This window comes from Callithrix jacchus, chromosome 16, assembly GCF_049354715.1.
Source record: "Callithrix jacchus isolate 240 chromosome 16, calJac240_pri, whole genome shotgun sequence".
Lineage (NCBI taxonomy): Eukaryota > Metazoa > Chordata > Mammalia > Primates > Cebidae > Callithrix > Callithrix jacchus.
The window spans coordinates 12,681,569-12,753,657 of NC_133517.1; the positions used below are offsets into that span (position 1 = coordinate 12,681,569).

General features: G+C 39.6%; 1 protein-coding gene and 1 pseudogene across 1 annotated transcript; both read right to left on the minus strand.

Moving 5' to 3' along the window:
* Positions 1-23,846: 23,846 nt before the first annotated feature.
* On the minus strand, positions 23,847-56,568 carry LOC100393595 (short-chain dehydrogenase/reductase family 16C member 6). Its single transcript, XM_035276824.3, has 7 exons — positions 56,452-56,568; positions 53,887-54,216; positions 42,098-42,229; positions 34,603-34,702; positions 34,047-34,191; positions 26,908-27,033; positions 23,847-25,405 (listed from the first exon to the last, which is right to left on the minus strand). Exons 1-7 carry the CDS (start codon positions 56,512-56,514, stop codon positions 25,279-25,281), a joined length of 1,023 nt encoding a protein of 340 aa, XP_035132715.2. The 5' UTR covers positions 56,515-56,568; the 3' UTR covers positions 23,847-25,278.
* A 7,790-nt stretch (positions 56,569-64,358) lies between these two features.
* LOC118148749 (5S ribosomal RNA) lies at positions 64,359-64,487 on the minus strand (annotated as a pseudogene).
* Between the last annotated feature and the right edge of the window lie 7,602 nt (positions 64,488-72,089).

Here is a 72,089-nt window from a genome sequence, read left to right on the forward strand (position 1 = left end):
GCACCCAGATACATAAGGCAAGTTCTTAATGACTTACAAAGAGACTTAGACTCCCAAACAATAATACTGGGGGACTTTAACACTCCACTGTCAATATTAGACAGATCAAACAGACAGAAAATCAACAAGGATATCCAGGGCTTGAACTCAGACATGGAGCAAGCAAACCTGATAGACATTTACAGAACTCTCCACCCCAAATCCACAGAATACACATTCTTCTCAGCACCACATCACACCTACTCTAAAATTGACCACATAATTGGAAGTAAAGCACTGCTCAACAAATGCAAAACAACTGAAATCATAACAAACAGCTTCTGAGTCCATAGTGCAATCAAGTTAGAACTCAGAATACAGAAACCAATCCAGAACCGCACAGCTTCATGGAAACTGAACAACTGGCTCTTGAATGTTGACTGGTAAACAATGAAATGAAGACAGAAATAAAGAAGTTCTTCAAAACCAATGAGAACGAAGACAAAAGATGCCAGAATCTCTGGGACACATTTAAAGCAGTCTCTAGAGGAAAGTATATAGCAATAAATGCCCATATGAGGAGAATGGAGAGATCCAAAATTGACACCCTATCATCAAAATTGAAAGAGCTAGTGGAGCAAGAACAAAAAAGCTCAAAACCGAGCAGAAGACAAGAAATAACTAAGATCAGAGCTGAACTGAAGGAGATTGAGACATGAAAAACCCTTCAAAAAATCAATAAATCCAAGACCTGGTTTTTTGAAAAGATCAACAAAATAGACAGACCACTAGCCAGATTGATTAAAAAGAAAAGAGAGAACAACCAAATAGATGCAATAAAAAATGATAAAGGGGAAATCAACACAGATTCCACAGAAATTCAAAGCAACATCTGAGAATATTACAAACAACTCTATGCACATAAACTAGTAAACCTGAAAGAAATGGACAAATTCCTGGACTCCAGTGTCCTCCCAAGCCTAAACCAGGAGGAAGCTGAAACTATTAATAGAGCAATAACAAGGTCAGAAGTCGAGGCAGCAATTAAGACCCTACCACTCAAAAAAAGCCCAGGTCCAGACGGATTCACAGCCGAATTTTACCAGACACACAAATAGAAGCTGGTACCATTCCTTCTAAAACTATTTCAAACAATCCAAAAAGAGGAAAGCCTTCCCAAATCATTTTACGAGACCAACATCATTCTGATACCAGAACCCGGCAGAGACCCAACAAGAAAAGAAAACTTCAGGCCAATATCCATGATGAACACACATGCAAAAATCTTCAATAAAATATTGGCAAGCCGATTGCAACAGCAAATCAAAAAACTTATTCATAGTGATCAAGTAGAATTCATCCCGGGGATGCAAGGCTGGTTCAACATACGCAAGTCTATCAACATAATTCACCACATAAACAGAACCAAGGACAAAAACCACATGATTATCTCAATTGACGCAGAGAAGGCATTTGACAAAATTCAACAGCCCTTTATGCTAAAATCCCTCAATAAACTCGGTATCAATGGAACGTATCTCAAAGTAATAAAAGCTATTTATGACAAACCAACAGCCAATATCATACTTAATGGGCAAAAAGTGGAAGCATTCCCTTTGAAATCTGGCACTAGACAAGGATGCCCTCTCTCACCACTCCTATTCAATATAGTACTGGAAGTTCTAGCCACAGCAATCAGGCAAGAAAAAGAAATAAAGGATATTCAAATAGGAAAGGAGGAAGCCAAATTGTCTCTATTTGCAGACCACATGATAGTATACCTAGAAGACCCCATCGCCTCAGCCCAAAAACTCCTGAAACTGATAAGCAACTTCAGCAAAGTCTCAGGATACAAAATCAATGTGCAAAAATCACAAGCATTCGTCTACACCAATAACAGACTTAAAAAAAGCCGAATCAAGAATGAACTGCCATTCACAATTGCTACAAAAAGAATAAAATACCTTGAAATACAACTCACAAGGAATGTAAAGGACCTCTTCAAGGAGAACTACAAACCACTGCTCAACGAAATCAGAGAGGACACAAACAGATGGAGAAACATTCCATGTTCATGGTTAGGAAGAATTAATATCGTGAACATGGCTATACTGCCCAAAGTAATTTACAGAATCAACGCTATCCCCATCAAGCTACCATCGACTTTCTTCACAGAACTGGAAAAAACCACCATGAACTTCATATGGAACCAAAAGAGAGCCCGCATAGCCAAGTCAATTCTAAGCAAAAAGAACACAGCGGGGGGCATCACACTACCGGATTTCAAACTATACTACAAGGCTACAGTAATCAAAACAGCATGATACTGGTACCAAAACAGAGATATAGACCAATGGAACAAAACAGAGGCACCGGAGGCAACACAACATATCTACAACTATACAATCTTTGATAAACCTGACAAAAACAAGCAATGGGGAAAGGATTCCCTGTTTAACAAATGGTGTTGGGAAAACTGGCTAGCCATGTGCAGAAAGCAGAAACTGGACCCCTTCCTGACACCTTACACTAAAATTAACTCCAGATGGATTAAAGACTTAAACATAAGACTTGGCACGATAAAAACCCTAGAAGGAAATCTAGGCAAAACTATCCAGGACATAGGAGTAGGCAAGGACTTCATGACGAAAACACCAAAAGCATTGGCAACAAAAGCCAAAATAGACAAATGGGACCTAATGAAACTCCACAGCTTCTGCACGGCAAAAGAAACAGTCACTAGAGTGGATCGGCAACCAACAGAATGGGAAAAAATTTTTGCAGTTTACCCATCTGACAAAGGGCTGATATCCAGAATTTACAAAGAACTCAAACGGATTTACAGGATAAAAACAAACAAGCCCATTCAAAAGTGGGCAAAGGATATGAACAGACACTTTACAAAAGAAGACATATATGAGGCCAACAATCATATGAAAAAATGCTCATCGTCACTGGTCATCAGAGAGATGCAAATCAAAACCACATTGAGATACCATCTCACGCCAGTTAGAATGGCGATCATTAAAAAATCTGGAGACAACAGATGCTGGAGAGGATGTGGAGAAAAAGGAACACTTTTACACTGTTGGTGGGAGTGTAAATTAGTTCAACCATTGTGGAAGACAGTGTGGTGATTCCTCAAGGCCTTAGAAATAGAAATTCCATTTGACCCAGCAATCCCATTACTGGGTATATATCCAAAAGACTATAAATCGTTCTACTATAAGGACACATGTACACGAATGTTCATTGCAGCACTGTTTACAATAGCAAAGACCTGGAGTCAACCCAAATGCCCATTGATAATAGACTGGATTGGAAAAATGTGGCACATATACACCATGGAATATTATGCAGCAATCAGAAATGATGAGTTTGTGTCGTTTGTAGGGACATGGATGAATCTGGAGAACATCATCCTCAGCAAACTGACACAAGAACAGAAAATGAAACACCGCATATTCTCACTCATAGGCGGGTGATGAAAAATGAGAACACATGGACACAGAAAGGGGAGTACTAAACACTGGGGTCTATTGGGGGAAAAGGGGAGGGCCAGTGGGAGGGGACGGTGGGGAGGGATAGCCTGGGGAGAAATGCCAAATGTGGGTGAAGGGGAGAAGGAAAGCAAAGCACACTGCCATGTGTGTACCTACGCAGCTGTCTTGCATGCTCTGCTCATGTACCCCAAAACCTATAATCCAATAAAAAAATTAAAAAAAAAAAAAGCAAGTAGTTTAACAGTTGCTCTTCAAAGAGTTCACTTTGTGACAAACAAGGTGTTCTTCTCCAAGTACTTCCTTGTACTGTCTGTCTTGAAGTCTTATTTTCTTGTTCTTTGTCTAAAGTAATGTTGCCCATCAATCTATCAGCCCCTCTGCCCTGCTGTGCCCAGGCATGCCTGCCAAATAATCACCCCCTCCCTGCTGTAACAGCACCCATTTCCTGCTGACAACAGCTTTCCCCACTGAAACTGTTCTTCCCTCTTCTCTTCAAATTAGCTAATTGTGTTTAGCTTAGATGGTGCAGTCTGACCCCAACCAATAGGGAAACAACACAGCAGCTAAAACCAACTGTGTTAGGGATGAAAAACCCTTGCTTTCCTTTGTGCATGGTTCTCTTTCCATTGCTCCATCTGCAAGATTCACCCTTCTATTGAAGTAAATTTGCCTTGCTGAGAAAATTTATGTTTGAGTGCTGTTTCTTTTGCAGCATTGAAAATTTGTATCTAACAGTGACAAATGTTTCTTTCAATTATATTGATTGAAAATGAAATTACTAAAGATATAGATTTTGATAATCTAAGAAATGAATTTGCAAAAAAGTGTGTGAGAAAAATTTTATGACTAATCAAGTTATCACATTGGTAAATTTTTCATTATATTATATATAATTATAAAAGCAAAAATTTTTTTGGTAATATGTAAGTTTCTGTTGATACCCATGTATGAGAATTATCACTAGTATTTGTAATATAATATTTTTAAAGGAAAATATTTTTTTGAATTGAGTGCTTCACATTTTAATTTTGCAATGGCCCTGCTCTTCCTGTTCCAGCTTTGCACAGCTGTTTTCTCAACTCTTAGATCCTTTGTCACTGGATGCCTTGAAGCTGACTGTGACCAGAGGCACCCCACTGCACAGAAACCCATCTCCTGCTTCTGACCCTGGGGTGCTTGCTAGAGCCATTTTTTTTTTTCATTTTGGGAAGAATTTGTGTATAGTCCATGATTTACTGTCTTCATCATTTTCTTTGCTTTGCCTCCAGTATTTTTTTTTTTTGCCTCCATGTGATCCAAGCATTAATGGGCTAAATCTGCTTTCATCCTGGCTGCATGTGAAGGCCATACCTTGCACTTTATATTAATAGCCTCACCCAAAACGGATTTATCTCCACAGGGAGATAAATAAACAGAGAAATTTTGTGAATAGATGAGAAAAATCATTCATATCCCATAACACACAGCAGAAACACAATGAAATCCCCATGTTAGGGTTTGTACTTCCCCTGAAAGTTTATCTTTTCTCTAGCTAGTGTATCACAATATTTTACATCCACACAGTCTCTCAAGAACCCTTCTAATGTCATAAAAAATTTATATTTATCCTGAAGGTTGCACACTTGAGTAAATCAAAGGGCAAAAGCAAATCAAAGATTGCCTTCTGTTCTCATTCCTGTTTCTTGCATCAGAGAGAGCTTATTCCCTCTTCTGAGAAGTTTCTCAAATTTCTCTAGAAAAAGAACGTTTTACTCTAGGTACAATCTTGTAAGAAAATATATTCATCATTTCCTATTATTTTCTGCACTTTTTATTGTTTTTTTCCCCCCCAAAGTTTGCAAAGTTACCTTCAGACTCTTTTATTTTTCTTTTCACCTACTCAGTTTTATTTGTGAGTCAAAAGCACATTTAATAATTTCACAGGTGTTTATGCTTTGCACTTAGTTTCTCAATAAAGATTTATTGAAAGAACAAGCTTTAAATGATTCTATTATTGTCAGAGAATTTTAGGTCTGGAAGAAATTCAGGTAATTTAATCATTAACCTTAGATTTTCAGAAATGGAAAACTCCATTAATACTCAAAACAGTCATTTTTGTTTTGGGCAGCTGTTATTATTAGAAAGTTATTTATTATGTTAAGCCAAAATCTGACCTCTTTCCAGCATTAAAGAAAAGGCTTATTTTTAAAAATAAACTCAGGCAAAAGAAAGTGCTCTCATTTTTCAAAGCCCTTGGGAAATTGTAGGGGTCTCTTTCTGAGTCATTGCAAATTTCTCTTTTATTGGTTAAAAAAATTTTTAAGCATTTGATTTTCAAATAGCTAATTCATTATTAAAAACTATTTTCACATATTTTAATGCTTAAAAATTTTGACTATTTTCTATTGTACTGGTTTGGGAAGACTTTTTTATGGTGAGACTATCTGCAAATTATAATATTCTTCTAATGCAAAGTGAATCTTTACTTCCCTAAACTGATGTGCCATGAAGAGTTTTAAGTACAGATTGCTAGTAAGGTGGGGTCTACAAGTGAAAAATGTAACCACATGATGTTTGAGAACTGGGTTAAAGGGAATAATTGAAATGAGCAAATTTTAGACCCACTCAATTCAATGTTGCTTTGTAAGATTTCATGACTGTATATTAAGATTTAGAAAAAAGTTACATGCAAAGCTACTATAATTTTAACATTTCAAAGATATCTAAACAGGAAGAAAAATACAAAACCCATTAGAGATACTTTTTAGGTTTAACTCAATCTTCAGACTCAGAAGACAAGCATGTGCAGGAGTCCAGTGAGAGGATGGGAGAAGGATCTGCAGGTGCCAGTGGGCAGTGGCAGGCATTTCTCCCATCTGCTGGGGGTAGAACTTGCAGCAGTCCATGTAGCTCTTTTTTTTTTATCATAAATAACGTTGCTCAAAAACATATTTGACATTTGATGCATACAGGGTTACCAGGAAGTAACAGAAGTAGAAAGTTAGCCTAAGAGAAAATTGTTATGTAGAAAGAAAAAAGATTTCAAAGTCTTTATCCATAATATGTAACTATAAATGAAAGGTAACAGGGAGTAGATTGTGCAATTTCTAAGTAATACAAACCTAATGGGTGAAAAATCTGAGTTTCAATAATACTAACCAGGGAATAGACAAGACCAAATCCCAAATGTACTTGTATGGCTAGTAGCTATCAGAAAGAGTTTATACCTTATTTGATGACTGTTTTATTCACCCCATGTATTTCTAGTGCCACAGGTAATAGGTAGTCAGTAAATATTTGAGGCCAGTCAGTAATAGAAACCAAAAGCAAGTAAGAGTTACAGCATGTAAAAGAGACTTCAAGAAAAAACCAACAACACAAAAACAGACAAATGAAAAAACATATGAAAAGACAAAGAAAGTCATTATATAATGATAAGGGATTAATAAAGTAAGAGGATATAACAATTGTAAATATTTATGCATCCAACACTGGAGCACTCAGATAGAGAAAGCAAATATTGTTAGAGATAAAGAGAGAGATAGACCCCAATATGATAATAGTTGGGGAGGTTAACATTGTACTCTCAGCATTAGACAGGTTATCTAAATAGAATTCAAGAAAGACACATTTGAGTTAAACTGTAGTCTAGACCAAATGGCACTAAGAGACATTTACAGAATTTTGCATCTAGCAGCTACAGAATACACAATCTTCTCATCAGCATATGGAGCATTCTTCAGAATAGACCATATGTTAGGCCACAAAACAAGTTTTAACAGATTTTATTTTTTTCTTCAACTTTTATTTTCAAGGGGTACTGTGTGAACACATTTAAAAAAATCAAAATAATAGAGTAAGATTACAAATCAGTACCAAGAGGAACTTTGAAAACTGCACAAATACACAAAAATTAAAAAATATGCTTCTGAATAAACAATGGGTCAATCAACAAATTCAGAAGTCAAGCGTGTGCCAAGATGGCAGAATCGGAACAGCTCTGGAATGCAGTTCCCAGAGAGAGAGTCACAGAAGCTGAGTGATCTCTGCATTTCCAAATGAAGTACCAGGTTCATTTCAATGGGTCTTTTTGGACAGCAGGTATAAACCAAAGAGGACAAACTGAGGCAGGGCAGGGTGCTGCCCCACCAAGGAAGTGCAACTGACTGGGGGGTTGGAGGCTCTCCCACCCTGGGATTCCAGTTCAGATACTGCTCTTCCCCTAAGCCCTCTGCAACCCACAGAAAAAGAAATCTTCACCGGGCTGAAAAACACACATGAGTTACCTGAACAGAGCTGAAAAGCAACTCCAGCTGGTGCTGGGGGTTGTCGGCAAAGATCTAGGTGAAAATATTGGTTAATGCAGAGAAAGCCTGCAGGACACAGCTACCCACCCCCCAAAAAGAAAGGGGTACTGAAAGCAGGGAATCAGGCAATACAGCTAGGCAGGTCCCTCCCCAACAAAGCTTAGCAAACTGAAGCCCCCTCACCTGAGAGTTTCCCAGCCAGCACATCAGTTTGAGCTCAACCCAGATCAATTGAGCTTGGTGGGGAGAAGGGTAGCTGCCATTGCAGAGGCAGGTCTAATCTTCCTGTGTAAATAAAAGATGTAGAAAATACATGCAGCAGCACTACTGAATCTGTGGCAGTCCAGCAGTGCCTCTGGAGGCAGGCAAAGGAAAGGCTACCTCCTCAAGTAGCTCCCTGAGATCAAAGCTAGATAAATCCATAAAGATGGGAAGAAACCAGTCCAAAAAGGATGAAACAGTCAAAGACCAGAATGCCTCTTCTCCACCAAGGGATCACAACTTCTCACTAGCAAGGGAACAAAACAGGATGGAGAATGAGTTTGATGAATTGACAGAAGTAGGCTTCAGAAGGTGGGTAATAACAAACATCTTTGAGTTAAAGAAACATGTTTTAACCCAAGCAAGGAAACTAAAAACCTTGAAAAAGAATTAGATAAAATGCTAACTAGAATAACCAGCTTAGAGAAGAACATAAATGACTTGATGGAGCTGAAAAACACAGCATGAGAATGTCACAAAGCATACACAAGTTTCAATAGCTGAATTGATCAAGTAGAAGAAAAGATATCAGAGATTGAATATCAACTAAACTAAATAAAATGAGAAGGCAAGAAAAGAGAAAAAAGAGTGAAAATAAATGAACAAAGCCTCCAAAAAATATGGGACTATGTGAAAAAACCTAATCTATGCTTGATCAGTGTACCTGAAGGTGAAAGGGAGAATGAATCCAAGCTGGAAAACACTCTTCAGGATATTATCCAGGAAAACATCCCCAACCTAGCAAGGCAGGCCAACATTCAAATACAGAAATACAGAGAACACCACAAAGATACTCCTCAAGAAGAACAACCCCAAGGCACATAATCATCAGATTCACCAGGGTTGAAATGAAGAAAAAATGCTAAGGGCAGCCAGAGAGAAAGGTAGAAAGGTCAGGTCACACACAAAGGGAAGCCCATCAGACCCCCATGGATCTCTTAGCAGAAATCCTACAAGTCAGAAGAGAGTGGGGGCCAATATTTAACATCCTTAAAGAAAAGAACTTTCAACCCAGAATTTTATGTCCAGCCAAACTAAGCTTCATAAGTGCAGGAGAAATGAGATCCTTAATGGACAAATGCTGAGAGATTTCACCACCACCAGACTGCCTTACAAGAGCTCCTGAAGGAAGCACTAAACAAGGAAAGGAACAACCAGTACCAGCCACTGCAAAAATGAACTAAATGGTAAAAACCAATGACACAATAAAAAAATAGTGTCAACTAACAGGTAAAACCACCAACCAGTAACAAAATGGCAGGATCAAATTCACACATAACAATATTAACCTGAAATGTAAATGGCCTAAATGCCCCAATTAAAAAACACAGACTAGTAAACTGTATAAAAAGTCAAGACTCATTGGTGTGCTGTATTCAGGAGACCCATCTCATGTTCAAAGACACACATAGACTCAAAATAAAGGAATGGAAGAAGATTTACCAAGCAAATGGAGAGTAAAAAAAAAAAAAAAACCAGGGGTTGCAATCCTAGTCTCTCATAAAATGGACTTTAAACCAATAAAGATCAAAGAGACAAAGAAGGACATTACATAATGGTAAAAGGATCAATGCAACAAGAAGAGCTACCTACCCTAAATATATATGCACCCAATAGAGGAGCACCCAGATACATAAAGCATGTACTTAATGACTTACAAAGAGACTTAGACTCCCATACAATAATAGTGGGAGACCTTAACACTCCACTGTCAATATTAGACAGATCAAGGAGGCAGAAAATCAACAAGGATATCTAGGACTTGAACACAGATCTGAACTAAGCAGAGCTAATACACATCTACAGAACTCTCCACCCCAAATCCACAGAATGTACATTCTTCTTGGCACCACATCACACTTACTGTAATATCAACTGCATATTTGGAAGTAAATCACTCCTCAGCAAATGCAAAAGAATGGAAATGTAACAAACAGTCTCTCAGACCACAGTGCAATCAAATTAGAACTCAGGTTTAAGAAACTAACTCAAAATAGCGCAACTTCATGGAGACTGAACAACTGGCTCCTGAATGTTGACTGGATAAACAATGAAATGACGGCAGAAATAAAGATGTTCTTTGAAACCAATGAGAACAAAAACACAATGTACCAGAATCTCTGGGACACATTTAAAGCAGTGTCTAGAGAGAAATTTGTAGCAATAAATGCCCACATGAGAAATGAGAAAAGATCTAAAATTGATACCTTATTATCAAAATTGAAAGAGCTCGAGGAGCAAGATCAAAAGAAAACTCAAAAGTTAGCAGAAGACATGAAATAACTAAGATCAGAGCAAAACTGAAGGAGATAGAGACACAAAAAAGCCCTTCAAGAAATAAACAAATCCAGGAGCTGTTTTTTTTTTTTTGAAAAGATCAACAAAATAGACAGACTGCTAGCCACACTAATAAAAAAGAGAGAAGAATCAAATAGATGCAATAAAAATGATAAAGGCATTATCACCACTGATTCCACAGAAATACAAACTACCATCAGAGATTACTACAAACACTCTTGCACATAAACCAGTAAATCTGGAAGAAATGGATACATTCCTGGACACTTGCACCCTCTCAAGACTAAACCAGGAAGCAATTGAAACCCTTAATAGGCCAATAACAAAGGCTGAAGTTGAGGCAGCAATTAATAGCATGCCAACCAAAAAAAGTCCAGGTCCAGATGGGTTCACAGCCAAATTCTACCAGACATACAAAGAAGAGCTGGTACCATTCCTTCTGAAACTATTCCAAGCAATACAAAACGAAGGAATCCTCCCTAACTCATTTTACGAGACCAACATCATCCTGATACCAAAACCCAGCAGAGACTCAATTAAAAAAGAAAACTTCAGGTCCCCATCCATGATGAACATTGATGCAAAAATCTTCAATAAAATACTGGCAAACCAATTGCAACAGCACACTGAAAAGCTTATCCACCATGATTGAGTAGGCCTCATCCTGAGAATGCAATGTTGGTTCAAAATACAAATGTCTATAAACATAATCCATCACATAAACAGAACCAAAGACAAAAACCACATGAATATCTCAATAGATGCAGAGACGCCCTTTAACAAAATTCAATAGCTCTTTATGCTAAAAACTCTCAATAAACTAGGTATCAATGGAACAGATCACAAAATAATAAACGGTATTTATGACAAACCCACAGCCAACATCATACTGAATGAGCAAAAACTGGAAGCACTCCCTTTGAAATCTGGCACTAGATAGGAATGCCCTCTCTCTCCACTCCTATTCAATATAGTATTGGAAGTTCTAATCAGAGAAACCAGTCAAGAAAAAGAAATAAAGGATATTCAATTAGGAAATGAGGAAGTCAAATTGTCTATATTTTCAGATTACATGATTGTATATTTAAAAAACCCATTATCTCAGCCTAAACTCTCCTGAAACTGATATGCAACTTCAGCAAAGTCTCAGGATACAAAATCAACGTGCAAAAATCACAAGCATTCCTATACACCAATAACAGTCTTAAAGAGAGCCAAATCAAGAACGAACTGTCATTCACAATTGCTACAAAGAGAATAAAATACCTAGGAATACAACTAACAAAGGATGTAAAGGATCTCTTCAAGGAGAACTACAAGCCACTGCTCAACGAAATAAGAGAGGACACAAACAGATGGAGAAACATTCCATGCTCATTGATAGGAAGAATCAATATCATGAAAATGGCCATACTGACCAAAGTAATTTACAGATTCAATGCTATCCCCATCAAGCTACCAATGACCTTCTTCACAGAACTGGAAAAAATGACTTTAAACTTCATATGGAACAACAACAACAAAAGCCTGCATCACCAAGACAATGTTAAACAAAAAGAACAAAGCTGATGGTGTCATGCAGCCAGACTTCAAGCTATACTACAAGGCAACATTAATCATGAATGAACCTGGAAACCATCATTCTCAGCAAAATGACACAAGAACAGAAAATCAAACACCACATGTTCTCACTCTTAGGTGGATGTTGAACAGGAGAACACATGGACACAGGGAGGGGAACATCACACACTGGGATTTGTTGGGGGGGAACTAGGGGAGGGACAGTGGGGGGTGGAGAGTTGGGGAGGGATAACATGGGGAGAAATGCCAGATATAGGTGATGGGGAGGAAGGCAGCAAACCACATTGCCATGTATGTACCTATGCAACAATCTTGCATGTTCCTCACATGTACCCTAAAACCTAAAACACAATAAAATATATATAAAGAAAGAAAAAATGCTCAACATGATTAATCATCAGAGAAATGCAAATTATAACCACAATAAGATACTATCTTACACGAGTTAGAATGGCTATCCTTAAAAAGTAAAAAAAAAAACAAACCCAAGACATTGCTGAGGATGTGGAGAAAAGGAAACACACACTGTTGCTGGGAAAGTAAATGTGTACAATGTTTGTCAAAAATAATATAGGGATTTCTCATAGAACTGAGAAATAAAACTACCATTTGATCCATCAATCTCATTACAGGGCAAGTATCCAAAGGAAAGAAATCACTATACCAAAAGATGTCTATGTTTTCCACAGCACTATTTACAATAGCAAAGATATAAAATCAACCTAAGTATCCATCAATAAAGGACTGTTTATATATACATAAACATGGAATATACTATACTACTATATATAGAATACTACTGCTATAAAGAAAATATACATGTAACATTTTATATTATTCATAAAATATATAAATATTATATATACCTTTCCATATACTTATATATATAATGACATATAGATCTATAGATATAGGTATATAGATATGTATAGCAATGAATCAGACACTGGTTCTGGTGTCAAGGTAATGCTGCCTTATAGAATGAATCAGAAAGAATTTCCTTCCCTTCACTTTTCTGGAATAGTTTGAGAATTGGCATTAGTCGTTTATAAGTTTGATATCATTCAGCCTTAAAATCATAAGGTCTTGAGCTTTTCTTTCTTAGGAGAAATGTTATTACTGATTTGTTATCATTACTCATTATTGGTCTCCAAGTTTTCTATTTCTTTTTGGTTGACTCTTGTTAGATTATGTACATAAAGGAATTTATCCCTTTCTTCTAAATTTTTCAATTTGTTATCATATACTTGTTAACAATATTCTCTTATGATCCTTTGTGTATCTGTGGTATCAGTTGCATGCCTCCTTTTTTACTTCTGATTTTATTTATTTGTGCCTTTCTTTATTTTTGCTTAGTCAGCCTTGCTATTAGATTATTAATGGCTTGTTAATTTTATTTTTTCAAAAAACCAGTTTTGTTTTGCTGATTTCTTTTATTGTCTTTTTGGTCTCTATATATTCTGGTCTTTCTTGTTTGTTTCCTCTTACTAATTCAGAGTTTGGTTTATTTTCTCTTTTCTAGTTCCTTGAGGTGACTTAATTGGGTCATTTAAAATTTTTCCACCTTATTTATCTGGGCATTTAGTGGTATAAATCAACCTCTTAGTATTTCCAATACTGTGCTGAATAAGAGTGGTAAAGTGGGCACTCTTGTCTTGTTCCAATTCTTAGAGGGAATGCTTTCAAATTTTCCCTGTTAAGTATGATGTTGGCTATGGGTTTGGCATAGATGACTTTTATTATTTTAAGGTATGTTCCTTCTATGCCTAGTTTGTTGAGGATCATCAGCTCTTGTTGCATTGATCCTTTTACCATTATGTAATGTCCTTCTTTGTCTGTTTTGATTTTTGTTGGTTTAACGTTTATTTTATCAGAGAGTAGGATTGCACCTCCTGCTTTTTTTTTTGCTCTCCATTTGCTTGGTAAATCTTCCTCCATCCCTTTATTTTGATCCTATGTGTATCTTTGCATGTGAGGTGGGTTTCCTGGATACAGCACACTGATGGGTTTGGCTTTTTATCCAATTTGCCAGTCTGTATCTTTTGATTGGGGTATTTAGCCCATTTACATTTAGGGTTAATATTGTTATGTGTGAATTTGATCTTGCCATTTTGATGCTAGCTGGTTGTTTTACCCATTAGTTGATGCACTTTCTTCATTGTGTCAATGCTCTTTACCATTTGGTACATTTTTGGAGTGGCTGGTTCTGGTTGTTCTTTTCTGTGTTTAGTGCTTCTTTCAGGAGCTCTTGAAAAGCAGGCCTGGTGGTGATGAAATCTCTGAGTAATTGCTTGTTCGTAAAGGATTTTATTTTTCCTTCACTTCTGAAGCTCAGTTTGGCTGGATATGAAATTCTGGATTGAAAGTTCTTTTCTTTAAGAATGTTGAGGGGGAGGACTCAAGATGGCGCTGTGAGAACAACCCAGGATTGGAGCTCTCGTTGAATCCGCAAAGAGGTGAGTCCGAGCTGCATTTCCAGACTGATCTTTGTTGCCCACAGAACGGGGAAACTCCCAAGTATAAAAAAGGCATGGGACGCCAGGCAGTAAGTCTGCCTGGCGAAGCTGGCAGCCGGGGCGTGGCGGCGGCCGGCTCTACCGAGCAATCCCCACAGGGCGCGCTTGTCCGGGTGCCCTGTTGAACCGGCAACCTGAGACTTGAGAGGGCTGGACTTGAGACTGAATGAGACTTGGACAGTAGGCCAGCCCAGGGGATTGCAGGGACAGAGCATTCGGGATACCCAGTGGGACGAACAAAACCATGATTTCAAACTATCCCGAGCAGATGGTCCGAGACACTCTGTGGGGGAGGGGCGTCAACCACTACCGAGGCAACCTGCCCCAACTGAGATACACGCCCACTGCTGATGCAGCCAGCCATTGCTGAGGCAACCCGTCCCTACTGAGATACATGCCCACTGTGGACACAGCCTGCCGTTGCCGAGGCAACACACTACAATGAAGAGACTCCACTGCAGGGCATGGCGGAGACCACAGCAGAGCCTGCAGGAACAGGGCGAATCACTCAACAGCAGGGCGGAGACTTGGCAGGCAAACAGTGGCTAGTCTGCCTCCTAGCTGGGCAGGACACCTCAAAGGACATCGAAAAATAAAGCCCGAACCCCCCAACACAGAGCATTTGAGAAAAAAAGGGGTTTTTTAATGAGCTCTGTTGCAGCAGAATCAAACATAGCAGCCTAACAGCCCTGAATGAATAACAGAGCTCACAGCTCAGAAATTGAGCTCCTAAAAAGAACAGACTGTCTCCTCAAGCAGCTCCCTGACCCCTCTATATCCAAAAGACTGACATTTTGCAGGCATCGTCCTGGCACAAAGATAGCAGAAAAAGAAATGGGTAGCATCCCTTGCTGCGCCACAGCTGCTAGAGGTGCACCCCAGACAAGCAGGGCCTGGAGTGGACCTCAGCAGTCGTACAGCGAAGGGGCTAGGCTGGTAGAAGGAAAACCAAGTAACAGAAATACTTCATCATCAACAATCTGGGTGTCCACTCAGAAACCCAATTGAAAAGTCAGCAACTACACAGACGACAAGTGAATAAACCCACAAAGATGGGAAGAAACCAGCGAAAAAAGGAGGAAAACACCCGAAACCAGAACACCTCGCCTCCTAGAAAGGACCAAAACTCCTCACCAGCAAGGGAACAAAGCTGGACGGAGAATGACTGTGACGAAATGATGGAATTAGACTTCAGAAGGTGGATAATGAGAAGCTTTTGTGAGCTAAAAGAACATGTATTAAATCAATGCAAAGAAACTTAGGAACTTAAAAAAAGATATGAGGAAATGATAACAAGAATGGATAACTTAGAGAGGAATATGAATGAATTAAAGGAGCTAAAAACACAATACGAGAACTTCGCGAAGCATGCACAAGTTTCAATAGCCGAATCGACCAAGCAGAAGAAAGAATATCTGAAGTCGAAGACCAACTCAACGAAATAAAACGAGAAACCAAGATTAGAGAAAAAAGCGCAAAAAGGAATGAACAAAGTCTCCAAGAAATGTGGAACTATGTGAAAAGACCTAACCTACGTTTGATAGGTGTACCAGAAGGGGACGAAGAGAATGAATCCAAGCCGGAAAACACTCTTTAGGACATCATCCAGGAAAATTTCCCCCACCTAGCAAGACAGCCCAACACTCAAATGCAGGAAATACAGAGAACACCACAAAGATATTCCGCAAGAAGAGCAACCCCAAGGCACATAATTGTCAGATTCAACAAGGTTGAAATAAAGGAGAAAATACTAAGGGCAGCCAGAGAGAAAGGTCGGGTCACCCACAAAGGAAAGCCCATCAGACTCACAGCAGATCTCTCGGCAGAAACACTACAAGCCAGAAGAGAATGGAGGCCAATATTCAACATTCTTAAAGAAAAGAACTTTCAACCCAGAATTTCATATCCAGCCAAAATGAGCTTCAGAAGTGAAGGAAAAATAAAATCCTTTACGAACAAGCAAGTACTCAAAGATTTTGTCACCACCAGGCCTGCTTTACAAGAGCTCCTAAAAGAGGCACTACACATAGAAAGGATCAACCAGTACCAGCCATTCCAAAATAACACTGAATGCTAAAGAGCATCAACATAATGAAAAATCTACAACAACTAACAGGCAAAACAGCCACTTAGCATCAAAATGGCAGTATCAAATTCACACATAACAATACTAACCCTAAATGTAAATGGACTAAATGCACCAATCAAAAGACACAGACTGGCAAATTGGATAAAAAGCCAAAACCCATCAGTGTGCTGTATCCAGGAAACCCATCTCACATGCAAGGATACACAAAGGCTCAAAATAAAGGGATGGAGGAAGATTTACCAAGCAAATGGAGAGCAAAAAAAAAAAAAGCAGGAGTTGCAATTCTCATCTCTGATAAAATAGACTTGAAAGCAACAAAGATCAAAAGAGACAAAAAAGGCCATTACATAATGGTAAAAGGATGAATACAACAAGAAGAGATAACGATCCTAAACATATATGGACCCAATGCAGGAGCACCCAGATACATAAGGCAAGTTCTTAAGGACTTACAAAGAGACTTAGACTCCCACACAATAATAGTGGGAACTTTAACACTCCACTGTCAATATTAGACAGATCAACCAGACAGAAAATCAACAAGGATATCCAGGGCTTGAACTCAGACCTGGAGCAAGCAAACCTGATAGACATTTACAGAACTCTCCACCGCAAATCCACAGAATATACATTCTTCTCAGCACCACATCACACCTACTCTAAAATTGACCACATAATTGGAAGTAAAGCACTGCTCAACAAATGCAAAACAACTGAAATCATAACAAACAGCCTCTCAGACCATAGTGCAATCAAGTTAGAACTCAGAATACAGAAACCAACCCAGAACCGCACAGCTTCATGGAAACTGAACAACTGGCTCTTGAATGTTGACTGGGTAAACAATGAAATGAAGTCAGAAATAAAGAAGTTCTTCAAAACCAATGAGAACGAAGACACAACATGCCAGAATCTCTGGGACACATTTAAAGCAGTCTCTAGAGGAAAGTATATCGCAATAAGTGCCCATATGAGCAGAATGGAGAGATCCAAAATTGACACCCTATCGTCAAAATTGAAAGAGCTAGAGGAGCAAGATCAAAAAAACTCAAAACCCAGCAGAAGACAAGAAATAACTAAGATCAGAGCTGAGCTGAAGGAGATTGAGACACGAAAAACCCTTCAAAAAATCAATAAATCCAAGAGCTGTTTTTTTGAAAAGATCAACAAAATAGACGGACCACTAGCCAGATTGATTAAAAAGAAAAGAGAGAACAACCAAATAGATGCAAGAAAAAATGATAAAGGGGAAATCACCGCAGATTCCACAGAAATTCAAACCATCATCAGAGAATATTACAAACAACTCTATGCACATTAACTAGTAAACATGGAAGAAATGGATAAATTCCTAGACTCCTGTATCCTCCCAAGCCTAAACCAGGAGGAAGCTGAAACTATGAATAGACCAATAACAAGGTCAGAAGTCGAGGCAGCAATTAAGACCCTACCACACAAAAAAAGCCCAGGTCCAGACGGGTTCACAGCCGAATTCTACCAGACACACAAAGAGGAGCTGGTACCATTCCTTCTAAAATTATTTCAAACAATCCAAAAAGAGGGAATACTTCCCAAATCATTTTATGAGACCAACATCATTCTGATACCAAAACCCGCAGAGACCCAACAAGAAAAGAAATCTTCAGGCCAATATCCATGACGAACATAGATGCAAAAATCTTCAATAAAATATTGGCAAGCCGATTGCAACAGCAAATCAAAAAACTTATTCACCATGATCAAGTAGGATTCATCCCGGGGATGCAAGGCTGGTTCAACATACGCAAGTCTATAAACGTAATTCACCACATAAACAGAATCAAAAACAAAAACTACATGATTATCTCAATTGACGCAGAGAAGGCATTTGACAAAATTCAACAGCCCTTTATGCTAAAAACCCTCAATAAACTCGGTATCGATGGAACGTATCTCAAAGTAATAAAAGCTATTTATGACAAACCAACAGCCAATATCATACTGAATGGGCAAAAACTGGAAGCATTCCCTTTGAAATCTGGCACTAGACAAGGATGCCCTCTCTCACCACTCCTATTCAATATAGTTCTGGAAGTTCTAGCCAGAGCAATCAGGCAAGAAAAAGAAATAAAGGGTATTCAAATAGGAAAGGAGGAAGCCAAATTGTCTCTATTTGCAGACCACATGATAGTATACCTAGAAGACCCCATCGCCTCAGCCCAAAAACTCCTGAAACTGATAAGCAACTTCAGCAAAGTCTCAGGATATAAAATCAATGTGCAAAAATCACAAGCATTCGTCTACACCAATAACAGACTTAAAGAAAGCCAAATCAAGAGTGAACTGCCATTCACAATTGCTACAAAAAGAATAAAATACCTTGGAATACAACTCACAAGGAACGTAAGGGACCTCTTCAAGGAGAACTACAAACCACTGCTCAACGAAATCAGAGAGGACACAAACAGATGGAGAAACATTCCATGTTCATGGTTAGGAAGAATTAACATCGTGAAAATGGCTATACTGCCCAAAGTAATTTACAGAATCAATGCTATCCCCAACAAGCTACCATCGACTTTCTTTACAGAACTGGAAAAAACCACCATGAACTTCATATGGAACCAAAAGAGAGCCCGCATAGCCAAGTCAATTCTAAGCAAAAAGAACTCAGCGGGGGGCATCACACTACCGGATTTCAAACTATACTACAAGGCTACAGTAATCAAAACAGCATGGTACTGGTACCAAAACAGAGATATAGACCAATGGAACAGAACAGAGGCACCGGAGGCAACACAACATATCTACAACTATACAATCTTTGATAAACCTGACAAAAACAAGCAATGGGGAAAGGATTCCCTGTTTAACAAATGGTATTGGGAAAACTGGCTAGCCATGTGCAGAAAGCAGAAACTGGACCCCTTCCTGACACCTTACACTAAAATTAACTCCAGATGGATTAAAGACTTAAACATAAGACTTGGCACGATAAAAACCCTAGAAGGAAATCTAGGCAAAACTATCCAGGACATAGGAGTAGGCAAGGACTTCATGACGAAAACACCAAAAGCATTGGCAACAAAAGCCAAAATAGACAAATGGGACCTAATGAAACTCCACAGCTTCTGCACGGCAAAAGAAACAGTCACTAGCGTGGATCGGCAACCAACAGAATGGGAAAAAATTTTTGCAGTTTACCCATCTGACAAAGGGCTGATATCCAGAATTTACAAAGAACTCAAACGGATTTACAGGATAAAAACAAACAAGCCCATTCAAAAGTGGGCAAAGGATATGAACAGACACTTTACGAAAGAAGACATATATGAGGCCAACAATCATATGAAAAAATGCTCATCATCACTGGTCATCAGAGAGATGCAAATCAAAACCACATTGAGATACCATCTCACGTCAGTTAGAATGGCGATCATTAAAAAATCTGGAGACAACAGATGCTGGAGAGGATGTGGAGAAAAAGGAACACTTTTACACTGTTGGTGGGAGTGTAAATTAGTTCAACCATTGTGGAAGACAGTGTGGCGATTCCTCAAGGCCTTAGAAATAGAAATTCCATTTGACCCAGCAATCCCATTACTGGGTATATATCCAAAAGACTATAAATCGTTCTACTATAAGGACACATGTACACGAATGTTCATTGCAGCACTGTTTACAATAGCAAAGACCTGGAATCAACCCAAATGCCCATTGATAATAGACTGGATTGGAAAAATGTGGCACATATACACCATGGAATATTATGCAGCAATCAGAAATGATGAGTTTGTGTCGTTTGTAGGGACATGGATGAATCTGGAGAACGTCATCCTCAGCAAACTGACACAAGAACAGAAAATGAAACACCGCATATTCTCACTCATAGGCGGGTGATGAAAAATGAGAACACATGGACACAGAAAGGGGAGTACTAAACACTGGGGTCTATTGGGGGGAAAAGGGGAGGGCCAGTGGGAGGGGGAGGTGGGGAGGGATAGCCTGGGGAGAAATGCCAAATATGGGTGAAGGGGAGAAGGAAAGCAAAGCACACTGCCACGTGTGTTTCTACGCAACTGTCTTGCATGCTTTGCTCATGTACCCCAAAACCTAAAATCCAATAAAAAATTAAAAAAAAAAAAAAAAAAAGAATGTTGAATATTGGCCCCCACTCTCTTCTGACTTGTAGGGTTTCTGCTGAGAGATCCGCTGTGAGTCTGAGGGGCCTCCCTTTGTGTGTAATCCGACCTTTCTCTCTGGCTTCCCATAGCATTTTCTCCTGCATTTCAACCCTGGCGAATCTGATGATTTCGTGCCTTGGGGTTGCTCTTCTTGAGGAATATCTTTGTGGTGTTCTCTGTATTTCCTGGACTTGAATATTGGCCTGCCTTGCTAGGTTGAAGAAGTTTTCCTGGATAATATCCTGAAGAGTATTTTCCAGCTTGGATTCATTGTCCCCATCACTTTCAGGTACACCTATCAAATGTAGATTTGGTCTTTTCACATAATCCCGTATTTCTTGGAGGCTTTGTTCATTTCTTTTTACTCATTTTTCTCTAATCTTGCCTTTTCACTTTATTTCATTGAGTTGATCTTCAACCTCTGATATCCTTTCTTCTGCTTGATCAATTTGGCTTTGGAAACTTGTGTACGCTTCACGAAGTTCTCGTGCTGTGTTTTTCAGTTCTATCAAGCCATTTATGTTCTTCTCCAAGCTGATTACTCTCGTTAGCATTTCGTCAAACCTTTTTTCAAGGTTGTTTCTTTGCATGGGGTTAGAGCATGTTCTTTTAGCTCAGAGATATTTGTTATTACCCACTGTCTGAAGCCTGTTTCTGTCAATTCATCAGACTCATCCTCCATCCAGCCTTGCTCTCTTGCTGGTGAGAAGTTGTGATCCCTTAGAGGAGGAGTGGCCTTCTGGTTTTGGGTGTTTTCATCCCTTTTGCACTGGTTTCTTCCCATCTTCAGGGATTTACTTACCTTTGGTCTTTGAAGTTGTTGACTTTCGGGTGGGGTCTCTGAGTGGACATCCTTTCTGTTGATGTCAAAGCTATTTCTTTTTGTTATTTAGTTTTCCTTCTAACAGTCAGGCCCCTCGGCTCTAGGATTGGTGGAGGTCTACTCTAGGCTTTGCTTGCCTGGGAATCACCTACTGGGGCTGCGGAGCAGTGAGGATTGCTGCCTGATCTTTCCTCTAATAGTTTGGTCCCAGAAGAATCTGCCAGGTGTCAGCCAGAGCTGTCCTATATGAGGCATTTTTTCGTTATTCAGGGGTCAGGGAGCTGCTTGAAGAGGCAATCTGTCCCTTGTCTGCCTGCAGAGGTGCTGCTGGGCTGGCTGGGACTCAGCCTTGCTACTGTGTAGGCTTCTTCTGGCTCTTGTTTACACAATTGAGATTAGACCCACTTTTACAACTGCTGACGGCCTTTCCCTCACTGAACTCGATCATCCCAGGTTTAGCTCATACTGATGTGCTGGCTGCAAAACTCTCAATTGAGAGGACTTCAGTTTCCTGGTCTTTGTTGGGGTAGGACCTGTGAAGCCATATCACCTGTCTTCTTGCTTTCAGCTCTCCCTCTTTCTGGGGGTGGGGGGTAAGATCTGTCCTGTAGGTGCTTTCGGCACTAGTCAAAACTTCTGCCCAGATCCGTGCCAATAACTTGTGGCACTGGTCTGGCTGGAGCTGTCCCTCAGTTCTGTGTTGGTAACTCATGGAGCTTTTCAGCCTGGCGTTTTTCTCCTGGACTGCAGGTTGGAAAGGCCAAAGGAGAAGCACAGTATCTGAACTGGAGTACAGAGTGGGTAAAGTCCCCAGTCCTCAGGCCTGTTGCATTTCCTGGGCAGAGCACTGCCCTGACCTGCCTCGGTTTGCCCTCCTTGGCTACACTCACTGTCCAACCAGTCCCATTGAAATGAATTTGGTACCTCAGTTGGAAATGTGGAGATCACTTGCCTTCTGTGTCTCTCTCACTGGAATCTGCTCCAGACTTGTTTCTATTTGGCCATCTTGGGGGAAGTCAATCTGATTAATTATTTAGGAAGTAAAAATCTTGAACATGTCACTGGCAGTGGTGGCTCTGGCAGGGTACATCCCTCTTTCTTAAAAAGCTAGTCTTTATTCCAAGACTAAATCTACCATACAAAATTCTTTCTCATATAAAATTATTTCTCTTTAAGCTTTCTTACCAAAAAAAGCCAATTTATTTTTATAACTATTTTTACATCTCTCTTATTTTCTGGTTCCTTTTACCTTGTTTTATACATAACCTTTAAATAAGCTTTGAGGCCAGGCATGAGGTCAGGAGTTCCAAAGCAGCCTGGCCAACATGGTGAAATCCTGTGTCTATTAAAATACAAAAATTAGCCAGGTGTGGTAGCACACACCTGTAATCCCAGCTACTCAAGAGGCTAAGGCAGGAGAATCACTTGAACCTGGGAGGTGGAGGGTGCAGTGAGCCAAGATCACGCCACTGCACTCCACCCTGGGTGATAGAGTGAGACTCTGTCTTGGAAAAAATAAAGAATTGTGAATTAGACAAAAAAATTTTCACCTTTTTCAAAAAGGACACACCTTCTTTTTTAGAAAGAATGTTTTTCTACAAATATATTTTGTTGGAAAATATCAAAATAATGAAATACCTTTTGTTTAATTTAACTTAACTTTAGTTTCTAAATTATGACAAGTTTGTCTACAAGTATTTATCCCATTACATTTACCTATTTATATTATTTTAATCATTTACCTTGATTATTTAAAGTTATGAAATGACCATTGCAAAATTGTAACTGAGACAGTGAAAAAGATTTGACGTAACCGACTCCATCTTGCTTCTAACAACCAAGCTGTCCTTGTTCATTCCTGGGCAACTTTGGGAGGAACTTAGTTTATAGTTTAGCTTTGAAACAAAGATGATACCAGTTCCTTCCCCAAACAAAGCTTACTGCCTGCAGACTAGACCTCCTAAAGCTACAAGATTAGCAGTTATGGTAATCTTACTAGATTCAAGATGTACCCATTTTCATTAAACCAGTATCATGATCTTATTTATTAAAGATTACATGGCAGGGATCATTCTTTCTTGAGCTGTGTTTGTAGATTTGTAACCCCTATGCCAAATTTTGACACCTTATAGTATTTAGCAGGGATAAGTATGAAATGGCTTAATTAGTAAATGCAAACAATGTATGCTGGAAATTCTTAAGACATATTCTAATATTATTATACTTTACCGATAATTTAAAAACTAGCTTATTTATTAAAGATTTTAGTTAAGTCGCATAAACTTGAAAAAGCATTTGACTAGTCTCTTCTTTTTTTCACATAAAGTATTTAATTCAAGTGCTTTTATTTTCTTGTGCCCATTAATTAGAGCTTTTAAAAGTATATTTTCAGTAGTGAAACATTGTGTACACAACTCACAAATACCTAGACATATGAGGCATGCCGTTAGCAGTACATCTTATGGGTTCAGCTTTACAAGTAGCAGGATACATTCTTGGCTGAGTGAAGCAAAAGCTGATAGGTCAGGTCTTCTGACACCTGAGTAAGGGGTTGTGGATCAGTTTATTTGGAAGTAAATGGCCCTTCAAAAGCCACTGCTGGGTGTCAATTGACCTAGGCAAAGATCTGTTAATGCTCCTGCATCACAAAAGAAGAGTTAAATTGTCCATTTAAGAAGGCAGAGATACAAAAATTTTAGGATTTTGCTCAAAAAGTTGTTAAATGATAAGTTTATTTTCTTACAAATATTGCTTGTTTGGAATGTTTTATTCCTGTTTTAAATTAAAATTTTTTCTCAAGTTTTTTCATCTGATGTTATATTATGCTTTTTGTTTGCATGAATGTAGAAATATTATGTCCCAAATACTAGGATAGATCTGATAAAATAAGTGCTCACTTTTTGGTTAACTGAATGTATACTTTAATTTTGAATTTCAGTTTTTGGTTTTACCATTACTCAGCAGCTCTGAAGCCCAGTGGAGACAAAGCTAGACTATTATATAGTGATTACAGCTCAAGAACCATTTCCAGTTCAGAGGTGACATTGTTTGGAATGTTCGCCGCACAGCTAGCACATGTGCCCATTTCTCATGAGGATAAATGATTTTAAAAGGATGTTTATTCATGTATTCAAATACATCAGTTAAAATAGCATTCATTTTCAAACCAGTAGTGTATATGATTATAACGTACACTTTCTTTAGTGGAGTAAAAGAGCTAAAAGTTGTTTGACACATTCAGATATAACAAAAATGATAAGTTACAGATTATTTTATCAAATATTCATGTTCAATTCTATTACAGGCCTTGATATAAACATCTAACTCTAGGAACAAATAGGCAACACAAATATGCCATTACTTTGTGAGGCAAATATTATTTTTCTTAATTATGAAATTAATATGTATTTTTAAAGCTGACATTGAAAAATTATCAGCATAAAAAACTGACTTATAAGGTCACTAGTTATAATTATCTCTCTTTCGAACTTATCATATATTACCTATTTTAAAATTAAATTAGGGTCAACTTGCATTAATATGAACATATTATGTTCAAACTCCATTGAAAATACTGTAATGTTCTTAATTATGAAGTTAAAAAAATGGATAGATAACTTGAATGCTTAGAAAAATAATTGGTGTGTAAACTATGTCCAGGAAAAAAAATGGACACTTTTGAAAGCTTCCATTCCTTCCTGTGATGCTTTGAGCATTATGAAGAATTGCAAATAGTTCATCCTTGTAACACCTTTTCATTCCCATGTTTGAGGCTTAAGCTATTGGTGTTTCCTTTCAGTTTCAGTCTGAAGTTCATTTGCATTCTTTCTCCCTTTGAAAGAAGCCATGCAAGTGTACACTCCAAGGTAGTCACAAAAGGCAATAAATATTTTTGGAGACATTATTCTAGGAGAAAAGCAGAGAAAAAATTATAATCTTTTCAGAAGAGTAAAATTAACTACTTTGCAAAGAGTAAGTGCAAATTATACAAAGTTTAAAATGTCACTTAATGGGAGGGCTGAAGAGAATAGTTCTATGTCACATCCAAGTGCCATCACCATCCTCAACGCCAGTGGCTCTTGGCCCTGGCTACACCTTGGAATCACTGGAGCTCTGAAAAGCCCCAATGTTCAGGCCACACTTTATCTCTATATAACATCCCTTGAGTTCTGTGGAAAGACTACATATATCCTTATTTACGAGACTAACAAAATCTAGAAAGAAAACTGGACCAGTTAAAGCAGAATCTCTGGAGGGTAGGGACCAGGAATCCGTGGTTTTAAATATTCCCTTGGTAATTACAATGTGCATCCAAGATGAAGAACCATTGTTTTAGTTCTTTGAGGATAGAGGCTGTATCTTCAGCTCAGTTTTGCTCAATTCAACTTGATGTGGCAAATATTTATGGCATGCTAATTACACATTAGGTATTGTCCTAGGCTGAGGCAAGGAGCAGGAAACAATTCGGACAATATTTTTTGTCCTCAGGAAGCATGAAAGGTAGTAAGTAACTACAGGTGTGATGAGTGTGCCAAAAACCAGGGTCAGCTGTGATGGAATGTACACTGAGGGACCTAGCTAAGCAATCAGGGTAGCTAAGGTTGCATAGGAAATACATTGGATAGATATAAATAGTCAGGAAAGTACTGTGTTTATCAATAACATAATTTTGTAATAGTGAATCTCTGCTTGTGCTTTCTACTCTGCTAGTTCTTATAGCAGAGGAGGAGTATTTCCTGAGGGTAGGAACTTAAGCTCTGTAATCAAATTGGAAATTTAGGTTTGAAACTTTGTTGTAGCATATATTAGTTGTTTAACCCTGCAAAAATTACTGTCTTTAAACCTCAGATTTCCTCAATTGATAAAATTCACAAAAAGCGATCAGCACAGTAGCTGGCAGGTAGTAGTCACCCCATAAATGCTAGATGTGGACCTGGGTGGAAACCATGAACAAATACCTGAAAGTCACAGCACAGGCCTTGTATGAAGTTGCCAGAGCTATTTCACAAAATAAAATGAAGAACTTGTAAAATATTCTTAATATATTTTTTCTAGCAACACGCTTGTGTTTTTTGTCCTTTGTTTTCAAAGTAGAGCTCTACGCTAATCAAACTAGTTGATGAAAACCAAAAATATAGAAAAAAACCAAAAATCCCCAAATAATTTGTGTTACTTGTGTTAAAACAAAATAATGTGTGTTCTGCAAGACCTAAATAATTGTTCAATTTAGTCAGTGTCTGAAGCAACCAAGACACAGCGATAGTTCGATAAGTTGTTTCTGCACTATTAAGATTCTTCCTCTTACCATTAAAAAATACATAAAGTTGCTTTCCATGCAAAAGAGGTAGCCGTGTTTGGACAATATGTTCACAATAACCAGAATGATAGTGAGGCCATTATTAACTTACTGTTTAAGAATCAATGCGATATATAAAAATTTGGGTATCAATAAATAAACTTGTTCCTCCAAAATAGCATTTACAATTTTTTTGGCCACATACTCCTGCTCCAGAATTGGTAACAGAAACGGATACCTGGAATAACAATAACAAATAGTGATATCAGCAAAATGGTATTTTCATTGTCATCATAGGGCATTGATCATTAAATTTCAGATATGGAACTGTAAGATACAGCTGTAAATACTGAAACAAAATGTAAATCTTAGGAACTGCCTTGTGTTTTCTCTTATGATCAGTGTTGGGACCATTGCTAATATATTTAATTTCCTGGAGTGAACTTCCTGCTTTGGTGATTTTCTGCTGTGTGATAGTCTAAACAGATGGAAGTAATTGCTTGTAGATTTTTTCTTTCTACCCTCTCTGTTCCTCTCAAACATCAAATAGGCATATACTATTAAGAAGCAAAATTGCAGCCAGTTGGTAATCCCAGCACTTTGGGAGGCTGAGACAGGTGGATCACTTGAGGTCAGGAGTTTGAGACCAGCCTGGCCAACATGGTGAAACCCCGTTTCTACTAAAAATACAAAAATTAGCCAGGTGTGGTGGCCCATGCCTATAATCCCTTGGGAGGCTACGGCAGGAGAATCACTTGAACTCAGGAAGTAGAGGTTGCAGTAAGCAGAGATTGTGTCACTGCACTCCAGCCTGGGTGACAGAGTGAGATTCATCTTAAAAAAAAAAAAAAAAGAAAGCAAAATAGCAAACTTATCTTACCAAAAAGTCTCTTAAACATGTGTAATGTATCATTTTAGGTAGATCATTGTTACAACATTAAACAGAAATAGATGTTTCTGAAATCAGTAGTTGAAATGGATCAGGATATAAATAAATGTCACCTAAGTTATTACTTTGATATTTTATACTTTTATATTATTCTGCTTAATTAGTTGAACCCACATCCCCCTCAAAAAATTCTGATTATCTCAGCTGATTTTGGGAGTCTGATCAATTTTCCACAATTGAATGTTGACAGTTAGTCTTTATATTTCATTCTCCTAAATGTTTTTCAGAAATATGGCCTAAAGGGCTCCAGTGGTTATTTAAAAATAGAATCTACAGATCATTGTTTAATTCTCTACCATTTTAGGATTGTGAATCTTTCTTCTTCTGGAGACTTTCATTGTTATGTTTGTTTATCTAAGGACATCAATTTTATAAAAGTTATCATTTATCATCACTGCCTTCTCTGGGTACCATGCTCCCTTATCCTGGATGGTCATATTCTTTCTGTGATCTTAACACTCTAGCTTTTAATAAGACTTCATCACATATTATCAATTCTTACTAATATTATTTTAATAATAATGTTAGAAACAAAGTAAAGAAAATAACCTAAAAATGTATATAGAGTATACTTATATTAGCTATAACTATGTATATACCTAGGCATGTTTATTATAAATGCTACTTATATAAAACATGTATAGTACATGATTTACTAAGAATAATAAAATATGCATTACTTTTTGTTATAAATTCCATATAATCAATTACTTTTCACAGAATGCTTTTATTGAGTTTTGTTGAATTCTTGCATCACATGTATTCTGTTGCACGGATATGACGCAGTTTGGTTAACCGTTCATCAGTTGATGGATAGTTGGATTGTTTTCACTTTTTAGCTGTTATGAATAATGCTGTGTGAACATTTATGTACAAGTTTTTGTGGGGACATGTGTTTTCATTTCTCTTGGATATATACCTAGGAGTGGAATTGCTAGGCCATGTAGTAATTCTATGTTTAACATTTTGAGGAACTATCTTAACAATATTAAGTCTTCCAATCCATGAACATGGGATTTATTTTTATTTAAGTCTTCTTTAACCTCTTTTGAAGATGTTTTGTAATTTTCATAGGATAAGTTTTGCACTTTTTTGTTAAATTTACTCCTAAGTATTTTATTATTTTTGATACTGTTGTTAAATGGACTTATTTTGCTAATTTCATTTTTGGATTGTTCATTTCAGATGTATGGAAATACAATTGAGTTTTGTACATTGATTTTGAATATTTGTCTTTTGCTGAATTCATTTTGTAGATGTAATTGTGTGTGTGTGCATGTGTATTCTTCAGGATTTTCTATATACAAGATCATGTCATCTGAAAATACAGTTTTGCTCCTTTTCTTCCAATCCAAATACCTTTTATTTTATATTTTGTCTAAATGTTCCATTGAACAGGAGTTGAATCAGAGTGGTAAATGTGGATAGACTTGTCTTATTCTTGATCTTGGGTGAAAGCATTCAATCTTTCAGCATTAAATATGATGTCAGCTATGGGTTTTTCATAGATGCTGCTTATCAAGTTGTGGACGTTTCCTTTTATTTCTACTTTCTTGGTGTTTTTATCATGAAAGTGTGCTGGATTTTGTCTAATGCTTTTTCTGTGTGTTTTGAGATGATCATGCAGCTTTTGTTCTTTGTTCTACTGATATGACGTACTGTATTAAATTCTTTTTAAATATTAACCCAATCTTACATTTCCAGGATAAATCCTATTTGATCATGATGTATTAATATGATAGGTTGCTGGATTCAGTTTGCTGGTATTTTATTGAGAATTTTTGTATTTATATTCATAATAGGTATTGATCTTTGGTTTTATTTTCTTGCGATGTCTCTGTGTAGTTTGGTTTTATTTTCTTGTGATGTCTCTGCCCTCATAGAGCGAGTTGGGAAGTGGTCAGTCCTCTTCTATTTTTTTTATAAGTTATAAAAATATTGGTAGCCATTCTTTTTGAAAAGTTTTATAGAATTTTCCATGAAGCCCTCTGGATCTGGGATTTTTCTTGTGGGATTTTTTTTTTTTTAGTTTACTAATTTAAATCTTTGTTTTAAGTCTATTCCGATGTTTTTTCCCTCTGAAGTCAGTTTTGTTAGTTTGTGTCTCTCTAGAAATTATTCAATTTCATCTAAGTTATCTAGTTTCTTGGAATGTAATTTTTTGTAGTATTTCCTTATAGTCCTCTTCCTTTCTGTAATGTCACCAGTAGTGATGTCCTCTTTTTTATTCCTGATTTTATTAGTTTGAGACTTCTCTGTTTTTTCTTTCTTGGTCAGTCTAGCTAAAGTTTTGCTAATTTTGTTGATCATTAATGTTGTGTTTTTCTCCGGTTCTCCATTCTCTATTTCATATATTTCTGCTACAATTATTATTTATGCTTGATTCGAATTTAGGGTGCTCTTTTTTATAGTTTCTTAAGGTAGAAGATTATTTGTTTATTTAAAATGTTTTTTATTTTTAAATAAATTTTTCTCTAAGCACAGCTTTAGTCATATTTCCACGTATTTGTAAATTTCTCAAAATTTCTTCTGTTTTTCATTTCTAATTTTATTTTGTTTGAAGAATATACTTTGCATGATTTTATTCCTTTCAAATTTATGAATGGTTGTTTTATGGCTCAGCCTACAGTCTATCTCAGAGACTGGGTCATGTGTGCTTGAGAAGAACGTGTGTTCTGCTGTTGTTGGGTGGAGCATTCTACAGATGTCTATGAAGCATAAGGAGCTTGTAACGCTCTATGCCCTTTGATCACAGGGACATCCTTTAATCATTTTTTTCTGAGATGGGGTTTTGTTCTGTTGCTCAGGCTGGTGTACAGCGGCACAATCACAGTTCGTTGCAGACTGGACTTCCAGGGCTCAAGCCGTCCTCCCACTTTAGCCTCCTGAGTAGCTGGGAACTACAGGCATGGAACACCATGCCTGACTAAGATATATATGTATATTTTAGAGACAAGGTCTTACCATGTTGCCCAGACTGGTCTCAAACTCCTGGGCTCAAGCAATCTTCTTGCCTCAGCCTCCCAATGTATGAGGATTATAGGCATGAGCCATTGTGCCCAGCTGATAATTTCTAAAATTATATTTTTTTCTGGGGCACATAATATGCATGTTTACCCATCAGAACCAATTTCATATTTATACTCTCTTAATTTTAGTGAGATGTAGGAACTTTACCCCTATATAGCTGTATTGCCTCTCCCACTTTTATGCTATTGTATACATATTACAGCTATATATGTTACAAACACAATGATACATTATTATAGTTAATACTTTATAAGTTTTATGTTTCAAAGAAGCTGAGAGAATGAAGGAGAACAAGTATATGTTTATAGGGTTTGTCGTGTCAACCTTCTTCATTTCTGGTTCTCTTCATCTCTTCCTGTGCATCTGAGTTACCATCTGGTGTCATTTACTTACTTCAATACAACTTTGTCCCCACTCACCTCCTTTGTACTCTTATTGTCAAAAATATTATGATTCTATATGGGGTAGGCCCAATAAAACTATTATAAAATTTGTATTTTAATCAATGAAGTGAGGGAAAAGAAATATGCATTTATACTGTCTTTTAAAAATTACCTACTTTGTCACCTTTACTGTCACTCTGTTTATTTCATGTGGATTCAGATTACTCTCAGGAGTCACTTTTTTCATCCTGAAGAATTTCCATTAGTATTTCCTGTGAGGTGGTATACTAAGCAACAAATTATCTGTTTCGGTTTGCCTTCCTTTTACCTTCATTTTTGAAAGAGACTTTTTGCTGGATATAAGATTCTTGGTTGATAATTTCCCCCCCAGTACTTTGCATGTTATCACACTGCCTTTTTGCTTCCATTATTTCTGTTGAGGCATCAGTCATTAATCACAATAACCTTTTGTTGCTTTCAAGATATAGCTTTGTTTGTGTCTTTTGACATTTTGACTATGATATGTCTGGTTTTGGAACCCTTTGTGTCTATCCTACTTGGAGTTAATTGAGTTTCTTAAATATGTAAATTAATGTTTTTCATCAAATTTAGGAAGCTTTTAGCCATTGCTTCTTTGAATATTTTTTTCTGCTCCTTTCTCTATATATTATTATTTATTTATTTTTATATAGAGTCTTGCTCTGTTGCCTGGGCTAGAGTGCAGTGGCACAATCTTGGCTCACTGCAACCTTCACCTCCCAGGTTCAAGTGATTCTCCTGCCTCAGCCCCCCAAGTAGTTGGGACTACAGGCAAACACCACCATGCCCAGCTAATTTTTTGTACCTTTAGTAGAGACGGGGTTTCACCATGTTGACCAGGATGGTCTCGATCTCTTGACCTCGTGATCCACCCGCCTCGGCCTCCCAAAGTGCTGGGATTACAGGCTTGAGCCACCGCACCCGGCCACACCCAACTCTTAACCTCCACAATTTGCTAGCTGGTTGTCCTGTTCTTTTTGTATTCTGATTAATGGTCTTACCCAATTGAAGTCAGGTCCTGTGGCAGAAGCAGAGAGATACAAGTTTTTGAGGAGACTTTGACACTCACCTGGCACCGGGTTACTCTATGCTGTGGAGTAGGAGATCAGGGTGATATAAAACTTACTCTTCCATGGCTACTTTACCCAAATTGTCCGTATCAATCAGGATGTGAGGGTCAGAGGTGGAGATGACAGGAACTACACTGGCAATCAGCTACTACCACTAACCTGTATGGATATTCCACAGCCTAGACCTAGAAGAAAGGGATCTGCTAATATTCATTGCCTAGGAAATCTACCCAAAACAAGTATCCTGGAATTTGGGGAAGATGGAACCTGACACTTGGCTGCTGAGCTTTCTGGAGCAGTCTGTCACAACAAAGAGCTGTTCTGGGAAAGGAACTGCCTTCTTCACCAAGAGCCCCTCTCTGGACTTTCCCTTCACAAAATGATCAAGCACTCTCTGGCTGAGGTTATCTATGCAATACAGGTCTTCTACTGCATGGGGCTGTCAAAAATAGGATTTGCTCATGTTCTACCAGCTATCAAACTACCCAGAATAGCCCTTTCACCCCCAGAAAGGGTGGAAGAACTGTCACTTGGTTGTCAAGTCTGCTGAAACATTATCCCACAGGGCAAGAGGGATAATCCCAAGCCCCAGTGCTGTGGTCTTTTAGTGTTCTTATTGACTTTCCATACATTGTATTCAACAAATGCTTCTTGAGTTTTTGCATGCCCTTTGATCACTCTTCAGAGATTTTATTTTATTTTATTGAGACAGAATCTTACTCTGTCACCCAGGTTGGAGTGCAGTAGTGTGATCCTGGCTCACTGCAACCTCCATCTCCTGGGTTCAAGTGATTCTCATGCCTCAGCCTCCAGAATAGCTGGGATTACAGACATGTGCCATGATGCCTGGCTAGTTTTTATATTTTTAGTAAAGACAGGGTTTCACCATGTTGGCTAGGCTGGTCTCAAACTCTTGACCTCAGGTGACCCACCCACCTTGGCCTCCCAAAGTGCTGGGATTACAGGCGTGAGCCACTGCACACAGCCAATCTCTAGAAATTTTAAATGATTGTCTTTGCTAATTTTGACAAGCTTAATAGATGTCTCTTTGGGGAGACATTTCCCCTCTACACTTTGTCAACTCTTGATCACTTGTTGGAACTCTATTTAATTTTAAAGCTTCACTGGACTAAATAGTTTCATTGCCTCTTAGCGAGCCTTTTTGTTGGCTGTCTCTATGTCTCACAAATATAGCTGATTCATGTGATTTGGATTGTGTCAGTCTCTTTTTTAATGATTGTAGTCACTATACTTGTCCTTGCATCAAGTTTACGCTTTTCAATATACTCATTGACTGGTTCCCTATGTAAAAGCTCTCATATTATATTTGCATTCTAGTTTGGACTGTTTTAATTTAACCTTCATACCAAAATGTCACTCTGCAATACTTCCGCCATGTATTAATCAATTTTATAAAATACTTTATTTTTGAGGTTATTTATACCTTTGTATTCCCTTTAGGAAAAAGTTATCTTCTCAATACTACAAAGCTAAATATTTTCAAAGTTCTCAGTATTAATTTCTCTGTTATATTTTAATATACTGATTCGTATTTTAAGTTTAAATTTTTGCTATACCACAAGCTTCATAACTATATTATTGTCTTTAAATTGGATAAATTAAGAAATTTCATGCATATTGAAGTTTTCTTTTACTAAATTAGTCATTCAAATTGCTTCTATTGTTTCATTTTCCATGTTTCAGAACTTGGCAATGATCAGATGATGACATATACCGGAAGATTATGTTAAGGCAAGTGTTACTTTAAGAGCTAACTTACTTGGTCGTACAGCCCTCAAACATTCCCGTGTTGATGAAATGTGGGCAAACGATGGTGGTTTTAATCCCAGTTTTCTTTAGAATAGTTAATTCAAGAAAGAGAGATTCGGCAAAGCCAAAGGCTGCAAATTTACTTGCAGAATAATCTGAAACAGAGTGAGAAACTATTAGTAATAGAGCCTGACGAGTTAATTCTTGGAATTTTTTAAAACTTGAATCGCCTTCCTCTTTCTCTGGCTTGTCCTCGGGGACAAAGCATTCCTGTCAGAGCCAATTGATGTGGCCAAGCACTCCACTCCGCACTCTTTACCCAACAAAAAGATGGAAATCATATCAGTGCTTTCTAACCCAAGAAGACCTGTAAGCCAATAGGCATATTCATTTTTTTTTGAAAAGAATGAATTTCTATCTCCTTCTGGAAATAGAAAAGAATGCTGGCATTATAAATAGAGCCAAATATTCTAGAGGTTTCCCCTTGGTGCAGGAAGAGCTTCTATCTATCTTGGAAGAGTCCTCATTTCTGAGTTCTGTGGCACATGGTGAAACAAGGTACTCACCTGATAGTCCATTAATACCAGCTAGTCCTGCTACACTTGAAATACAAACCAGGTGCCCATGGTTTGTTCTAATCATGGCAGGAAGGAAGGCCTTATAAGTCTGGAAGGTATAAATGCATTTTGTCAATGTTTCATTTATTTATTACTATATTTGCTTTATATTTGATAAATTTACTAATTTAGAAAATATTTATTTAACACCATAATGTGTTACCTCCTGTGGCAGTAGAAAAGTAGGTACCATATAATCATTGTTTCAATGAGATTAAAGGTTATTATATGCTAATCTGTATTATTTGATTTTTTTTCTTTTGAAATAAACTATACTAATTGAATCAAATGAATCTTTTATATTTGTGCTTGGCTAGAAATATTAAAACCTAGTTTTTTAGGTATGCTGAACTTTTCTATGTAGATTTTAGCAATTTATATTAAAATTTATTACATTTACCTTCCTGGCTTTACCCTAAACAAGATCTGCCCTTGCCCTGATGGTTTAGCAGAATGGGAGGAATGGTTCAGGGAAAAGTGAATTTCACTGCAAGCTAAACACACCCTGGTAAGTAAAGCACTATCATGTCTTAGATATATTCTTATATCAGCACTCCTTTTCTCATTCGCTATGTAATTCCAAGTTTCTAATATCATCATCTTGTTGGCTGTGTTATTGTACTGGATCCCCCATAAATGAGTTCAATCTAACCTTGACAATGCTCATCATCTGTGTCTATGAGGTTTACAATGTTAACAGTTTCAGATATTTGCATTTAGAGGTTTGGAGAGACTGCCAAGATGTGCTCAGCTACAAGGGGCCAGTAGAACAGAAAGCAAGCTCTGAATCCAAGAATGAGACCTTGGTTTTTGAGATGTTCTTTATCTCAGTAACCTTGCTCCAGAGAACTAATTGACGAGTTATTGCTTAGATGTGAAAAATTGGCCTCTTTTGACATTTCCTGTCCAAGCGTGGTGACAATTTATACATCTGTGTCTTGTAGTTGCAACATTTTTTGTCTTTCAAAAATTAAATTCTGGTTGCATCAGTCATGACTGTAGGGTAAAAACAACAACAGCTGGTTATTGTCTTTCAACACAAAAGTGTAAAAGATCTGGCCGGAGGCCCAGAAGACATCTGCCCAGTGTTTGGTGGTAGACCCAGTTAGGTTTAAGGACAGGAAGCCTAGGTATGGAGGCCCAGCAGTGGCACCACTATTGGAATCTGAAAGTGTATGAAACTTTGAAGAAAGTGAAGCCGAGAAGTGCAGTTGAAGGTGTGGGCCAGTGCTACCTTTATAAGAAATCCCATAGTTGGGGGCAGTGAAACTTGCCAGAGTAAGAGAGAGAAGAAAGCAGTGGCCTATAATAGTTTGTCATACAGCTGAACACTGGTCAAATTAAAAAAAAAATGATGAGGATAGGAAGTTACCTGTTCACAGGGATGTAGCCACTTTCAGGAGTTTTGCTTTTTGAGACAGAGTCTCTGTCATCCAGGCTGGAGTGCAGTGGTGTGATCTCAGCTCACTGCAACCTTTGCTTCCTGGGTTCAAGCCATTCTCGTGCCTCAGACTCTCTAGTAGCTGGGATTAGAGGCATGAGCCACCACATCTGGCTTATTTCTGTATTTTTTGTAGAGATAGAGTTTTGCCATGTCGGCCAGGCTGGTCTCAAACTCTTGGACTCAAGTGATCCACCCACCACAACCTCCCAAGGTGTTGGGATTACAGGTGTGAGCCACTGCGCCAGGCCTGGGAGTTCAGTTTTGTTTGCTTTTCTCTACCAATTTTTTTTTTTTCCTGCAAAGGTATCTGTGTGTATTTACTTTTGACTGCGGCTGAATTTGCAGCTAGTTTCTCGTGTGTTCGACTGAGAAAAGTTCTCCCTCTTAGAGGGAAAAGGAGTAGGTAATGAAAAGCGTCTCTTCAATTTGCAGCCCTGTGTACCAGTGGAGCAGTTCTTTAGGACATTCTAGAAGATGAATTGCTCCTAGGGACCAATAACTAGTGCTCACTAGATGTATATCTATTATTAAAGGGAAGAAAAGGGAATATAAATAAGTGTTGAGTCAACAATTAGCTGCCAAAAATGTATTTTACCTTTTGGAAAATATTTTTAGTGCCTGGGAAACTAACACAGAATTCTATATGAATCTAGGTTTGCACATTACTCCTAATCAAAGTAAATCTGTGAACAAATTAGAAAATCAGATTTGTTTGATAAACAGCTGTATCCTGTTTAACATGATTTTTGTTTGATAAATAGCTATATCCTGTTAATCAGGATTTCCTGCTTTTATCACATGTGGGATGTAATGAAAACAAACATCACATTTGCTTGATTTCATTTTATTGCATTTATGTAAGACTTTTTTTTCATGGAAAAGCCAATTTAACAAACTTTCTAAAATTTTGAAAACTGGTTTATGTATGGATCAGACAGATTATCTTTGTTTCCACAAAAACATTTCTGGTTACAAAGAACACAGTATGCGTACAGTTCAGTTGAGCTGCAGTGAATGAGGACTTTACTGTGAAAGGACTGATGTTTCTGAACTTCAGTGTCGCAAGTCGCTTGCGCTTAGTTACTGCACCTGCCCTTCCTTTTATAACTTGTCAATGTCATCCCTTTGACAGTCTTTCAATATCATCAGTGATTGTGTTGCTCTGTAGTATAACTTAAATGACTTGAAGAGTTTATGATAATATTAAGTTGGTAAATTTAGGAGAAATTTTTGGTTACCAATACAATTAAAAGGAAATTAAAATTCATAGAGAAAAGGTTGAGTCACTCAGCACCATTTTAACTTGGTTGTTTTTGTAAAGCTTTAATTGAGATGGTAAATTCAATGTAGTATATACCTTAACTTTTAATATGATAAAGTTGTTTATATTGTAAAGTGATCATTGAAAGCTAAAAATAATATAGTTACATAGTGATACATATATTTTTGTGTGTTTAAGCTCATTCACAAGGATAAGAGCATATTAAAGTCCGTGAACAAAAGAAACTTAAATATGATAAAGATGATGAAACTGGTAGCTTAAAATCTCTTGGAATATTCCATTCTGTTATAAACAAGAGATATTGGAAGATTATTTTTGAGTTTTGTGTATTCTGCCCAGAGAGCATGGATTCTTACCTTGTCAAAATATACTTACTCTGAGCTCTTGGGCCCTAATTAACATTTTGTTAAATCAAATAACCAAAATTTGCCACATCTGAAAGATCTAAAACCCCTTAATAACTATACTGTGAGGTGCTGTTAGGCTTATTTAAAAATCAAAACAAAACTATTGTCACTCTGGCTCTTAAGGCGGCCAGTCACAGCTATTCCATAGTCTCTGTTTAGAAACATAAATCTATAGAGGTGTTTTTGCATTCAGAGTCATCTTTGGTACTTCTTATGTGACCAAAGCACCCATGGTCTGTTCCTTGGCCTGATTTCATCATATGGCAATGAGCAGCAGCAGGGTTGCCAGAGGAAATGAAGTATATTGGGTATGCTTCACATTTCTTAATTAGCTGAACCCTATTTAGGACCTACCCTGAAGAGATGTGGGGAAAAACTGTCAAATCCAAAAGAGAAACTCAAACTTTCCTGGGATGAATTCATTAATACAAATATATTTAATCAGAGACTGCATACTTGTCAGGACAGATGGAAAGACCCTGAGGATTTGTCAGTGCTCTTGCTATAATAAGTAACCAAATCCTTATAAAATAATTGTGTCTTACGCCCCATAGCAGTTTCCACTTTCTTAATCTGGCACTTTTAGTTATTGGAATAAATTGACTAGAGTCATTCAGTTTTGTCACTAGTAGGGAATTTCTAGTCTTCCTCTTTTTGCCTGGAGGCTTCTAATACCACACACTGGAAACTGCCTTGTGAAGACAGCGCAGGGCACACTTGGAGTTGCAGTGTGGCTGGACAATGCCGAGGAATGATTCATTGGAATGGGCTTCCCAGTGTGGGCTGACATTGCCACAGTGAGGAGGCCTCTGCAAGGTCATGTCTGGGGCTGAGCCAGGCTCACAGAACCTGTTTAGTCTAGCAGCAGATGCCTATGTGAAAGCAGACCCTGACCAGCAGCAGGCAGAACAGAATGAGTGGAATATGGCTGGGTCACAGCATCAGTGAGGGAAATTTAATGTGGCCAGAGTTCTATTTTCTGATGGGCATGTGAGCAAGCCCTTTTTCTTCTTGATGTGTTTTCAGTTCTCTCTTCAGGAAGCTATACTAATGCAAGGTGGAATGAAACTTTTTGAATGCTATCTTAGTGCAACTGATAACTCCAGAAATCAGGGAAAAATATCTTATGGGGGATCTTAGTTTAGATTATAAACTAAGTGAAGATTCAAAGGAATGTAAGGATGATAATTTTAGTACTTGAAATTTAGATAAATGTTTTCACAATAGGTTAAGCTTAGAAAAATGTACAGAATGAAATTTAACTTATTCTAATTATCGTACGTTCATATACAATCAAACTAATTTTACAGATAATATGAAAGCTATTAATTGCTCTTGTCCACAAATCTACTCAAGGCAATGGGCAGATTCTATTACAATGACTTACTGAGATCCTTCGTCTTTCATGGTGATGGGCCTATTATACACATTCAGTAAGAACCAGGCCTTCTTTTTCCAGGATATAATGAATAGCTTGGTAATGCAACCAGAGCACAGGCATGCCCATTTAAGAATAAGTTTAACTGAATCACGTCTGACACGTCTACTTTTTAGGGATGGTGGTTGCTGCTCAAATCTGTCTCCTCAGGAAATTGGATTGATACCTGCTTTATAGATCACAGGCCCCCTTCCAGCCTTACAGGTAGTAAGGGAGGTCACTTCCTGGCAGACCAGGAGCCTTGGCAGGTTTGGGAGTTTGGGAGACCTCAAGAAACAAAAGCAAATCTCTTACAGAAGAACTGCAGTAAAATTTCTCCCCAGAAGTACTACTGCAGGTAGCACCTGGTGGAGACATATTTCTTGGATTTGCTTTCTTGGCCTTGGAATAGATGAGCTAGTAAGAGCAGTGGAACAAAATTTTAAAAATCTCTCTAATTCTTGAGATGAATCAAGATTCCTTCCATCATCTTCTGATGGAAGTTGATTCTCTGGTTTCAGCAGTTGCTCAGTATCATCTGTCTCTAGATTTGCTGACACACAACCAGAAACCTTATGTGTGTTCATTAATAGCTCTTACCACTACCTACATAGAGGATTCAAGGCAAACAACAGCACATACACAACATGAAGGTTCAAGTTCAGAGACTACATGAAGTTTGAGGTATGAGAAGGAACTACTATGTGAGTCAGGAGAAAGCATACTCCTGTTGGAGACAGAACGGCTTGTACAAAAACCCTCAGATGAGAAAGAGCTTGATGTTCTCTGGAGTTTAACCAGGATCCTTGGCATATAAAAAGTGAGCAGAAGGTGGAAAGAATGAGAGGTGAGAGACAGCTAAGGGAGGCCATAACAGGCAACTGTATGTTATTCTAAGTACATTTGGAAATCTCAATATTCTTAATCTGTGGAATGAGATGATTGTTTGATAAATGTGTTGAAAAGATTACCTTGCTCCCATATAAAGATGGGTTGGAAGGCACCAGTGTTGAAGGAGGAAGGCTCTGAGGAGCTGTTGGTGAGAGACGAGGAGAGCTTGACCCAGGGGCTGGTGACAGGAAGGAAAGACATGCACTTGGGCACGTAGTGCAGGGACAGCGAAGGATGCTGGTGTTGAGGGAAGGGGAGGAATCAGGATGATTTATAGATTTGTGATGTGATTGTAATGGATGTACCCTAGCTACATTTACCAAGATGACATCCTGTCTTTCTGAAGGAAATGAGGGAGGGTGGTACAGGGAAAGGAATCCATGGTTTTCACAAATGTTTCCAGAAAATGTATTATATGGCAAGCACTGTGGTAGGTGTTCACAGAGTATTGCTTAAAATAGGTTAGTGGAGGTTCCCATTAGCTTCCCAGTGACCAAGGAAGGAGACCAAGAATTAGTTCTGAGTTCCATGGAGAGTCGTATGAAAGTGTAGAGTAGACAGAGGGAGGAACCAGGAGACTGAAAGGAAGCCCATTCCAAGGTCCTATTTTCGGAGACACAGAGGACTAGACCCATACCTGTCTTCACTTCCCCATGTCTCCCAAGGCCCTGGTTTCAGCCCCTGTTCCTCCCACAGGCCCTATCTGCCGCTGATGCCTGTTCATTCCCTGGCAGCATCAAGTAGGAACCCTCTTGGTGGAAACACCTCTGGTAACTCCTCTCTCCTTCAGCCTCTACCCACTTTCTAGAGTTGCACTGACCAAGGAAGTAGCCTCTACGCATGTGTGGCTATTTAAATATGCATTTAAGGCCGGGCGCAGTGCCTCAAGGCAGTAATCCCAGCACTTTGGGAGGCCAAGGTGGGCAGATCACCTGAGGTCAGGTGTTCGAGACAAGCCTGGCCAACGTGGTGAAACCCTGTCTCTTCTAAAAATACAAAAGTTAGCTGGTTGTGGTGGTGGGTGCCTGTAGTCTGAGCTACTTAAGAGGCTGAGGCAGGAGAACTGCTTGAACCCAGGCGATGGAGGTTACAGTGAGCTGAGATCATGCCACTGTACTCCAGCCTGAGCGACAGAGAGAAACGCTGTCTCAATAAATAAATAAATAGATAGACAGATGGATATGCACTTAAATAGGTTATAGGATATAAAGTTAAAAGTTTAGTGCCTCAGTCCATTAACCACACTTCCAGTGCTCAGTAGCCACAGATGACTAGAAGCTATCATAGTGGGAAGCACAGTTGAAGAGCATTTCCACCATCAAAGACAGCCCTACTGGGCTGCATTGTGTAAACCACTCCAGGCCTCAGGAAAGACACCCCTGAATCATGAACTCCCTCATTCCCTGTCTGTAATTTTTACCTTCTCTCACACTTCTTCCTTCTGTAACCATGGGCCACCATTTACCAGTTGCCTGACCTTGGGGAGTTCACTGAAATACTTTGGGCCTCAGTTTCCTTATTTGTAAAATGAGAATGAAAACAGCATCATGGCTGCAAGTGCTCAATAATGGGTGGTGATTGTGATTCCTCCCGCCCTTAATTCCTTTATTAGAATGCCCAGTTCTGTGTGCACATAAACCACCGCTCTAAAAATAGCCCCTATCTTTGCACAAGCTCCCTTTGCTCTCATGGCCAAATTAAATCTCTCTTGTATAATTGCTGTCACTCTTGGTTTGTATTTAGGTGGGAAGATTTCTGAGCAGCTAATAATCTTGGGATCAAACTGAAGAACATAGAGGGAAGGAAATTTCTCTGATAATTTGGAATAAAACAAGATCAGGCAAAGCATAGCAAGTAAACCCAGCAAGGATTGAGACCCTACATCTTTCAATAGAAAATCTCCAAGTGGTATATTTACAGACAAATACATAAACAGGTGTTTATATGAATGCATGGAACTTTTGTACTCACCAACAAGAGAAATGATAAAGAAAGAGGTTTACCCAGAAATGAGAGATGGCATTTACAAGAAAGGATTTTTCCACCATGTCATCTGGAATATCGAGCAAGAGCTTTCCCGTGACTACACCAGCGTTGTTAATGAGGATGGTGACATCACCAACTTCTTTCCTGACCTGGCCAGAGGGAGGCAAGCATTAATTCAACTGAGGTTGCATTTTGATATTTATTTTCCCAAGTAGTGATTTCTTTTTCTCATTTTCTTCATACAGTTCATCTAAAACTAGATATTTTCATCTATGTAGAAATTCGGCAGTTTTAAGGTAAATTTATGACAAATTATCTTTTTTTTTTTTTTTTTTTTTTTTTTTTTTTTTTTTTTTGAGACGGAGTTTCGCTCTTGTTACCCAGGCTGGAGTGCAATGGCGCAATCTCGGCTCACCGCAACCTCCGCCCCCTGGGTTCAGGCAATTCTCCTGCCTCAGCCTCCTGAGTAGCTGGGATTACAGGCACGCACCACCGTGCCCAGCTAGACAAATTATCTTTTTTAAAAAAACAGATTTAGCCATTTTGTTGAAAGAGTCTTGATTTTTTGTGTGGAGATGGCCTGCAGCATACTGTAGCATATTTTCCCCACCTCCCATTTCTGTTAAGTGAATGCCTGTTCCTGGGTCACTAACAGCAGTGGAGTCTGAGTGACGCTGCCTCCCTGAATTTCTCAGAACTGCTCCCTGAAGATGGCCTTCAGATTGTCCCACAGCACATCCTGTTCCACAGCACAGCCACATTAGTGGGTGTCTAATGCCTACTTCTGTGGGCATCATCTCCCTTACTCCTCTGTCTCATCCCCTCAGGACTGATCAGTTTTCGGCATGAACACATCCTAAACATGGATGCCTTTGATCGGCTGCTGATGGACTTCCATATTTCTATGATCTTCTATCCAATGGACCCTGTTGAATCTAATTACTCTTTGTGACTGATACTGCCTTGAATCCCTCAGCTGTGCCACTATCTTGCCTCTTACATCCTCATTTTCCTTCACCCTCCCCTCCTAAGTTGCGTGTAAGGGTTATTGTCTTGCCAGGTTTACTGCCAAATTAAAAATGAGGCAACGAGGCCAGCACAAAAAGATTAAATGCCTATTTATTTCGCACCTAGGCAAGGTTCTGTGGTCCCAGGGAAAGAGGCCAGAGAAGTCACACCCAACTCCTCTGGGCATGAGGTTTTATAGGGAATGAAGGCGTTTGATTGGTTGTGGAGAAACAGGACATGCACGTGGCAAGCTGCTATAGGTAGGTAGGCGGGATTTCCGGACAGGGCAATGTGCTATTGGGCAGGTTTTGGTGGGGCTTTCCAAGGGCGGGCTAGGTGCAGAGTGCAGAGGGTATTTCCAGGGGCTGTGTTGAGTGCCCAGTGCAGAGGGGATTTCCAAGGGCAGGGTTGAATGCCAAGTGCAGAGGGGATTTCGAAGGCAGAGTTAGATGATGGGCATATTCTGGTGACGTAATTTTCAGGCGGGGGAGAGGGATGGGCGTGTCCGAGCTGCTGGTGAGGCAACCAGCCTTACATTGCCCACCTCATCTACCTGGACGATCTGCAATATACCACAAGCCCTTCTCAGAGAAGAACATGCTCCAAAAAACACCTGAGGGACTGGTTTCCTCCCTTTCACCATTTTGACTCATGTTATTATGACTTTGTAGGTGGCACTGAGAAAGCTGATCCAATGGCAAAGCATGAAGTATGTTTGAACAACAACTAAGACTTTCCTCCCCTGAACTGGATCTCTCAGCTGATACAACCATCTTTATTTCTAAACAAGGAGCACTGCCTCCCCTGACTTGATTTTCTAATTCCTGCACCATGCATTGCTATATGTTGAGCCTGCCAGATAACATGATTTGGAGAATTAGATATTGCTGCGAATGTAGTCGATTGGAACAAGCTAGGAAAGGAATAGTTAATACTGCTGAGCTGATGCTAGGCTGAGGAACTGGACTCCTCTACCAGAGAGGAAGGCAGCATAGGGGAAAACATTCGCAAAGGTTAACTTTTAAAGAAGGGCATCCCATTGGTTTGGTGAAGCAATCAGTGTGAGCAAGTGCTCATCAATACCAATGAAGTGGGGACAGAGACCCAAGAAGGAGGTGGAGTCTTTGGCTTACTATGTTCCTGAACACTTAAGAAAAGCCCAGTGGCTGCTGTCATCCAGTTTAAGAAGCCCTGAGCCTTAGGGGCAACAGAGCCAAGAGAAATTTTATCTCAATCATAAGATTTAATTTTCACTGTAACTTCAAGAGGCAGTATGAGAAGACAGAGGCTATGAGAAATTAAGATCTTGCCGAGAGACCCATAGCTTTTGAGAGGAGCAACAGTGATTCACACCCAATTTAAATTCACACGAAAAAGCCATTTTCCCCCAAATTTACTACTCTTTCTAGCCAACATGATTATTGCTTTAGGAAGCAAGTCTTGTGTATGTGTGCGTGCACACACACACATACACAAATAAATATTAATGATTGATTGAACCTGGACATTTGAAAATAAATTGTGAACCTACTTACCTTAAGAAAAGCAATTTATTAGTATATTGGTTTTCTATGTTGGAGATGAGACCGTTCCCTCAATCTGATTTTGGGAAGTTAATTACTATGCACCTTTAGAATGTTGTTATTGCTATTCAATATTACTGCAGATTTCAAGGAATCTGGTAATGCATATGCTTTGTCGAAAGCCTTGAAGTACAAACCCAGTATTTGGGTTTCTCGGGAGTTTCTACATAATTGAAATTATATAAAAAAGCATATAAAGTAGCTGGCTGAGAAAAATTCTATTTATTGGAGTGCAGAAAGAACATTTTAATGTGAAAAGATAATTTTAGGTTAAAGTTTTTAGCCTAGTTTTCTACTTGATAGCAAGAAAATGTTGACCAAGAAGAAAAGATTTGTTAGGGGTTGGCAGTGGGGGAAGAGGACAGGAGACTATAATACTTGATCAAAGAAAGTGGATTATGAAGGGGTCTTTCGATTATGCCCATATTGTTGCTGTCCCTTTGGGAATGCAGCGTGGGGTCTGACCCAGGTAATGGGGTCCCTTACTTGTCTGCTCTATGGCCTGGGTAAGTTCCTTAAACTCTCTCTGCCTCTGCTTCATCACTAGTAAAATGGAGAAAATGATAGCACTATTTCATGGTAAAAACTATATGGGATAATACTTTGGCAGACAAGATTTTTTCCAGGGTCCTGATCTGGCTAGTTAGTGGTACTGGGACTGGAGCTCTGTTAGTCTAATTCCCGAGCTCAGCCCAGATATATTCGTCGATGTATGAACTTTTCTGGTCACATGTCTTTACTGTTTACAAATGTGGACTAACTTTGATTCCACTTGCTGTGTACTAAAATATGCCTAGGATCTACAGTACACATATTTGCATTAGCTCATGATGAATTATAATGAACAAATCCTATGGGACAATCAAATCGAGAAGAAGGCAATGGGCAATGAAGGATAAGGGTGAAGAGAGTGCTTCAGAAGGTTAGGTGTCACAGAGTGATTCAATCAATGTTTTTTGAATGGATCCATAAGTGAATTCCATATATAGAGCTTAGATTGCCAAAGGGATAGAAAATCCCTCAGATATTCCGTTATCAAAGTGTTTGTGCCCCCTTGGGTCATGGCATAGTGGATAAGAGAACAAGAAAATGGGCGGAGGACTCAAGATGGCACTGTGACAACAACCCAGGATTGAAGCTCGTGGTCAATGCGCAGAAGGGGTGAGTCAGGGCCGCATTTCCAGACGGATCTTTGTTGCCCACAGAACGGGGAAATTCCTAGGTATAGAGGAGACGCGGGATGCCAGGCAGAGGTTTTGGCTGGTGCAGCCAGCGGCCGGTGTGGCGGTGGCCCGTGCTGTGGCGGCGCTACACAGCAGTCTGCACAAAGTGCGCTTGTCCGGGTGCCCTGTTGAACCGGCAACCTGAGACTTGAGAGGGCTGAACTTGAGACTGAACAGGACTTGGACAGTGAGCCAGCCCAGGAGATTCCAGGGTGACAGCATTTGGGGTAGCACAGTGGGACAAATAAAACGGCAATTCCAAACGCTCCCTGTGGAGGGGTTCCCTGAGGCCGCAGCTCTGTGGGGGAGGGGCGCCCGCCATTATTGAGGCAAGCCGCCCCTACTGAGGTACGCGCCCATTGCTGACACAGCCTGCCATTGCTGAGGCAACCTGCTACAACAGAGAGACTCTGCTGCAGGGCGTTGCCCGTGGCAGCAGGGCGGAGACCGCAGCAGCAAGGCAGAGCCTGCAGCAACAGGGCAAACCTCACACCAGCAGGGTGGAGCCTCGGCAGGCAAATAGTGACTAGACTGCCTCCTAGCTGGGCAGGACAGCGAGGCGGACACTCACAAGGAAAGCCCCAACCCCCCTCCCCGACAGAGCATCTGAGAAAAAAAGGGTTTTTTTATGAGTTATGTTGCAGCAGAATTAAACATAGCAGCCTAACAGCACTGAATGAACAACAGAGCTCACAGCTCAGCACTTGAGCTCCTACAAAGTACAGACTGTCTCCTCAAGCAGCTCCCTGACCCCTCTACATCCAAAAGACTGACATTTGGCAGGCATCATTCTGGGACAAAGATAGCAGAAAAAGAAACTGGTAGCATCCCTCACTGTTCTGCAGCTGCTATAGGTGCACCCCAGAGAAGCAGGGCCTGGAGTGGACCTCAGCAGTCGTACAGCGAAGGGGCTAGACTGGTAGAAGAAAAACCAAGTAACAGAAATACTTCATCATCAACAATCTGGGTGTCTACTCAGAGACCCAATCGAAAAGTCAGCAACTACTCAGACGACAGGTGGATAAATCCACAAAGATGGGAAGAAACCAGCGTAAAAAGGAGGAAAACACCCAAAACCAGAACACCTCGCCTCCTAGAAAGAACCAAAACTCCTCACCAGCAAGGAAACAAAGCTGGATGGAGAATGACTGACGAAACGACGAAATTAGACTTCAGAAGATGGATAATGAGAAACTTTTGTGAGCTAAAAGAACATGTTTTAAATCAATGCAAAGAAACTAAGAACCTTGAAAAAATATATAAAAAAAGGTTCGAGGAAATGATAACAAGAATGGATAACTTAGAGAGGAATATGAATGAATTAAAGGAGCTGAAAAACAAAATACGAGAACTTCGCGAAGCATGTACAAGTTTCAATAGCCGAATTGACCAAGCAGAAGAAAGAATACATGAAGTCGAAGATCAACTCAATGAAATAAAATGAGAAACCAAGAACAGAGAAAAAGGCGCAAAAAGGAATGAACAAAGTCTCCAAGAAATGTGGGACTATGTGAAGAGACCTAACCTACGTTTGATAGGTGTACCAGAAGGGTACAAAGAGAATGAATCCAAGCTGGAAAATACTCTTCAGGACATTATCCAGGAAAATTTCCCCCACCTAGCAAGACAGGCCAACACTCAAATGCAGGAAATACAGATAACACCACAAAGATATTCCGCAAGAAGAGCAACCCCAAGGCACATAATTGTCAGAGTCAACAAGGTTGAAATAAAGGAGAAAATACTAAGGGCAGCCAGAGAGAAAGGTCGGGTCACCCACAAAGGGAAGCCCATCAGACTCACAGCAAATCTCTCAGCAGAACTCTACAAGCCAGAAGAGAGTGGGGGCCAATATTCAACATCCTTAAAGAAAAGAACTTTCAACCCAGAATTTCATATCCAGCCAAACTGAGCTTCAGAAGTAAAGGAAAAATAAAATCCTTCACGAACAACGAAGTACTCAGAGATTTTGTCACCACCAGGCCTGCTTTACAAGAGCTCCTGAAAGAGGCACTACACATAGAAAGGAACAACCAGTACCAGCCATTTCAAAATCACACTAAATGCTAAAGAACATCAACATAATGAAGAATCTACAACAACTAATGGGCAAAACAGCCAGCTAGCATCAAAATGGCAGTATCAAATTCACACATAACAATATTAACCCTAAATGTAAATGGACTAAATGCACCAATCAAAAGACACAGACTGGCAAATTGGATAAAAGTCCAAAACCCATCAGTGTGCTGTATCCAGGAAACCCATCTCACATGCAAGGATACACAAAGGCTCAAAATAAAGGGATGGAGGAAGATTTACCAAGCAAATGGAGAGCAAAAAAAAAAAAGCAGGAGTTGCAATTCTCATCTCTGATAAAATAGACTTTAAAGCAACAAAGATCAAAAGAGACAAAGAAGGCCATTACATAATGGTTAAAGGATGGATACAACAAGAAGAGCTAACGATCCTAAACATTTATGGACCCAATACAGGAGCACCCAGATACATAAAGCAAGTTCTTAATGACTTACAAAGAGACTTAGACTCCCACACAATAATAGTGGGGGACTTTAATACTCTACTGTCAATATTAGACAGATCAAACAGACAGAAAATCAACAAGGATATCCAGGGCTTGAACTCAGACCTGGAGCAAGCAAACCTGATAGACATTTACAGAACTCTCCACCCCAAATCCACAGAATACACATTCTTCTCAGCACCACATCACACCTACTCTAAAATTGACCACATAATTGGAAGTAAAGCACTGCTCAGCAAATGCAAAACAACTGAAATCATAACAAACAGCCTCTCAGACCATAGTGCAATCAAGTTAGAACTCAGAATTCAGAAACCGACCCAGAACCGCACAGCTTCATGGAAACTGAACAACTGGCTCTTGAATGTTGACTGGGTAAACAATGAAATGAAGGCAGAAATAAAGAAGTTCTTCGAAACCAATGAGAACGAAGACACAACGTGCCAGAATCTCTGGGACACATTTAAAGCAGTCTCTAGAGGAAAGTATATAGCAATAAGTGCCCATATGAGAAGAATGGAGAGATCCAAAATTGACACCGTATTGTCAAAATTGAAAGAGCTAGAGGAGCAAGATCAAAGAAACTCAAAACCGAGCAGAAGACAAGAAATAACTAAGATCAGAGCTGAGCTGAAGGAGATTGAGACACGAAAAACCCTTCAAAAAATCAATAAATCTAAGAGCTGGTTTTTTGAAAAGATCAAGAAAATAGACCACTAGCCAGATTGATAAAAAAGAAAAGAGAGAACAACCAAATAGATGCAATAAAAAATGATAAAGGGGAAATCACCACAGATTCCACAGAAATTTAAAGCAACATCAGAGAATATTACAAACAACTCTATGCACATAAACTAGTGAACCTGGAAGAAATGGATAAATTCCTGAACTCCTGTGTCCTCCCAAGCCTAAACCAGGAGGAAGCTGAAACTATGAATAGACCAATAACAAGGGCAGAAGTCGAGGCAGCAATTAAGAGCCTACGACACAAAAAAAGCCGAGGTCCAGACGGGTTCACAGCCGAATTCTACCAGACACACAAAGAGGAGCTGGTACCATTCCTTCTGAAACTATTCCAAATAATCCAAAAAGAGGGAAGGCTTCCCAAATCATTCTATGAGACCAATATCATCCTGATACCAAAACCCGGCAGAGACCCAACAAGAAAAGAAAACTTCAGGCCAATATCCATGATGAACATAGATGCAAAAATCTTCAATAAAATATTGGCAAGCCGATTGCAACAGCAAATCAAAAAACTTATCCATCATGATCAAGTTGGATTCATCCCGGGGATGCAAGGCTGGTTCAACATACACAAGTCTACAAACATAATTCACCACATAAACAGAACCAAAAACAAAAACCACATGATTATCTCAATTGATGCAGAGAAGGCATTTGACAAAATTCGACAGTCCTTTATGCTAAAAACCCTCAATAAACTTGGTATTGATGGAACGTATCACAAAGTAATAAAAGCTATTTATGAGAAACCAACAGCCAATATCATACTTAATGGGAAAAAATTGGAAGCACTCCCTTTGAAATACGGCACTAGACTGGGATGCCCTCTCTCCTATTCAATATAGTACTGGAAGTTCTAGCCAGAGCAATCAGACAAGAAAAAGAAATAAAGGGTATTCAAATTGGAAAGGTGGAAGCCAAACTGTCTCTATTTGCTGACGACATGGTAGTATACCTTGAAGACCCCATCGCCTCAGCCCCAAAACTCCTGAAACTGATAAGCAACTTCAGCAAAGTCTCAGGATATAAAATCAATGTGCAAAAATCACAAGCCTTCCGCTACAACAATAACAGACTTAAAGAAAGCCAAATCAAGAGTGAACTGCCATTCACAATTGCTACAAAAAGAATAAAATACCTAGGAATACAACTCACAAGGAACCTAAGGGACCTCTTCAAGGAAAACTACAAACCACTGCTCAACGAAATAAGAGAGGACACAAACAGATGGAGAAACATTCCATGTTCATGGTTAGGAAGAATTAATATCATGAAAATGGCTATACTGCCCAAAGTAAGTTACAGAATCAATGCTATACCCATCAAGCTACCATTGACTTTCTTCACAGAACTGGAAAAAACCACCATGAACTTCATATGGAACCAAAAGAGAGCCCGCATAGCCAAGTCAATTCTAAGCAAAAAGAACTCAGCGGGGGGCATCACACTACTGGATTTCAAACTATACTACAAGGATACAGTAATCAAAACAGCATGGTACTGGTACCAAAACAGAGATATAGACCAATGGAACAGAACAGAGGCATTGGAGGCAACACAACATATCTACAACCATACAATCTTTGATAAACCCGACAAAAACAAGCAATGGGGAAAGGATTCCCTGTTCAACAAATGGTGTTGAAAAAACTGGCTAGCCATGTGCAGAAAGCAGAAACTGGACCCCTTCCTGACACCTTACACCAAAATTAACTCCAGATGGATTAAAGACTTAAACATAAGACCTGGCACCATAAAAACCCTAGAGGAAAATCTATGCAAAACCATCCAAGACATAGGAGTAGGCAAGGACTTCATGAACAAAACACCAAAAGCATTGGCAACAAAGGCCAAAATAGACCAATGGGACCTATTCAAACTCCACAGCTTCTGCACGGCAAAAGAAACAGTCACTAGAGTGAATTGGCAACCAACAGAATGGGAAAAAATTTTTGCAGTTTATCCATCTGACAAAGGGCTGATATCCAGAATTTACAAAGAACACAAACGGATTTACAGGAAAAAAACAAACAAGCCCATTCAAAAGTGGGCAAAGGATATGAACAGACACTTTACGAAAGAAGACATATATGAGGCCAACAATCATATGAAAAAATGCTCATCATCACTGGTCATCAGAGAGATGCAAATCAAAACCACATTGAGATACCATCTCACGCCAGTTAGAATGGCGAACATTAAAAAATCTGGAGACAACAGATGCTGGAGAGGATGTGGAGAAAAAGGAACACTTTTACACTGTTGGTGGGAGTGTAGATTAGTTCAACCATTGTGGAAGACAGTGTGGCGATTCCTCAAGGCCTTAGAAATAAAAATTCCATTTGACCCAGCAATCCCATTACTGGGTATATATCCAAAGGAGTATAAATCATTCTACTATAAGGACACATGCACACCAATGTTCATTGCAGCACTGTTTACAATAGCAAAGACCTGGAGTCAACCAAAATACCCATCAATGATAGACTGGATTGGGAAAATGTGGCACATATACACTATGGAATATTATGCAGCAATCAGAAATGATGAGTTTGTGTCGTTTGTAGGGACATGGATGAATCTGGAGAACATCATTCTCAGCAAACTGACACAAGAACAGAAAATGAAACACCGCATATTCTCACTCATAGGCGGGTGATGAGAAATGAGAACACATGGACACAGGGAGGGGAGTATTAAACACTGGGGTCTATTGGGCGGAAAAGGGGAGGGCCAGTGGGAGGGGGAGGTGGGGAGGGATAGCCTGGGGAGAAATGCCAAATGTGGGTGAAGGGGAGAAAGAAAGCAAAACACACTGCCATGTGTGTACCTATGCAAGTGTCTTGCATGTTCTGCACATGTACCCCCAAACCTAAAATGCAATTAAAAATTATATAAAAAAAAAGAGAACAAGAAAATGATAGTACCTACTTCGTTGTGAAGACTATATGGGATAATACTTTGGCAGAAAAGACTTTTTCCAGGGTCCTGATCTGACCAGTTAGTGGTACTGGGATTGGAGCTCTGTTAGACTACTCCCCTAGCTCAGCCCAGATATATTCATAGTATGGTGGCTTCAACTTGCCTGGGTTGGAATCTTGGCCAATCATTAGTTTTATGATCTTGGGCACATTACATTTTCATTCTGTTCCTCAGTTTTCTCATTTGTAAGTGGGGATGGTGATAATGATGTACACCTGAGAAGGTGGTATTGTGTTGAGTAAATGAGTTGTGACGTGCATAATGTGTTTAGAATAGTAACTATTTGTAATCTAGTGGGCTTTTTTTTTTTTCTGGTGCTGTCTTGACCAGTTTGAGGCCATAGCTAGAGGCTGATTGGTTTCCCTTCCTGAACAGCCTGTTAAGTCCACATATCCAAACGCTTCCCTTATCGGGTCCTCACACTCTGGGCTGATCTGTGCCTACCCCAGCCATACCAAGGCCAGGTACCAGACAACCAGGGACAGCCTCTATGCCCTAGATCCCCCTGAAGTTATTCAAATTAACCATTCCTAAACATGCTTACCCTGCCGCTTACCCTGCTTTGCCTATTCCTTCTGGAGAAAAACACAATAAAGGCCCCCACCACCGGCCCAATCTCCCTGCCTCATCAGTGACCCCAGTGCTCCCCTTCATGGTCCTGCAGGCTGTGCTGTGTTCTCCCCCGGGGATCATGAGCAAAACAAAATGGAAACGCTCGATTCTGTTTCTCTCTCTCCATCTGCGTCTGGCCTCACAACACCTTACTTGAGGTAACATGGCTGAAACACTCCTCAAAAGTAACCCATTGCTATTAGGGTACCTGCTGGTCACACAACAGATGGCAGCTGCGATTTCGAGGATTTGTCAATATTTAACGTGGAGTATTTGCTCTAACAAATATCAGCAGGCTAAGTCCAAGAGGAAATTTGTCTAAAATATGCTAAATGCATATTTAAATTTATTTTTATTTTTACTGTATATTTTATATTCTTTATAGCCTCATTACATGATGATAATGGATAATATGTATTAGGATCACAAACCATTGGCCCAGGGCACTGGTGCATGCCTGTAATCCCAGCACTTTGGGAGGCTGAGGGGGGCAGGTCACTTGAGCTCAGGAGTTCAAGACCAGCCTGGCCAGCATAGTGAAAACCTGTCTCTACTAAAAAATATATAAAAATTAGCTGTGCATGGTGGCACAGGCCTGTAATTCCAGCTACTTGGGAGGCCGAGGCAGGAGAACTGCTTGAACCTGGGAGATGGAGGTTGCAGTGAGCTGAGATGGTGCCCCTGCACTCCAGTCTGGGCAGCAGAGCAAGACTATGTGTCAAAAAAATAATAATAATTTGGTTCAACCTTTTGTTTTATAGATGAAGAAACAAGGACCTAGAAAGGGACAGTAACTTGTTAAACACTGTGCAAGCAATGAGCCGCAAAGCCAGGAGGAGGTCCCGTTTCCAGTTCCTCCTGCTGGTGAATGAGTCCCCCTAAACGCAGCTGGACAGTGCTTGCTTAGGCTTCTCACATTCTCACTTGCCTTGTTTACACTGTGCTCCCTTTTGGAGGTTACATAGTCTGATTTCTGACATGCAGAGTCAAGCAGGAAACACATAGAGATCTTGGGGGAAGTTTGTGGCAAACTTCTCCCTGTAAAAGTGCATACGAGATGCAATATTCTCCTTGGGAACAGAAGCAGAGAACACCAGTCAGCTTACCTGGTCAGCGACTCTGTAGACCTCTTGTCTGTTGCTACAGTCGCACTTATAGGGGAACACTTTCTCACCACCCTTTTCTTTGGCCAGTCTACACGTTTCCACATTGCCTTCTTGATTAATGTCCCACAGAACTAAAATGGCTCCAAGCCTGGCAAAATGTATGGCCAGTTGCCTTCCAAGTCCACTTCCAGCTCCTGTTATAAGTACAATCTCTCCAGCAACATTCTTTTTCGTCTTGGGAATTATCTTGTAAACCAAAGATTCCAGAAAGTAATATAGAAGTTTTCCCAAGAATATGGAGGAATCTGCAATCACATCCATGTTGATTGACTGCAGAAAGGAATGTCCCAGTAGGAAAAAGGTAACTGATGAATTCATCAGACTATGGCAACAATTACAGTACACATAGAGCATTTTGGACAAGGAAATTTGCCTTTGAGACATGTATTCTTCAAAACATATGAATTAACAACAATTGACACAATTGTCAAATTTAATATTTATGTAAATAATGATTATTAAAACATTATTTTGTTAACAAGTACCTTTCCCATTTACAGGGTACTTTTTTACACTAATCTAATTTAGCCCGTAGGTAGGTCACAGATTACTAGGGCAGTTTTACAGTTAAAGACATAAAATGTTTTATTATTTGACTAGTAAACTAAGATTTTGGAGGTACATCAAGTGCGCTCAGCGTTGCTGAACAGGAAGTGGTGCCACTATAATCCCACAGAGGACTTGGACTTGAACCCAGGGTTGGGTGACAAGGAGTCTGGTTTTCAGTGGGATAATGAAGAAAAGAAGAAAAATGGACAGGGAGGATTGCATTTGAGTTTTAGCTAGAAGGCTGCCTCTAAGACAGAACAAGGAGAAAGGGCATTACAGATGCTCCTTGTTAATTTATTGAGAATATTAACTATATTCTGAAAAGTATTATCCTCAGAAAATTTCGGGGACCTAAAGTGTTTACTAAGAGATTTCAAGCTTACAGTCATCAAAAAGATTAAGCTATAAAAAATTCCCTCTCTTCTGTAAGCTTATATAGACTTCTCTGACTCAAGCACAATCCTAGAGACATATAGTATATTACAATGCTGAAACAAAGCCGTACTTATCACCTATAAAAAAACACAGGTATTATGGAGAAGGCATTCTGGGCCACAGGATTTTTGTGTGGAGAACAAGAGAGAATTAGGACTTTCCTCATAACTTTTCTATGCAAGAAGGTTTGTTCTCAAGGTAGACGATTTATGTACAAAGAAATTCAAGTAGCTTGCTATGAAAATCACTACATTTCAGCCACATACTTTTATGCTTTGCGACCACTTTGAGGACAAGAGTTTTGACATTTCTTCAATCCTAAACTAATAGACCACACCCTCAGACCTCTGAAAGCATTCAATTTTTGTATAAAATAAAAAGGACATCTGAGCCTTGACATGGAGAGTGCCAGCCAGAAAAGACAATTGCTCCCAGGTAGGTCTTGGGGCAGTTGTGACAACCAGGAAGGTAGAAAAAAAAATTCATGAAGCATTCCCATGAGCAAACACTTATCAAGTACTACATGGCACTGTGTGCTTATTTGGTTCTCAGAATAGCCCTGTGGTTGAAGCATGAGGCTTGGATGGATGGGGATATAACTCCCTGAGGGTTGCACTATTTGTAAGTAGAAGCGGATTTGAGTGCAGATTCTGTGATTCCAGAACTCCTACTCTTTTGTCTACTGCAGATGTAACTCCCCAAATGACTTCAGTTAACTGGGACTTGAATCACAAGGACCTTCTTGCGTTTTTCAGGCATGTACTGAGTGCTTCGGGCTGAAGAACAAGCCATGAGAATGGAGGAAGTATTCGTGCCGTGTTCTCTCATGTGGTGCGGGGTGGGAGGAGTAGGGTTCTCTGGAGACGTGGACTCACCTGCTAGCCCTGCCACAGACTAGTTGAGCGCTTTGGGCAAGGTTTGCCTTTGTGAGCCTCTGTGCATTTGTCTGTGAAGTGGGCATGATATTTAACTCCCAGGAAAGTTATACATGTTGAAATATCAAATGTAACAAAGCATTTTACAAATTGTAAAATGCCATGCAAATATTAGCTTCTGTCACATGCACAGGGTCCTCTTTGATGATGGAACTGAATTTGCAGCCAGCCAGCCCTAAAGATGCCCAACACTCAGGTACAGGAGCTTTTCTCTACTGTTTAGAGCTGTGCCTCAATTATGAAATTGCTGAGGAGGGCATGGGAGACGGCTTTGCTGGCAGGTGTAGGACCTCAGTGAGGCCAGGACAGGCATTCAGGCATGTGTGTGTGGCACACACAAGCACGTTACCCCCACTTTTTCTCAGCTTTCTCTCGTGTCCTTTAACCACCTCTTCCCATCAACTTGCCAAAAGCCACAATAGCGAACAAGAACAATGAGAAAAGAAGGCCAAAGTGGCTTTAGAGATGATCATAGAATTACTTCACACCCTATTTGGAAATTGCACTAAACTGTGCTCAGAGAAACTCGTTCTCAACTGCAGACACTTCGAATGTTCTCCCAAGTGGCTAAATAAATTAATCTTACCTGCAGAAATGCTGCCCTCGAGTAGCACGGGCGTCCTAACGGGCTGAAGCAAACAGCACTCATGTCAGCAGATAGAAGCTCAGTCTTAAATAACTTTGGGGTTACTTGTTCTCCCACACCTTCTGAGTTCTGTCTGGGTGACATAAAGGAGTGTCAACCATGAGAATTTGTCTGGGCTTCACCTATGCTTGCATTTGTGCAATATACGGCATGCAGCCTACATTTTCAACTCCCACAATGGCCTGGAGTAGAGGCGTGTCCTGTGAAGTAACTTATAGGCATAACACTGCGCTGATGTCAGGCTTCATGTGGTATCTTGAAATCTTTATTTCTACATTGAGGACACAAACACCTCCTTAGTGCTGTTAGGAAAATGTGGAACACAGTTACAGCATCATCTAAACAATATTGTCAGGATACAATATTTTCTGCCAATTTTTATCATGAAAATTACCAATACAGAAAACTTTGAGAAATGGCACATAAATGTCTTAAAAACCCAACCTTGGAACCAAACAGTCAAGCCAAACATTTTGCCATATTTGCTTTCTTTTTTTTGAGATGGAGTCTCACCCTGTCACCCAGGCTGGAGTACAGTGGTACAATCTCGGCTCACTGCAACCTCTGCCTCCTGGATGCAAGTGATTCTCCTGTCTCAGCCTCCCAAGTAGCTAGAACTACAGGTGCATGCCACCACACCTGGCTAGTTTTTGTATTTTTAGTAGAGATGAGGTTTTACCATGTTGACCAGGCTGGTCTTGAACTCCTGACCTCAGGAGATCCACTTGCCTCAGCCTCCCAAAGTGAGACAGTTGCAGGCGTGAGCCACCATGCCCGGATACCATATTTGCTTTCTATCTCCTCCTCTCTATTTCTGGCTGAACCATTTCAAAATGAGTGCAAATATCATGATATTATACTTCAAATACTCAGCCCTCGTCTCCCAGGAAGGAGTTATTTATATAACCCCAGCAAAATGATCAGACCTGATAAGATTAACAATAATTCCATACTATCATCTAATCCATATTCAAATTTCCCCATTAACCCCAAAGATCCAATTAAGAGTCATGAATTGCATTTGGTTGTGATATCTCTTCAATATCCTTTTGTCTGGAACAGCTCTGCTTCTCTTTCTAAAAAAAGTATTGATTTATCTATTTACTGACTTTCTGAGGCGTTCGGGCCAAATGTCAGGTGGAATGTCCCATACTCTCTATTTGTCTTTCTTTTCTCATGGTGTCATTTAACTGGACTTCTGTTTCCTGTATCGTCTTCAAACTTCAAGTTATAGTTAGAAAGTTGATTATACTCAGATTGAATATCTTTATCAAGAAAACGTCATACATGATATGGAACACTTTATTGTGACACATTATAATGTCTAGTGTCAGGCTGTTCCATTATTAATAACGGCAAATTCAGTCACCAGGGGAAGGCGGTGACCACAAGCTTTCTCCATTGTACAGGCACGTTTCCCAGTTTGTAATCGCTAGAAGTCTGTGGAAAGGCATTTGGGCACCATGTGACTCTTGCTCCCTATAATCTTTCACCTAATGGCTCTTTAAACCATAGGCTTTATTTTTAGAGCAGTTTTAGGTTCACAGGAAATTGAAAGCACAGAGTTCCCATATACTCCCCACCTGCCCAGTCCTCCCAACATCAACACCCCCTTCCAGAAGGGTCCATTTGTTACAATTGATGAACCTTATAATGACACATCATTATCCCTCAAAGTCGGTAGTTTACATTAGGGCTTACTCTTGGTGTTGTATGTTCTATGGGTTTTGAAAAGTGTATAATGACATGTGCCCATGATTACAATATCATACAGAGTAGTTTTATTGCCCTAAAAATACTATGTGCTCTGCCTATTTATCCCCACTTTCTCCTAATCCTGAGGAACCACAGACCTTTTTACTGTCTCCACAGTTTTGCCTTTCCTAGAATGTCATATAGTTGGAATCATACAGTACACAGCCTTTTCAGATTAGTTTCTTTCACTTAGTAATATGCATTTATGGTTCCTCTGTATCAGAAGGGGGGCATCACACACTGGGGTCAGTTGGGTGGGCTGGGGAGGGACAGTGGGGAGTGGGGAGGGATAACTTGGGGAGGAATGCCAAATATAAATGATGGGGGAATGGAGGCAGCAAACCACCTTCCTTGCCATGTATGCACCTATGCAACAACCCTGCATGATCTGCACATGTACCCCAGAACATAAAGCACAATTTAAAAAAAAACGTTCCTCTGTGTCTTTTCATGGCTTGGCAGCTTCTTTCTTTCCTTTTTTTTTTTTATTATTCTAGTTTTTTGAGACAGAGTCCTACTCTGTCACCAGGCTGGAGTGCAGTGGCAAATCTCGGCTCACTGTGACCTCCGCCTCTCAGGTTCAAGTGATTCTTCTGCCTCAGTCTTCCGAGTAGCTGGGACTACAGGCTCGCACCACCACCCCTGGTGAATCTTTGTAATTTTTGTAGAGACAGGGTTTCACCATATTGGCCAGGCTGGTCTTGAACTCCTGACCTCGTGATCTGCCTGCCTCTGCCTCCCAAAGTGCTGGGATTACAGGCGGGAGCCTCTGTGCCTGGCTGACAACTTATATTTCTTTTTAGCCCTAAATAATCTGACATTATCTGGATGTCCCACAGTTTCTTTATCCATTTACCTACCTAAAGACATCTTTGTTGCTTCTGAGTATTGATAATTACAAATAAAGCTTCTATAAACATCTATGTGCAGGTTTTTGTGTGAACATAACTTTTCAACTCCTTTGGATAAATACCAAGGAGCACAATTGCTGGATCGTGTGGTAAAAGTATGTTTAGTGTTGTAAGAAGCTTCCAAACTGTCTTCCAAAGAGGCTATAACCATTTTGCTTTCCTCCAGCAATGAATAGGAGTTCCTGTTGCTCTGCATCCCATCAGTATTTGGTATTGTCAGTGCTTTGAATTTTAGCCATTCTAATAAATGTGCGATGCATCTCTTGATTTTAACATCTGTGAATGACCCTTGCCTAAATCAGTGATTACTCTTGGGCATGCAAAATGCTGATTTTCTGGTTTAGCATTCTTTCTACATTTATTAACTGGCCCTCTGCAACAGGTATCATTTTGCTGTATTGTTTTAAAGTCTTTCTTGCAATGGAGGATTCTAAAGAAAAGAATGACTCTCTTGGCCATGAGGATTTATCATGCCTTGTGCCTCTCAGGGACTCAAAGAAAGCTACCTAGTAACTGACTGTTGCTCCATCGTTTTTATATGCCTCATAAAACCTAGCCAAGGTCTTGCATGTGCCAAGTACTCAGTCATTATTTGTTGAATTTAATTTAATTTAGCAATGAGTCTCAAATGCCATTATGGATGTGGCCAATGAACTTTCAGCGTATTTATAAACTCCTGGAAAATGAAAATGATATGAATCAAATATATTATGGCAGAAGAGAAATATTTTGAAGTGCAACACTCTGAGCTTCTATAGTTATTGTATTTCAAAATACTTTTAAGATTATGTATCATCCCATAATTACTGCTTTACATCTCTCTCTCCTTCACTAGACTATGAATTTCTCAAGGGGAAAGACCGGACAAATTAACTTTATGTAACTCACAATCTGTTCCTCATAAATCTTTGCTGAATCCATGAAATAAAGTTGTAAGATTGGTTCACTGTGGGACTATTTCTTTTTCCTTCTGTCATTCTAGCATGTCTCTTTAAGACTGTGGCTTACTTTCTCAGGTTCACCATGTGGCTGCTAGTATCCAGCAACCCTATTTAAGTTCCAGACAGGAAAAAGGGGAAGGCAAAAAGCAAAAAGAGCATTTTCCCTGAAACTTGCTTCTGCTGCTTCTGCTTTTAGCTTCACGATCACTCCCATCTGCAGAGGAAGTTGAGAAATGCCATCTGTTGGCTAGGCATATTGCTCCTCCAGTGACATTAGCATTCTGTTACTAGATAAGCAGAGGTAGTATTCTGGTAAAATCAGTTTGGGGCAAGATTTCCTATTTTTCTATCTTGAAATCCTTAATAGAGTTGTCTTGCCTCTAGTTGAATTCATTCTTTTAATTTCTCTTCTGAGGAAATAATACTTTGATACACACATGTATATATACATATATGCATATATGTATGCATTTATATTATATATACACATAGAAATATATGCTTCTATACATGCACATAATAGCATATATGTATGTATTTATATCCACCATCCCTATATACAATCACATATACATACACATGCACGTACACACATACATACACATGCACACACACACACACACACCCCTTTTTGTCATAGCTCTCTGGGAATTCTCTGGGATTGATGTTGAGGAGAAGGTTTGAAAGATCAGAACTAACAAGTGCAGGAGTATAGAATCAGACAGGACTCTCTTGTGCAATGTCCAGGGGCGGTTTTGATTAGTACAGTGCTAGGCATGCTTACTCAGGTGTTTTCTTGTTTATTCAGTAATCACTGAATTTACACTATAAGCATGTATTCCAAACAATCATGTTGTTTTTTCTTGTAATCATTGACATCAAGTGCCAAGTGTCTGCCCTGCAATAGTGGGCATGACATTTGGGGAGCCCACCGTCCAGCTCCAAGGAGGCCTGAGCTTAGCAAGGCCTCTGGACACTGCTGATCAGAAGAGCAAGAGGACAAGTGGATGGACTGTCTGTGCATCTTTGTCTATCTTCATACCATGGGAGGTTTGTCCTCAAAAGCCTGTTCCTACCAAAAACCTTTGTGTTTGCTGCTGACAGTTTAATCATCAATTCCTCATAGCACACCCACATCCCACACAGCCATGAGGATCACAGGGTGCAGAAACAGCACTTTATTCCTCTAGAGTTGAATTGTCTTAGCTCTCAAGTCTCCATTTCTATTACGGCAGATTATTAATCTTGGTTATTCCCTATGTCTTCTAGGTTAAAGCCTAGTCTTTTCTGGATTGATAGATATTCAAACCCCCACACTCTGCCCCACTCCGTTGAGTGGCATTAAGGCACTGCAGGAAGGCATAGGTCTTGGTTGAGTTTCTCCGTGGCTTTTGATGCTGATGTCCCACCCCTTTTCATTCTTTGTGTCCTTCTACCCCACAGTATCTCCTGCTGGGATTTCCACTCTGTTCTGTTCTCCTGGGGTCAGGTCACGCACGTCACTCTGCCTCCTCAGACCATCAGCAATTTCTTCGCTATCCTCTTTAAGTTCCTGCTTGGCCTTTCCCTAAAAAAAGTGGTGATTGGCTCATGGTGCCCTCTCTGTGTAGTGGCCCATTGCACTTACACATTCTGTTCTGCTTCCTTTCCTTGGCTGAATCTTCTAGACTGTGTATTCAGAAGCTCATAAAATGTTTCTCTCTCAAGTTTGTGTCTTCCAAAGGTTTGTTTTGTGACTCAAAGCCCTGTTTTTGACCCTTTGCTCTGGTTGGAGTCATTTTTTAAATCATGCTTTTGCTTGGGCAATACAGCTCAGAAACAGGACATATCACTAGTAGCACTACATTGGGTAATGTTTCACAGTACCTTTCTGTGAAATCCCTTGAGAGGCAGGGGGTCATCGCAGGTCACCTGAGCAAGTATGCACAGACTGACAACTGGCTTGACTCTGCCTCTCAGATTTTACTATGATCTTTCAATTGTTAACTGTGAAGTGACGTTTAACATGAAGAAAAACTCAGGAGCAACACTGTGAAAGCCTCATCATGCTGACCTCTGCCCTAGTCCTGGAGTAGGAATGCAGGCAATTAAACATCAGAGGGAGAAACATTCAATGAAAGGAGTCCAAACCCAGATGAGGTTGCCTCCTGTCCAAAGAGGAGCCAGCATCCTCAGCAGAGCTTTTAGTTCCAAATAATATAGAGCTTTCTTTTGACCCAGATGCAGAGTCATTTCAGTGACTGGGTTAGGGGTCTAGCAACGTTGATAAGGGGTTGGGGTTTGCTCTAAGCAGCTAGGGCTGTCCTGCTCAATAGAACAGCCAGCAGCCATCTGCTATGGTCTGAATATTTTCCAATATTTGTATGTTGGAACTTAATTGCCAATGTGATAGTATTGAGGTGGAGGCTTTAATAGGTCATGAGATCATAGGGCTCCACCCTCATGAATAGATTAGAGCCCTTATAAAAGGGCTGTAGAAAACTACCTACTTTGTTTTTGGTCTTTATTTGCCCTTTCTGTCTTTTATGCCATGTGAGGACACAGCATTTATTTCCTCAAGAAGATATGGCAACAAGGCCCTGTCTTGAAAGCTTAGGGTTGCAGCTCTTACTAGACACTAAATCTGCTGGTGCCTTGACCTTGGGCTTCCCAGCATCCATACCTGTGAGAAAAACATTTCTATTATTTATCAATTACTCAGTCTAGGATTTGTTATGGAAGCACAAGTGGACTAGGACAGAAATTGGTACCAAGAATTGGGATATTGTTAATAACAAATACTTTGTGAAATGCGAAAGTGGCTTTGAAACTTGGTAATGGATAGAGGCCAAAACTATTTTTGAAAGTGCTCAAACAAGGCTGGACTGCTGTGAACAGAGTGTAAAGGGTGAGTTTGGTGAGAGCTCAGAAGAAGAGGACAACCTAGAAGGAGAGGTCTTCTTAGAGACTAAGTGGTTGTGATCAGAATGTTGGTAGAACTGTGCACAGGAAAGGCCATCTTGATAAGGTCTTAGATGAAAATTAGGCATATGTTATCGGAAACTAGACAAAAGGTCATTCTTGTTACCAAATGGCAAGGAACCTGGCTGAACTGTCTGTGCTTTGTAGAAGGCAGAACTTGCAAGTGATGAACTAGGATATTTAGCAGAGGAAATCTCCAAGTCAAGCGTTCAGGGTGCAGCATGGCTTATGATAAAATGCAAGAAGAGAAAATAAATTAAAGATGAAATTTATAATCCTAAAATATGCAGATGTTAAAGAGTTGGAAATTTCTCAGCCTATTCATGTAGGGGAAAAGAAGAGGCTTGTTTGGGGGAGAATACCAATGGTGGCTGGCAAGCTACAATACTATTCATTAAGACAGTGCCAGAATGACCCCAAAGGCATTTCAGAGACATTTGAGGCTGCCACTTCCATCACAGGCCCAGAATATCAAGATTTGGAGGGCAGAGTGGTTTCAAGGGAGGGGCCCAGGGCACCAGTGGGACCTTACTGCTCTCTGACCAGGCCTGCCTCAAGTCTCTGCTACATACATTCTGGTGCAGCACTACCTAGCTGCCCCAGCTGTGGCTCAAGCAGGCCCAAGTGTGGCTGGGGTTGCCACTACACATGGCACAAGCAGTAAACCTTGGCAACATCTGTGCAGTACAAATTCTTTAGGTGTACAGTGTATACAAGCTGTGGAAGCATGGCTACCTCCACCTTGAAATAAATTTCTGTTGCTTGTAAATTACCCAATCTCAGATAGTTTGTTATATTTGCACTAATGGACTAAGACATGAAGATCATGCAATTTCTTCAGCTGAGTTTTGGAAGAAATATAACACACAATTGGAAACATTCAGGCATCAAGGCAGGAAGCAACACTGCAAGATATGAGTTCAAGATGATGAAAACTCTTACTGTGCTGTGCAAATAGCTGCAGTATTTGAAGTGAAAGTAAAAGGGAGTAGTAGAAGAAACAGCCGGCTGTGATATGTGAACAAAGGGGCTGTGACAAAATGGATATATATGTCCCAGAGGAAATGATGCCATCAAAAAACTGCACACACATAATTCTCAGGGATATTTTTATGAGGTTGAAAGCACAATGCATAAAATATTAAAAGCTGATCTGAACTTAGAAAAGTGTGGGAAAATTCAAGAAAGCAAAGGAAAGATGCTTTTCTCATATGGTGAGTAGAAGACAAGTATGGTTTGAACTTAACACATTTTTAAAATTTTTTACTTTGTTTTTTAAAGCTTACAGCACCTGGTATTTCCAGGTAGTCTCCCATCCAAGTACTAACAAGGCCCAACCCTGCTTAGCTTCTGAGACCAGAAGGTACCAGACGAGATCAGGTGTGTTCAGGGTGGTATGGCCATTGACTGAACTTAATGCATTTTTAACAAAGAAATAAAACACTTTAATTCTCACTATTTCAAATGTTTTAAATTACAATCTGTCACCTTACACTAAAATTAACTCCAAATGGATCAAAGATTTAAACATAAAACCTAACACCATAAAAACACTAGAAGAAAATGTAGGCAAAACCATCCAGGACATAGGCATAGGCAAGGACTTCATGACTAAAACACCAAAAGCAATGGCAACAAAAGCCAAAATAGAAAAATGAGATCTAATGAAACTCCAGAGCTTCTGTACAGCAAAGAAACCATCATTAGAGTGAATCTGCAACAAACAGAATGGGAAAAAAAATTTGCGATCTACCCATCTGACGAAGGGCTAATATCCAGCATGTACAAAGAACTAAAACAGGTTTACAAGAAAAAACAAACAAGCCCATTCAAAAGTGGGTGATGGATATGAACAGACATTGTTCAAAAGAGGACATATATGAGGCCAACAAACACATTAAAAAATGCTCATCATCACTAGTCATTAGAGAAATGCAAATCAAAACCACACTGAGATACCATCTCACGCCAGTTAGAATAGCGATCATTAAAAAATCTGGAGACAACATATGCTGGAGAGTATGTGGAGAAATAGGAACACTTTTACACTGTTGGGGGGAGTGTAAATTAGTTCAATCATTGTGGAAGACAGTGTGGCGATTTCTCAAGAATCTAGAAATAGAAATTCCATTTGACCCAGCAATCCCACTATTGGGTATATACCCAAAGAACTATAAATCATTCTACTATAAAGACACATGCACACGTATGTTCACTGCAGCCCTGTGTACAATAGCAAAGACCTGGAACCATCCCAAATGCTCATCAATGATAGACTACACAAAGAAAATGTGGTACATGTACAATGTGGAATACTACATAGCCATAAAAAACAATGAGTTAGAGTCCTTTGTAGGAACTTGGATGAATCTGGAAACCATCATTCTCAGCAAACTGACACAAAAACAGAAAGCCAAGCACCGTATGTTCTCACTCATAGGTGGGTGCTAAACAACGAGAACACATGGACTCATGGAGAGGAGCATCACACACAGGGGACAGTTGGGGGAGGGGGAGGGGAGGACAATGAGGGGTGGGTAGGGAAGGGAGGGTGGGGAGGGTTAACATGGGGAGAAATGCCAGATATAGTATGCACCTAAAGTAAAATAAATAAATTAAAAAAAATAAATTACAATGTACAAAGTAAATACTAGTTTTACTATTTTTGACTTTTATCATACATTTGCAACCAATGGCAAGCGAGCTTTTAATGTTTTAGCAAAAATTTTTAATGCTTCTGGCATAATGGTAATATTTCCCACTTACTGTTGAGTTCATTTTATATGCTTAGAACTTGCATTGATATTTTTGGGGTCATTTTTATGATCCTGCACTACTTTTGCTATGCTTTCAATGTTTGTTGCCTCCTCAAATTGTTAAAATTTAATTGCCATTGTAATAGTATTGAGAGATGTGACCTGTAAGAGGCGATTAGCCCATGAGGAGCTCTGCCATCATGAGTACATCAATGCCATTATCACAGTAGTGAAATCCTTAAGAAAAGATCAATCTGGCCCTCTCTTGCCTCTCTCCTTCACTCTCTCTTTGCCCTTCTGCCATGTCAGGATGCAGTAAGAGGGCCTTTGCCAGATGATGATGGCTCCATCTTGGACTTTCCAGCCTCTAGAACTGTAAGCCAATACGTTTCTGTTGTAAATTACCCACTCTGTGATATACTGTTACAGCATCACAAAATGAACTAAGGCAAAATGAGGACTGTCATTATGTGATAACATCTCATTGCATGTTTTTATTTTTTTAAGAGATTGAGTCTCACTATAGTATCCAGGCTGAACATGAATTCCTGGATTCAAACAATTCTCCCGCCTCAGCCTGCCAAGTTACTGGGATTACAGGTGCATACCACTGTGCCCAGTGTGTGTTTTTTTTTTTTTTACTTTTTGAAGTAATTTCAAACTTATAGGAAATTTGTGAACATAGTAGGAGAACTCCTCTATCTCTTTACCCTAAATTCTCTCTATATGTATGTACATATCTAATAACACAAATATATATATTTCATCCATTATTATTTTTCTTTTTCTGCATGATGTCTCGTTGCATTGTTGCCCCTAATCCTCCACTGTGTGTTTCCACAAAACAAGGGTGCTCCTGCAAGACCACAATACAACCATTCAAATCAGAAAGTGAATATCTAACTCACAGTCTCCATTCAAATTGCTCCAAACACCTCAGTGTTTTCTCTTTTACCCATTTGGTTCAGAACCTAATCCAGGATTACCGAATTAGGTTCTGGACCAAAAGGGAAAAAGAGATTACTATTGTTTGAAAATGTTGGCTGAGCGCAATGGCTCATGTCTGTAATTCCAGCACTTTGGGAAGCCGAGGTGGGCAGATCACCTGAGGTCAGGAGTTTGAGACCAGCCTGGCCAACATGGCAAAACCCCATCTCTACTAAAAGTACAAAAAAATTAGCCAGGCGTGGTGGCGGATGCCTGTAATCCCAGCTACTCAGGAGGCTGAGGCAGGAGAATTGATTGAAGCCGGGAGGCGGAGGTTGCAGTGAGCTGAGACTGCGCCATTGCACTCCAGCCTGGGTAAGAAAAGCAGAACTCTCCCCAGCCCAGAAAACAAACAAGTATTGTTCCTTTCAGCAGAATATTAGACACCAAAATCTAGGATATTGGGTTGCTCAGTACTACTGGGGCAGTAATAAATTCTAAACTTTCTTTTAGAGTGGCAGAGCCAGGTAGTATATATTTTTTAAATATCTTAACGTTGATATTTTGAAACCAACTTTAGCATCGAATCATTTTAACATGTTTTTTATTCTATATACATCTTTTCCCTCTTAGGTTGAAAGTCTTCCCCCTATATCTCTTCTTTGTTTTCTTTCAATATAAGGAGAATAGTTGCAAAACACATAAATATTTCTACAAACAACAAAACTGCTGAGGAAGTCCAAAATTCCCCTGAGTTTCTTTTTATTTCTAGAAGGTCTTCCACTAGAAGCATGTGGTTAAAGTACTACGTTCTGAAGGAAGCTGAGATCCATGTTCCTGTGTTATTAACTTGATATATACATTTGTTTCAGTTTGTTTAAAATTAAAAACATTCTTTCAAGATTTAGTTTTAATTATTGTTTGGAATGGGTAATTCATATTTATAATTTGAAGGACAAAGTTAAGTTATACATCCAGGTATGTCTGGTGGCCCTTCTATTCCAGCCATTAGAATCAAAAAGCATTACTTCATGAGGTTTGCTATGTATTCCATAATGAGCATCATCTCCTTCAGAACTTGGAGTGGACTCTGTGACTGAATATATGTAAGATTTAGTAATGTGAGGCCCAGGCCTGATTCCCACATCCCAGAGCCCTCCTGGCCTCATCCTGCCTAAACACCACATTCTTAAGATGAGTGGGTCCTCCATCCCATTACAGCTCTGATTCCATTTTCTTCATTGCAGTGCACAGTGACAGCACGTTTCCTGGATTATTGTCTGATCTGTTCATTTTTGCTTTCTATTGATAATCAATTTTAAGTACATATGCCATTTATATGCTATCCATCCAGCTGATTTTTAAGCCATTCGTTTATTTAACCAATATTGTTTCTTTTTAAAATTTCCAACTTTTAAGTTCAAGGGTACATGTGCAGGATGTGGAGGCTTGCTACATAGATAAACATATGTGTGCCATGGGTCTGCTGTGGTGATGATCCCATCACCTAGGTATTGAGTCCAGCATGCATTAGCTATTCTTCCTCCCACTCCCCACCCTCTGACAGGTCCCAGTGTGTGTTGTCCCTCCTCCCTGTGTCCATCCATGTGTTCTCAACAGTCAGCTCCCACTTGTAAGTGAGAACATGTAGTGTTTAGTTTTCTGTTCCTGCATTAGTTAGCTGTGGATAACGGCTTTCAGCTCCATCCATATCCCCGCAAAGGACATAATCTCTTTCCTTTTAATGGTTGCATAGTATTCCGTGGTATATATGTACCACATTTCCTTTATCCAGTCTATTACTGATGGGCATTTAGGTTGATTCCGTATCTTTTCCATTGTGAATAGTGTGGCAGTGAACATACATGTGCAAGTATCTTTATAATAGAAAGATTTATGCTCCTTATAGTGTATACCCAGTAATGGGATTGCTACGTCGAATGGTATTTCTGGTTCTAGGTCTTTGAGGAATCACCAAACTGTCTTCCATAGGGGTGAGCTAATTTACACTCCTGCCAACAGTGTAAAAGCATTCCTTTTTCTCCAGAATCACAATTTCTCTCTCTTTTTAAAAAATTTTTAGTAATAGCCATTCTGACTGGTGTGAGATAAGATTATCTCACTCATTGTGGTTTTGATTTGCATTTCTTTAATGATCAGCGATGTTGAGCTTTTTTTCATATGTTTAACAAACATTTTTCAAAATCCTGTTTTGTTGAAAGTTGTATACTAGACTCCAGGGATTACAGCTATAATGAAGCATCAAGGATTTTTTTTACTTAATAAGTGCAGTGGGAGACAGATAGAAAACAACTAATTGAGCAAAAATATTTAATTCCAGTTATATGTGAGGGAGGAAAAATGCATTGTTCTTAGAGAATCCAAAGTAGATCTTACCTAGAAAGACTGATATGCTGTGTTACCCTATAGCATTTCACGTTATAGGGATATAGCAGCTATTAATTAATTGATTAATGAGCAAACCAGGATATCTGCCATGCATAAAGTACATAAAACCCAATTCTTAACGTGAAATAGATGAAAAAAGTTACAGTAGATTTAGAGATAAACACTTCGATAGTTTTTTATACTTCAGGTTTATTGTGGGTAGATACCTGGTTTCCTTTTACCTTTTGGAACTTTCTGGAATATGTTCCATGGTTCTGAAATGGAATTGTAGGACAGTAATGGATTTTTTGAAGTTATTTGGCCCATTGCCAGAACTTTGACATCAAAGTAAAGTTTATCAGTCAATCAAACACTAAGAAACCATATTGGCTAAGAAAATGGCCTAGAAGGCTTGGCAGAACACTTGCCATTTGGGGCTGTTGTGAAATTTTCGTCATTGTACAAACCTTCTATGAAATTTTTACAACATAATAGGTACAAAGTTACTTGTAACAAATGTAGTTTGTCTAGACTATTTAGACTAGACTAAAAGTGACAGCAAAAAAGTAATGCAAGTGATTTTGAAGAAATACTTTTAGAAATGCAAGAGCTTGTGAAACTAACACAAAGGCGTGCATTTCAATAATGCCCAAATGAGATTGATTGCTATCATCCCTCCCTAACTGATCAAGAAGGAATCCAGGGCATGGGGAGATCATGCTTCAGTCACACAAGTGACCCAAAGCTAGACCCTGTCCTAGTACTCTTTTCACAACATCACATCTGATAAATGTACACAATTAAATATACATAAAATTAAAAACATACACAGAAATAAAACCAACTCTAACAGAACAAAATCCATTGAAGAGAAGTAGGAGCTACAGAGCACAGCATTCTTGATCGATTTGGCAAACTGCAAGGACTCAGGGGTGCTAGAGTTACACTTCATTAAAAAAATCCGGCCGGGGGCGGTGGCTCACACCTAAATCCCAGCACTTTGGGAGACCAAGGCGGGTGGATCACGAGATCAAGAGATCGAGACCATCCTGGTCAACATGGTGAAACCCCGTCTCTACTATAAATACAAAAATTAGCTGGGCATGGTGGCTCACGCCTGTAATCCCAGCTACTGGGGAGGCTGAGGCGGGAAATTTGCTTGAACCCAGGAGGCGGTGGTTGCGGTGAGCCAAGATTGCGCCATTGCACTCCAGCCTGAGTAACAAGAGTGAAACTCCATCTCAAAACAAAACCAAACAAAAAATCCATGAAAATTACTGTGTTTTCTTAATAAAATATCGTCTCTTTCCTGGAGTTGAGTCTTCCTCCCTGTAAGCAGATTTGAATGTTGTTATATTTTAATGCACTCTAAGAAGGGAGGGAAGGACACTGTGGAAATGGTCACAATTCTGGTCATCTGAGGAGTGTGAAATCCCTGTGACCCTGCAGTGATTTCGCCAGTCCCACTTTTCTAGTTGTGGCTCTGCAAATGGCTAACTGTACGGCACAGCCTGTTCTGACTGCAGGCGCCAGCCTCCCCATGGAGCTGCTTCTGAGATCTTGATTTCTCCTGCAATCTCAGGGATTTTTATCTGCTCATCATTACATGCTGGGTCTCAACAACCACGCTGTTAGGGTCCCAGCAGGAAATACCCAGATTAGGATAATTCAAGTAGAGTCTAATAAAGAGACTATTTACAGAGATGTGGATAGGGCATTAGTAAACTGCATGGGAGAATGAGGGGTCCAGTGGCTGGTGACAAAGGCTGCCCTGGGTCTGAAGGAGCAGAGCAGGGAGCATTACCAGAACCGAAGGCAGAGAGGCAAGATGGAAAGGAATCTGAGACCATTCGTCCAGGGGCCCAGTTAGCCAGTGGCAACCCTGCAGGGAAGAAGTTGGAGTTAAAAATAGTTTGTCACTTACTCTCCGGATCTGCTGATATTTTCACTCAGTCAAACCCAACAGGAAACCAGAGAGCAATGTGGCCCATCCATGTAACCTATTTAGGTAGCTTCCGGGGGTGGGGGAGGGTGGGGCCAAATCGAGGCTGTTTATCAGACAGTTGCTCACAAGCCTGTAACGTGACCATTTTAAGAAAGCCAAAGTGTGGCCATCAGTTCAGGCAAAGCTTGACTTTGTTTCAAGATGATGGGTTTTGCGCTCTTAGTAGAATTGCTTCATCTCAGTCTCCAACTTCAGCAGTCCCCCAGCTGTCCCTCCCTCAGTATCTGCTGAGTGAGCTTGATGTTGGTTTTCTAACCTAGAACTTCCACTTTGAATACCTGTTGAGGTAGACACAACCTCAAGAATATCTAATAACTATTAGAGAAATGAGTGGGCATTTGGTCGGCAAACAGGGTTAGATGTTTTCCTTCTGTCCCTACCTGTTTGGATGAGAGAGGAAAGGCCTTCTGGACGAGGTGCACTGGAGAAGACCAAAGTCTGGAAACATTCACTTTTCCACCTTCTTTCCTATTCTTTTAAGAATTTTTACCTTCTCCCCCAGATTTCTACTTTTGGAAGGATAGTTTCAATGTAGCCAATTTTCTCTCACAGCAAACCTGTAAGTTAGGTAATATTATCACCCCAACCAGCACACTAAATATTAGGTAACTTGCTTAAGATTACACAGTCGGTTGTTGGAATGCCAACATTGTAACCTAGGCAATCCAGTTCCACAGCCTGCAGTTACTCTTACCTTATTGCAAAAAAGAGGAATGATAACATCTAAGGAGTGGTCTGGAAACAGCTACCATTCTTCTCCGCTCACCGTAACCTCCGACTGCCGACCCCGGACTCCTGGGTTCAAGCCGTTCTCCTGCTTTAGCCTCCTGAGTAGCTGGGAATACAGGCGCCTGCCACCACGCCCACTAATTTTTTTGTATTTTTAATGGAGACAGGGTTTCATCGAATTGGCCAGGCTGGTCTCAAACTCGTG

What these genes read in the sequence shown, in the direction of transcription:
- LOC100393595 (XM_035276824.3), bottom strand. Translation starts at nt 56,514, where the DNA reads ATGAGTGCTGTTTGCTTCAGCCCGTTAGGACGCCCGTGCTACTCGAGG. An exon ending in CGAGGGCAGCATTTCTGCAG is followed by an intron (nt 54,217 to 56,451) that starts GTAAGATTAATT and finishes TCCTTTCTGCAG; the next exon opens with TCAATCAACATGGATGTGAT. An exon ending in TTTGAGGGCTGTACGACCAA is followed by an intron (nt 27,034 to 34,046) that starts GTAAGTTAGCTC and finishes TTGTTATTCCAG; the next exon opens with GTATCCGTTTCTGTTACCAA.